This window comes from Papaver somniferum, chromosome 5 (assembly GCF_003573695.1).
Source record: "Papaver somniferum cultivar HN1 chromosome 5, ASM357369v1, whole genome shotgun sequence".
NCBI classification, from domain to species: domain Eukaryota; kingdom Viridiplantae; phylum Streptophyta; class Magnoliopsida; order Ranunculales; family Papaveraceae; genus Papaver; species Papaver somniferum.
In genome coordinates this window covers 137,728,649-137,800,737 of record NC_039362.1, presented here as the reverse complement: position 1 = coordinate 137,800,737, position 72,089 = coordinate 137,728,649, and the positions used below count along the sequence as shown (strand labels likewise).

Genomic DNA, 72,089 nt, shown 5'->3' with positions numbered 1-72,089 from the left:
GATCAGATCTCTAATTTTGGTTTGTGTATCTGTAGCAGTGATCTTTTACTTTGTTTGGTTTTTATACATATGCATTTGTATATTATCCACATCTTTGATATACTTCTCCCTCTTAATTATTGAAATAAATAAAGAAAAAAAGATATTTAAGATAAAAAAAAACGAAAAAAATGAAGGGGTCAGAAATCCTAATTAAGTTAATTGCTTGGATTAAAAATCTTTTAGATTCCCTAAATTTTTATTTTTATAGGAAGTCGTCTCAGCTCAGTTGGGATTTCATTTTTCGTGTGGGTTAAATTCTTCCGGTGGTGATTGTGATCATCTATATCTTTGTGAATTCTGACATGTACAAAACTTCCTCTACTGAGTGCTTCACTAAGTGGCACTTGCCTTTGCTCTCATCCTCTTGCATGAGTTTTTTTTCTATTTTTTATATATCTTGCAATTGAAGAAAAAGTTAAAAAAATGTTATCAAATAGTTCTTCAGATGCTCACCTTGATTTCGTGATTAGTATGGTGTGTGTCCATCATATATATATCGTCGAGATTACACATGATGAGGATATGTTTGGTATGTATACTTCAGGCTTAATTCACTAGTCGTGAGTGTATTTGAGAGGCTTGGAAATAGGCCTGAGCACTAGGTAAGGCGTGTGCCTATCATGTGAATCTATCCAAGATTTTGATGAGAGATTTGAATACCTCTGAGGATTTGCAGACGACTCAAAATCTCTCTGTGATTTTTGCAGAGAGATTTGGATCTCTCCGAGATTTTTGCGGACGGCTCAAATATCTCTTCATGATTTTTGCAGAGAGATTTGAGTCTCTCCGATATTTTTGCAGAGAGATTTTTGTGGACGACTCAAAAATCTCTCCGTGATTTTTGCAAAGAGATTTTTGCGGACTGATCAAAATCTCTCCGCAGATTTTCTTAAAGGATCCTATCTCTCTGCTGTCAGCTGGGACTCGGCCTGGAGAGACAGAGAAAAGGCTTCGTAAGCCTGATTTAACGTCTCTGCGAGACTTTGGCTCACTTGTCTTTGACCAGCGTATCTTGCAGAGATGTGCTAAGAATCAAATGTGTGTCCATAGGATGAGCCAACATGACCAGTGTATCTCGAAAGGATGTCCTAGGAATCCGTCGAAAAGGCTCAGAGGTAGAATAACCAGCGTATCTCGCGGGGATGTCATAGGAGTTATCTGGAAACCTCAGTAATTTGAGTCAGAGCCTAGAGCATATATGACCAGTGTATCTCGCGATGATGTACTAGGAATCAGTCTTTGATATCAAATAGGGTGAGTCGTGCTTACGGGAGATATGCAAATCTCCACTCTGGGTCATAAGTCCACCGGGGACTTATTTACGCATCTTCGGAACCTACATGACCAGCATCATCTCTTTGAGGACGTATACTAGGAATCATGGCATCACAATCAGATGCATCTCGCGAAGACTTGTTGGAATTGTGGTTGTTCTGGTTCATAAGTCTGTCGGGGACGTTTTACGCTCTACATAACCTACGTGGCCAGTAGTATCTCGTTGAGGATGTGCTCTAGGAATCACAGCATCACGACCAACAGTGTCTCGCTGGGACGTATACTAGAAATCGTGGCTAAGGATGGCTTGAGGACCAAGGGATTAATCTCTCCCGTGAGAGTTGAATTTTGTCTATAGGGTTGAAATGACACTTTTTCTCTTTATCCAAATTTCACCATATATACAAGGTAATTGAATAGAGGATAGTCCTGATTGAGTATTGAACCTAATCACAAGATAAAGATTATTCGTAATCTTAATTAATCCAATATATTTTCATTTCTCAATAGTAAAAAAAGGATGGATCAGATCTCTAATTTTGGTTTGTGTATCTTTAGCAGTGATCTTTTACTTTGTTTGGTTTTTATACATCTGCATTTGTATATTATCCACATCTTTGATATACTTCTCCCTCTTAATTATTGAAATAAATAAAGAAAAAAAGATATTTAAGATAAAAAAAAACGAAAAAAATGAAGGGGTCAGAAATCCTAATTAAGTTAATTGCTTGGATTAAAAATCTTTTAGATTCCCTAAATTTTTATTTTTATAGGAAGTCGTCTCAGCTCAGTTGGGATTTCATTTTTCGTGTGGGTTAAATTCTTCCGGTGGTGATTGTGATCATCTATATCTTTGTGAATTCTGACATGTACAAAACTTCCTCTACTGAGTGCTTCACTAAGTGGCACTTGCCTTTGCTCTCATCCTCTTGCATGAGTTTTTTTTCTATTTTTTATATATCTTGCAATTGAAGAAAAAGTTAAAAAAATGTTATCAAATAGTTCTTCAGATGCTCACCTTGATTTCGTGATTAGTATGGTGTGTGTCCATCATATATATATCGTCGAGATTACACATGATGAGGATATGTTTGGTATGTATACTTCAGGCTTAATTCACTAGCCGTGAGTGTATTTGAGAGGCTGGGAAATAGGCCTGAGCACTAGGTAAGGCGTGTGCCTATCATGTGAATCTATCCGAGATTTTGATGAGAGATTTGAATATCTCTGAGGTTTTGCAGACGACTCAAAATCTCTCTGTGATTTTTGCAGAGAGATTTGGATCTCTCCGAGATTTTTGCGGACGGCTCAAATATCTCTTCATGATTTTTGCAGAGAGATTTGAGTCTCTCCGATATTTTTGCAGAGAGATTTTTGTGGACGACTCAAAAATCTCTCCGTGATTTTTGCAAAGAGATTTTTGCGGACTGATCAAAATCTCTCCGCAGATTTTCTTAAAGGATCCCATCTCTCTGCTGTCAGCTGGGACTCGGCCTGGAGAGAGAGAGAGAAAAGGCTTTGTACGCCTGATTTAACGTCTCTGCGAGACTTTGGCTCACTTGTCTTTGACCAGCGTATCTTGCAGAGATGTGCTAAGAATCAAATGTGTGTCCATAGGATGAGCCAACATGACCAGTGTATCTCGAAAGGATGTCCTAGGAATCCGTCGAAAAGGCTCAGAGGTAGAATAACCAGCATATCTCGCGGGGATGTCATAGGAGTTATCTGGAAACCTCGGTAAGTCGAGTCAGAGCCTAGAGCAGATATGACCAGTGTATCTCGCGATGATGTACTATGAATCAGTTTTTGATCTCAAATAGGGTGAGTCGTGCTTACGAGAGATATGCAAATCTCCACTCTGGGTCATATGTCCGCCGGGGACGTATTTACGCATCTTCGGAACCTACATGACCAGCATCATCTCTTTGAGGACGTATACTAGGAATCATGGCATCACAATCAGCTGCATCTCGCGAAGACTTGTTGGAATTGTGGTTGTTCTGGTTCATAAGTCTGTCGGGGACGTTTTACGCTCTACATAACCTACGTGGCCAGTAGTATCTCGTTGATGATGTGCTCTAGGAATCACAGCATCACGACCAGCAGTGTCTCGCTGGGACGTATACTAGAAATCGTGGCTAAGGATGGCTTGAGGACCAAGGGATTAATCTCTCCCGTGAGAGTTGAATTTTGTCTACAGGGTTGAAATGACACTTTTTCTCTTTATCCAAATTTCACCATATATACAAGGTAATTTAATAGAGGATAGTCCTGATTGAGTATTGAACCTAATCACAAGATAAAGATTATTTGTAATCTTGATTAATCCAATATATTTTCATTTCTCAATAGTAAAAAAAGGATGGATCAGATCTCTAATTTTGGTTTGTGTATCTGTAGCAGTGATCTTTTACTTTGTTTGGTTTTTAAACATCTGCATTTGTATATTATCCACATCTTTGATATACTTCTCCCTCTTAATTATTGAAATTAAAAAAGAAAAAAAGATATTTAAGATAAAAAAAACGAAAAAAATGAAGGGGTCAGAAATCCTAATTAAGTTAATTACTTGGATTAAAAATCTTTTAGATTCCCTAAATTTTTATTTTTATAGGAAGTCGGCTCAGCTCAGTTGGGATTTCATTTTTCGTGTGGGTTAAATTCTTCCGGTGGTGATTGTGATCATCTATATCTTTGTGAATTCTGACATGTACAAAACTTCCTCTACTGAGTGCTTCACTAAGTGGCACTTGCCTTTGCTCTCATCCTCTTGCATGAGTTTTTTTTCTATTTTTTATATATCTTGCAATTGAAGAAAAAGTTAAAAAAATGTTATCAAATAGTTCTTCAGATGCTCACCTTGATTTCGTGATTAGTATGGTGTGTGTCCATCATATATATATCGTCGAGATTACACATGATGAGGATATGTTTGGTATGTATACTTCAGGCTTAATTCACTAGCCGTGAGTGTATTTGAGAGGCTGGGAAATAGGCCTGAGCACTAGGTAAGGCGTGTGCCTATCATGTGAATCTATCCGAGATTTTGATGAGAGATTTGAATATCTCTGAGGTTTTGCAGACGACTCAAAATCTCTCTGTGATTTTTGCAGAGAGATTTGAATCTTTCCGAGATTTTTGCGGACGGCTCAAATATCTCTTCATGATTTTTGCAGAGAGATTTGAGTCTCTCCGATATTTTTGCAGAGAGATTTTTGTGGACGACTCAAAAATCTCTCCGTGATTTTTGCAAAGAGATTTTTGCGGACTGATCAAAATCTCTCCGCAGATTTTCTTAAAGGATCCCATCTCTCTGCTGTCAGCTGGGACTCGGCCTGGAGAGAGAGAGAAAAGGCTTTGTACGCCAGATTTAACGTCTCTGCGAGACTTTGGCTCACTTGTCTTTGACCAGCGTATCTTGCAGAGATGTGCTAAGAATCAAATGTGTGTCCATAGGATGAGCCAACATGACCAGTGTATCTCGAAAGGATGTCCTAGGAATCCGTCGAAAAGGCTCAGAGGTAGAATGACCAGCGTATCTCGCGGGGATGTCATAGGAGTTATCTGGAAACCTCAGTAAGTCGAGTCAGAGCCTAGAGCAGATATGACCAGTGTATCTCGCGATGATGTACTAGGAATCAGTCTTTGATCTCAAATAGGGTGAGTCGTGCTTACGAGAGATATGCAAATCTCCACTCTGGGTCATATGTCCGCCGGGGACGTATTTACGCATCTTCGGAACCTACATGACCAGCATCATCTCTTTGAGGACGTATACTAGGAATCATGGCATCACAATCAGCTGCATCTCGCGAAGACTTGTTGGAATTGTGGTTGTTCTGGTTCATAAGTCTGTCGGGGACGTTTTACGCTCTACATAACCTACGTGGCCAGTAGTATCTCGTTGAGGATGTGCTCTAGGAATCACAGCATCACGACCAGCAGTGTCTCGCTGGGACGTATACTAGAAATCGTGGCTAAGGATGGCTTGAGGACCAAGGGATTAATCTCTCCCGTGAGAGTTGAATTTTGTCAATAGGGTTGAAATGACACTTTTTCTCTTTATCCAAATTTCACCATATATACAAGGTAATTGAATAGAGGATAGTCCTGATTGAGTATTGAACCTAATCACAAGATAAAGATTATTCGTAATCTTGATTAATCCAATATGTTTTCATTTCTCAATAGTAAAAAAAGGATGGATCAGATCTCTAATTTTGGTTTGTGTATCTGTAGAAGTGATCTTTTACTTTGTTTGGTTTTTATACATATGCATTTGTATATTATCCACATCTTTGATATACTTCTCCCTCTTAATTATTGAAATAAATAAAGAAAAAAAGATATTTAAGATAAAAGAAAACAAAAAAAATGAAGGGGTCAGAAATCCTAATTAAGTTAATTGCTTGGATTAAAAATCTTTCATATTCCCTAAATTTTTATTTTTTTAGGAAATCGGCTCAGCTCAGTTGGGATTTCATTTTTCGTGTGGGTTAAATTCTTCCGGTGGTGATTGTGATCATCTATATCTTTGTGAATTCTGACATGTACAAAACTTCCTCTACTGAGTGCTTCACTAAGTGGCACTTGCCTTTGCTCTCATCCTCTTGCATGAGTTTTTTTTCTATTTTCTATATATCTTGCTATTGAAGAAAAAGTTAAAAAAATGTTATCAAATAGTTCTTCAGATGCTAACCTTGATTTCGTGATTAGTATGGTGTTTGTCCATCATATATATATCGTCCAGATTGCACATGATGAGGATATGTTTGGTATGTATGCTTTAGAAGTTTAGTAAAAACCTCATTCAAAAGTTCTCGGTTTATGTTTTTCTTGAGCTATACCTAATAATTTTGACAAAAAATGCTAAATTTTATATTTTCAAAGTGGCCGAATTTCCACATAACATAGACCACTAAGGAATTATCTAGCGAAAGAGGGTACTATCAAGTGTCTACCTTTCGAGAACTGCGGTTGATCTATCATCCCTAGTATATATTTTATGCACTCAAATTTCCAAGAATTCGAGAACGCTTAATCTATGTACCACTTGGGTATCAAATACACAAAAAATTTCTCCATGATACATACATTTGAGCAACATCGATCTATAAAAAAAAATACCATTATCCCTAAACTTTTTGTTTTTGTACATGCACTAGAAATATTTCGTATAGTAGAGGCACTATGTCGATATTTTATTGCACCTCGCCTCCTCAGTTCTCCAATATGTTAGAAATCTGAGTTAAAATTCAATCAAGTAATGATTTGAGGGCGTGTAGAACATTTTTCTTAAAACGTCTTTTTCTCCTACTCACTAAGAGTAGGCCTGTCAGTGGAAATCCGTTATTCGTTAGCCGAATCCGATAACTCGGTTTCCGTTAGGTTTAGTTCTGTTATATCCGTTATCCGTTAGCCGTAACCGATAATGTAGCGGTTAGTTTTATCCTACCGTAATGGTAGTGGTTGGGCTATTTCCGTTATCCGCTAACGTGTGACTAGCACGTGTAAATTCCTATACCCTGAGAGAAAACTTACCTGTCTATTCTCTTCCTTGTTCATATCTTTACTCCCGAGAGAAAACTTATCTATCCCAGTACCACCATCATCTCTTCTTCATCTGAATCTTCTTCTTCTTCATCTATTTCGTCTCATAATCCCAGTACCACCATCATATCCTAATATATCATGTCTAGTTATTTTTCTTTCTGAAATTCAATTTTGTATTAATTAAGATTTTGAAGCTTAATTTAGGGTTTTGGAATTGATTTGTGAAACTAGGATTTTGTGGAGAGTTTGGTTTGATTTAGTTGAGAGTTGGGTTTGATTGTGAATTCGAGAACACATATTTTGAATTGATGATGTTGATTTCGAATTAGGGAGGAAGAAGAAGAATTTGCTGTTGTAGATGTTCATATGGGTTATAAAAATTGATGAATATATGAGGTTTCAGAAGAAATCAGAGATGGGTTTGTTTCCAATTCGATTTTACAACAAGAAATTGAGAAAACAAGAAAGAAATTGCTTGTATCAGAATCAAATCTAGATCGATTTACATGGAAGATGGTTTTGTTGTTATGCTTGATTGATGGAAAAGATGATTCAAATGGGTCTGTTGTGGTCTAATGATGTTAGATGAATGATTACAGGGATATGGGGGTGCTAATTACATCTGCAGTTCCATGAATTGTGGTGTTGATGAACTGAAATGGTTGTGAAGAATATTCACTGAAGATGGTGGTGTGGATGTAGAATTTGATAACGGAAATTATCAGAAAAATATTCGTTATCCGGTAAGTCCAACGTAACAGTAATGGAATTGAATTTCAGATTTCCGTCGGAACTTAACGGATATCGGTTAACCGATAATTTTAATGGCAACGGCAGCGGCAGAGCCAATATCCGTTACGTTTGGTGCCGTTGACAGCCCTAACTAAGAGTTTGTTTATGGGAATAAATCCAAACCATTTCCCAGGATTTAATCAAGCCTTTATGTGATTGAAAACCATAAATATCAAAGAATCACCGTTGAACTCTACAGTATTATTACACATTCAACAGAATCATATAAAAGATAAACAAGAATTGTGTGTGTAATACATCTGTTTTCTTTTATCATAAATTGAGAAACAAGTTTTTGACAACTTTATATACGCTGAAAGATAAAATTTCAATATTGAAGAGTCAAGTTTCTTCTCCCATATTTCGTAATCAACTCAATCTTATTGGTTTAAGTCAAGATTAGTTATACAAACAAACTCTCATATAACCAATAATATGTTTAATCTATATGTTAGATATTTGATAAGGATATTCATTAGTATCCCACTAGATTAAATATAAACGTCTTAATAGTTTAAACATGTAGCGTGATGTCTTTATGTATGCATAAAAGTGTCACTGAAATTAGATACTTTGGCTTGGTGTAAGTGTTTCAAAGTTATGTCGAATTTGATGGTGGTCTTGCCTTTAAACCAATTATTCTTATGTGACACATCCGAAAATATTACACACTTAAAAACATCAATACCTATATCGCTTAACACTACTCTTGTGATTTTTTTGTTTCATGAGCTATCCCGAAAGGAACCTCACTCATATAAGAAGCGGAACCACTTTTTGCTCACATGATTGAAATCTTTTTATTTTTATGTTATTTTGAAAACCTGTTCACAAAGAACTGAAATTCATTAAGAATATTGATCCACCTTTACACATAAAGGTACATATCAATACTAATAATATTCAAAATTCACATAGTATTCTAACAATATCATTCAAATTTTTAGGAAATAATAGTATTCAAAATTCACAAAATACGCAAAGTAAATACTAAAGAGAATAGTAAGAATCAGAATTACCGATCTAAATGAAGTTACTCCTCTTTTCAATTAAGATTCCACAAACCAAATTGATGTCCTTCTTTAATCATCTTGTACTTTGATATTTGTTCTGCTGATTTGGTTTCAACTTCAATGACCAAAACCATATTTGTTCGGAATGCTTCGTCAATTAACATATTAAGATTTTTAGATACCCGGGTTAGGAATCGAAACAGTATTGCCTTGAGAGCATGTAAATTTTTTTCCTTAAAACCTTATTTGCTCCCACTTATTAGGAGTTTATCGACGGGATTAATTCAAATCGATTCCCAGATTATAGTTAAGACTTTGTATGAAAGGCAATAAAAAGTATCGACAAATCACCCTCAAACTCTATAGTATTACTATTTGTTCTGCAAAACAATTAGAGATACACAAGAAGTATGTATGTGCAATATATTTGTTTTCTTTTATAGAGTATCGTGAGACGTGTCTCTTGTGAAGCTATGTGAGAAAACAAGTGTTTAAAACTTTATACTCCATGAAAAGTTGTAATTCCAATGTTGAGTCAAGTTTCTGGTCATATATGCTTTTAACAATTCTCTTTTACTGGTTTAAGCCAAGATTAGTTACACAAACCAATTCTCAACTACCTAAAGATATATTTAATAGATATTTTGAACATTTGATTAGAATTTTCAACACAATGTTGTCTTAGAAAAAATAGCTAAAGGTTAGTTTTATGATATATACTATATCTAAAATTGGAATTGACTATGCATTTTGTTACTTTTGAAATTGGTCTATCATGTATTTTCTTTCGGAAATATATCTTCCCCAAATTTAGAACTTTACATACATGTATATATTTGAAATTTGAATGTGAAGGACGTTGTTGACCTTATTCATTAAACTTCGTACTCCACCGTTTCAAAAAGATAAGCTATTTTTATGTGTATACTTCCTCGGTTTTAAAAAAAAATAGGATTGTTTGGTTTTCACAAAAATTAAGAAAACTAATCATTGGAGCCACTTTTCCCTGTTTTTTCCTATTCTATTCTTTGGTCCCCACTCATCTCTTATTAGAGAAAGAGGAGAGAGAAGTGGTCCCCTTTTTATATTATGAGAAAAATGGAGAGAGAGAAGTGGTCCCTCTATGGGTATAGTAGTAAAATCATAACATTTGACTTTCCACATATGGAAACAAGTCTATTTTTTAACATATCCAAAAAAGGAAACATGCCTATTTTTTAGAAACGGAGAGAATATTAAACATGAAACAAGTCTGTATTTTGAATCATGTTCGGGAGACTTTTCTTTCATTTGTACGTAGAGAATATTCAGTAGGAGTCCCGTCGCCAAACTGTTATATGAAAATAGCCTTTGGAAGAGATCCACTTGCAATTTTGAAGCATCCTGCTTTTTGGGAACCTTCTACCTATATTGACTTCATGGGGAAGCTTGGATGCGTGATGTTTGAGAAAATTAAAGTCACTAATAATCTAATGTGGAACCTTTTTAAAGATACAATCATTGTGCAGCAAGTCACAGACCGGAAAAGATATCTTGATTTTGATATCATAGAAAAGATATTGAATTCATGGGAGTAAATGATACCATAGATTTTATTTAGGTTAGGCACATGTCGTGATCTCCTAACTCTCAAATTTAAAACCTAATATTTGGATCTCCGGAAGTGGTAGCAACAGTTGCTTTGTCTAATGGTATTTTTGGCTTTGGAAGCGTGCATCTACATATTGAAATAACGATAAATAACCTAAGAAAAACCAAAAAGAATGAGTGGAACCTTCGTTAACCAATCATCAAACCATGATGTGTTGAATGCCATTATGAAACAAAAGATCTTATGTCATTACCAAAGCGACAAACCTAACAGTGTATGTTGACTTCAACTTTGACTCCTCTTCATTTGAAACTATTACTCCATTTATTTCAAAGTAATTTATATGTAATTTACACATAAAACCAACCTGTTATTTTCAAACAGAAGGAGTAGATTATAAGGAGTGAGAGAGATACATAATTCTTGTGTGTTGTGTTTTGAAGAAAACTCAATATATTATCTTGGAGCAAAGATTTAAAGAGTTTGACGAAAATAGAATTAGATTTCTTTAATAAAAACTTTTTGAAGAAAATTTAACATGTTATCTTGGAGTAAGAATTTGAGAGTTTGAAGAAGATAGAATTAGATTTCTTGAAATTAATTTTTTTTGAAGAAAAAAATCAATATGTCATTTTGGAGCAAGAATTTGGGAGTTTGAAGAAAATAAAATTAGATTTCTTGGTTTTTTCTTTTCGAAATACTTTGAATTTGAAAAAAATGAAAGAAATTTTTTGGAATGAGAATTTAATTAGCAGAATGGTTAAAAGATGTAGAATCAAAATGGTTTTTGAATTGAGTTTAAAAAAATGATTACGATTTCTTATGAAAAACTTTAGGAATCCAGTTTAAAGAAAATAAAATGAGATTTCTTGGAGTGGAAATTTTAGGAATTAAGTTTAAGAAATGAAATTAGATTTCTAGGATACAGTTGCTTTTACTTCACGTTTACACTCTTAATTTATATATACCTAAGTGCACAATGGAAGAGAGATCTGACACTAGAAAAGGCTGCAGATTGCTTTTGTCAATCAACCCCTATCAAACTGGAAAAAACCTAATGGCTGCGTTTCTATAATTATAAGTTGATGCAAGCACCAACCCAAAAGCAATTGAAGAAACGGAAGGATAAGAAAAAAATAAGACAAAGCTAAGTTGCATGCCTGTAGGAAAAAGCTACGTTATGGAAAATATACTACAATTATCCACGTGTTGTCATCAAATGGATTGCTCTCTGTAATAAAGCTACCCTATATGAACTACAAGACAATCGTCCATAATACCTTCCACCATCAATACCACCTGAAGCTATTGATACTCAAGGTATTTGTGTTGATGCAAGAGCTGTTTTAGATGCAATAAAAAGTTTTCCAAAAGGGACCTCTTATGGCAGGGATGAATTGCATGCACAACATCTGCTAGATGCCATGAGTGTTGCAACATCTACAGCGGATAATGACTACTATACCCATTACATGTGTAGTCAACTTATGCTAGCAGGTTAATGCCCATTTGTTTTGTGTAAATATGTTGCTAGAGCACCCCTTACCTCACTTATGAAACCTGAAGGAGGACTTAAACCCATCAAATTGGGTACCATTAGGAGGATATTAGTATTGAAACTTGCTGCAACTTCAGGTGGGAAAGAAATGGCAACATATTTAGGTGATTAACAATTTGAAGTTAGCATACCTTGTGGCGATGAGAGTATGTATTACACTCTGTGAATAGTCTTCACTAATGCTTTTAACATGGTTGATAGATCTATCCTCATCAAAGAAGTCAGATATCAATGTCATGCAGTCTCTAAACGGGTAGAATTTTGTTATGCAAATCAGCTAGGTTGTATTATGATAACTTCATCTTGTCTTCTGCTCAAGGGTTTCAACAAGGAAACCCACTTGGTCCCTTTTTATTTGGTCTGACTATATACCATCTTTTAAAAAAAAAAATCATCTAAGTGCAAGATGGATTTACAGGCTTGGTATCTAGATAATGGTACCTTCATTGGAGATGCAGTTGAAGCGTCCACGGCCTTGAGCACTATCCAATCTGAAATTTCAAATAGAGGCTTACATCTTAATATGAACAAAACTAAGGTTTACTGGCCAATTGATGATGTAAGAAGTTTTGCAGATGGAATTTTTCCTCACAATATTGGCAGACCTGTAGATGAAGTGAAACTCCTTGGTGGGCCTGTGGGCTTGGGTTTACAAGTCTGCAGTGACATGGTGCTTAACATGGTCAACAAGACTATTCAATTGATGTCATATTAAGAAGCTCAAGGACCCACGTAGAAAATTGCTCTTACTACACAAGTTTGAGAGTGCATCCAAAGTGTAGTTCACAATGCGCACAACTAACCTTTATCCCCTTCAACAATCGATAGGTTTCATCGGTTGTCATTTATTACAGTTTTTATGACACTTAATCATTATAGATGGAACAGGATTTACCCCTTTGAAATATAGTATAACCATTGTGTTAGAGCACTGCTCGGTCGAACTCGCAAGTGTTGCTATCTCAAGCTTGTTTGTCAAGTTTAGTTGCCAAAACTATAAGTCTTGATTTCTAGTCTACTTATAGATAAGTCTCGGATTAGGATAGCAAGTCTAGTTGAGCATTAGACTTTACGGCGTTCGTCGATTGAAGACGAAGAACTACTAAGGGGATCTTGTGGAACTTCATCAACAAAAGGTATGTGGAGACTTGAACTCATCTATCACTCAAAAGTCTATCTACTTTATCTCATATTTGAGACAAAATGCGTAATAGTTATATAAAATTCGATTATGCACATTTGCTATTTTGAGCTGAGTTTAACTCGCTTACATATTTCTCGAATTATGTGTTAGTAAGCTTTCGCTTTAACCAAGTTCATCTTATATTCTTGGAGAAAGTCAAAAGATGATCATGTGAAAATCGCCTTGTAACATATTACATGATTTGTGTGAGACAGTCATTTGATGTAGACTCGGAATGTTTCGTATTGATCATTCGATCACTTGAAAATTTCTTTGAAGCTAATAGTTTGTGTGAGACAGCTATTGTCGTCTTCTAAGAATGTTTCAACGATTGAAATGGGAGTTTAGAAAAAATAATCATGATTGGATATAACATAGTATGCGTACTTGCATATATGTAATTCAAGTCCGGGAACCATAGTATGCACACCCGTATGTGTACTGGTTGCTTTAGTGAAAGTCTGGGAGCTTAGTATGCATACCGGTGTGCGTACTGGCGTGAGGTTCAAGTCCCGGAAATTCGACTGAGTTTGGAAGTTGTGCGTACCCGTTCGCATACTGGCGAACCTAAACGTAGTCCGACCACTTAGGTATGAGACACGTTTGCATACTTGATTAGGTTATGTTCTAAAATTTTTTTGGTCATGAACTAATACATTTATATAATAAGGGAGTCATTTGAACTAGTTATGGTTAAGATGAATATGGTTGATATGAAAGTGTTCATATAGCTAACTTCGGTTAACTATTGTTGAGCCATCTAAGGTGCACACGTTTAAGTACGGTTACTCATATATAATTGAATTCACTTTTCATTTGTGTTTAACAAGCTAAGTTCGATCTAATGGTTGAAAGATATTAGCTTGAGTCTAATCAGGTTTTCATCTAACGACGAATATTGAATGCTTTGTTACCAAGGTAGCATTGATTGCAAACCCTGATTTGAAGATTATATAAGGGAGAACTCGATCATCTGGGAAACCTAATCCTCACACCTCTTATGTGATACTAGTTGCGACTAGAGTCGATTCTGCTTTAACCTTAGGTTTTCTCCAAAACCGTGTAGGTTAAAGACTTGAAGACTTCATTGGAATTGTGAAGCTAGACCCAACTATTTCTTTGTAGTTGCGTGTTCTGATCTTGCTGTTTTCTAATGTATTGAGTATCATCTCCTCTAAGATTTGCTCGAGATTTAATCTCCGATTGGAAATATAAAAAGTAGTCACAAACATCTTCGTCTCATCGTTTGTGATTCCACAATATCTTGTTTCGCTACCATACGATTAAGATTATTGTAAGGTGATTGATATTTCTAGGCAGTTTTTCGGGAATATAAGTCTGGTATATCAATTGGTTCCTGTTCACCCCTGATTTATCAAAAGACGGAATGAAACTCATAGGTATTTCTGTGGGAAACATATTTATCCATTCAATATACTTTTCTGTATGACACAGATTGGTTTATCAAGTATTCGACTTTGGGTCGTAATAACTCTTAGTTGTGGGTGAGATCAGCTAAGGGAATCAAGTGCGCAGAAATCCGGCGTGGTTCTATAGGCGTAAGGAATGCGACTGTACCTTAACCAGTCTGAGATTGGTTAGGGCTCAACTATATTCCAGTCCGAGGTTAACTTGCAGTAGGCTAGTATACATAGCGGCTTAATACAATGTGGTGTTCAAATATGGAGTAGGTCCCGGGGTTTTTCTGCATTTGTAGCTTCCTCGTTAACAAAATTTCTGGTGTCTGTGTTATTTATTTTCCGCATTATATTTGTTTATATAATTGAAATATCACAGGTTGTGCTTAAGCTCAATCAATTGTGAATCCAACCTTTGGTTGTTGATTAGATTGATTGACACTTGGATATTGGTTTTTGATACCGTTCAAGTTATTTCTTATATTCAATCGGGCTCGCAAATTCCTATTTGTTTGATTGCAGATTGAATTGAGAAATTGAGATACAATTCTTGGATATATTTCTGTTGATTGAGTCTGACTGTCTAGTTGATTCTCTTGGAATTATTTTGGAGTTTTTCCATACATATTGCTAAAAGAAATATTGGGTGTGGTTGTTTGAGCCCCGCTTTTTCACATTGTATCGATCAAATATGGTGGCGTTGGGATCTATACGATGTCAGTACTAGTTATTATTGTTTTCTTGCATCATAGATTCAAACACGGTCTGTAAAGAAGATTATTCTTAACAACTTATAGTCTGCAAACAATGTCACGGAATATCAACGGGTTCTGAAGACTTTTATTCAGGTATGTGGTTTACCCACTATTTATAATATTAATGATGCTCTGCACCCCAATTCATGCACACTCTGGCAGTTACTACTTTGACATCGTAAAGAAGCTCATATCAACAAAATTTTCGATGTCTGAAAGAGATTCTTTACAGTGGCAATGCAATAGACTCAAGCTTGAGAAATATTACCTTTTATTTATCCCCATTAATGGGATTAATCAGTGTCTCGGGCCTAGGAAGTTTATTGTAGTTAGCTATCATCTTGGCACCCCACTTTTTGTTGAAGGTAGTATATGCTCCATCTGTAACAGGGAGATGAACATCTTTGGATATCATGCTTTATATTATGCCACTGATGTTGGTCTCAAATATCGACATGACCTTGTTCGAGATGTATTTGATGAAATATGTTACAAAGCAAGAGTACATGCAAGAAAGAAGTAGCTTTGGAATTTTTGTAGGATAAGAGTAATGCTTTGAGGCCCGCGGACTTTCTTGCTTACATCTGGGAAAACAACATGGATATGTGTCTAGAAATCATGTGTGTTTTATCTTTCACTGGTCGTACTTCCACTACTGGACAAGTTATTTCTAACGCAATTTTGTGTAAACACAACAAGTACCCGGATAAGTGCATAACCCATGGATATGGTTTTTGGTATTTTGGCTTTCTTGAGAATTTAGGAGAGCTTGGTGGATATACCGTCGCATTTGTGAAGAGACTCGAGAATTGCCTAGACAATAACGATGCAAATAATGGTCATGATAACTTTCCTTTTCATAGATTATGTGTGGTTATTCAAAAGGGTGTTGGAACCTAAATTGTTACTGGAATACCAAACAATTGTTTGCAATTAAACTTTAATTCTCTTTTAATGAAAGAGGTTTATAATAATGATAAATTTAAAGTTAAAAGGGCCATTATAGGAGAGCACCAAATTTAGCAGTTTAACGGAAGAATCAACATAATGTTAAACGTCCCCGTACTTGGCCACCATCCATCCATCCTAGCGCACCCGATCTAAAATATTATATTTTATTCTATTTATTGTTAGTGTATTTTTTTTTCTTGAGTTTATCTTCTATATTTCTCTTTTTATTTGTGCACTTGTTATTTACTATAAATGCTTTTCTTCCAATCAGAAAAATAAAGTAAAAGTTTCTTCTGGCAAACACTTAGTCTCTACCTTGGGTAAATACAAAGTATTTATCATGAATTATTTACCTACTTCGTTCCCCATACTCGTGAAGGCAATAGGGAAATATCATATTTCCTTGGCATTTTTCCCAACATGTATTATTTTCCTGATACGCGGAGAAGGAGGGTGGAACCCCCTTGGCATAGTGCTTGCTCTTAGAAGCTGCTTTCAACGGTTTTGACAAGAACAAAGTAAAAAATGGTATTTACAATCCACGCCGGTAGGTTCAATCATTCAAAACTGTTTTAAAATGATTTGCACAAAAAAATCATGTAGCATAAGCATAACTCCGTGCTTAAAGTGAAGTGAATCTAAGTTGTTGCCAATAACTATTGTATGTTCATCGCAGGGTAAAAGGTCAGGCAAATCCCATGAATCAAAACATCCAAAAACCAAACAACAAACCGTTTCTTCCTAGGTGGGATAAATTAAGTCAAAAAAGTCAGCTCCCACGTTAAAAAACCATCCAAACAGCCCCGATTATAGCGGGAAAATCCTCAGTTGGGCCTCTTGGTATTACCGAACTCCATCGGATCCCAAAATGTTTTTCAAATCAATTTTGAAATTCTAAACATATTAACTAAACTAGTATAAATACATGATCCTCAACCACTCAAAACCTAAGTACTAAACAAAACTCTTCGAGAGAAAACTCACAAAAGCAGAGTAAACTTGCAGAGCGAAGTGCGAAAATGTCGAAAGGCAAAACCCTAGCTCATCACCGCGGCGATGGAGAAGAAGAAGATGATGAAGAGGAGTACGATGATGAAGTAGAAGAACTGGAGGAGGAGGATGAGGAAGAAGATGAGGAGTTTGATGTAGAGGCTTATGAATCAAGAGGTTATAGTAGAAGTGGTAAAGGGGGCGGCGTCGGCGGCGGCGGCGGCGGGAAGAGTAATGGCGGTGGGAGAAGCCGTGGTGGTGCTGGTTCGAGTAAAAAACGAAGGCGGTATGATGATGATGATGAGGAGGATGAAGATGACGATGATGAGGAGCGGGATGGGAATTCGAGACAGAAAAAGAGAGTTGTGGCGGCTTTCTTTGATGATCAAGCAGAGGTTGACGATGAGGATGAATATGAATCAACAGATGGAGAAGACTATGAAGGTAAGATTAAAAAAAAACACTTTTTGCGAGGTTTAGGTTCTGCATAATGTTCATTTCAATTCCTTAAATGGTCTTTTAAATTAGGGATTGTGGTGATGCCTCTCAATCAGTTTTAGCAGTTTTAGGGTTTCTGGTCACTTTGAGGAATAGATTTTAGTAGAATTTTGAACTGGAATTAGTGGAACTTTGTTTTGAGCGTAAATTCGTATGCAAGTTCAAGAAATTGTAGAGTTTCTCCTAAGAATTGCTATATCTTTAACTAGTACTCAGGGTATTGTTTATACGGATGATGGGTTGTGAACAATTTGGTTGCAGGTGAACCATTTATAGATCATAGTGATGAAATACCTCAAGAAAGAGGTGTTGGCAGAAGGATGGAACACCCTCATTGGTTAGACAGAGGGGATGAGGAAATTGATGTCGCGGAATATGAGAGAATAGTTCAAGAGCGATACCAACGCTACGAAGATAATTCCGGAGATTATGCTGAAGATACCAATGATGTTGAGCAACAAGCAATTCTGCCGTCAGTTAAGGATCCCAAGTTGTGGATAGTGAAATGTGCGGTAAGAACTGTTTTTTTTTCTTCTGTTTGTGTTGCTTCATCTTCTGCTTGGTAGTATTTGCTTAACAATGTTGTGCTTTCCCCAACTAGATTGGTCGTGAGCGAGAGGCAGCTTTTTGCCTCATGCAAAAGTGTATTGATCAAGGTCATGGGATGAATATAAGATCTGCTATTGCTCTCGATTATCTCAAGAATTATGTATACATTGAGGCTGATAAGGAGGCCCATGTTAAAGAGGTATACGGTAATGCATACTCTTGTAGGTTGTGTTCATCTGTAAAAGTTGGATTACTACTGATTGTGTTTCTGTGTCAGGCTTGCAAAGGTCTCAAAATGTTGAATACTACAAAAGTAATGCTTGTTCCGATTAAAGAAATGAGTGACGTGCTTACAGTAAAAGGCAAAACCATGGATATCGTAAAAGATATGTGGGTACGAGTGAAGATTGGGATATATAAAGGGGATCTTGCAAAGGTACTCTTAGGCCACTTTTCATGGTTTACTTTGCCTTGATCTTCCCGTCTAACCTCCTGACTTGCTTTTCATCAGGTTGTTAATGTGTTAGATATGCGTCAAAGGGTTATGGTCAAGCTAGTTCCAAGGGTTGATTTACAAGCCATTGCTGATAAATTGGTATGTTAAAAATTTATTCTTTTAATTGATTGCCAAAAAGAAGCCACTGGAAGGCTCTTGATAATATGTCTGTGCATCTCATAGGCAGTAACCTATGTTCGTGTTTGTGGATATGTTTGTCCTTGTGGGAAAACATATTGTCAATTTTTAGGCATGCAGACCTTTTAGGATCTTCTGTGCTACAAGCAATTTTTTCTTTACGACAACTAATATAACCAGACCACCAGTGGACTTATCATATGAGGGACTGAAATTAGATATAGTCATCAACCTACTTTTAACTTGTTGATTTATAGATTTCTCTGCTTTGAGCTAGGAGATTGTAGATCCTTCTCTGTGATGCCTCGCGAGCTTTTTTCAATCATTTCTTTACCTATTACTTCCTTACTTGGGGTCCTGTTTGTCAGTTAATTGTCCTTGCTACATATTTTTGTCTCCATTGCTATTCTATTTGACAACTTGGAGAATGTTTGTTTGGTTATCGTTATTCAATTTTTACTTACAATTCAGGAAGGTAGAAGAGTCACGAAGAAGGCAATTGTCCCCACTCCACGTCTCATAAACATAAATGAAGCGAGGTAATATCTATACTTCATCAGTTGAGAGGGTGTTTCAATTTCATGTGCTTTGAACTTGTTTATTATTTTATTACGTAGAGCTTACTTGTTTGTTCTCACTGTAGGAAGCTTAATATACCAGTAGACACTAGAAGGGGACGAAGCACTAGAATGCACTTTGATGTGTTTGATGGAAAGATGTTTAGCGAAGGTTTCCTATATAAAACACTATCCATGAAATCAATAAGTTATCAGAATATTCAACCATCTTTTGATGAGCTTCAGAAGTTTTCTGAGCCTGGACAAGGAGTTGGGGGGATTATGTCCATGTCCACTTCAGTTGCAAATGGGAGAAAATGCCCCTTCATGAAGGGTGATGCTGTTATTGTTGTCAAAGGAGATCTGATGAATCTGATGGGATGGGTTGAAAAAGTTGATGAAGATAATGTCCATATCAGACCAAAAAGGAAGGACTTGCATGTAAACACTTATCCCTGTTTATTCTATTTGTTTATCTGCATGAAAAAAGTTAGTGAGAAACGTCTAGCTTTTTTAAATGTATCCATGTTCTGCAGACAACAGTTATTGTGAATGGAAAATATGTTAGCAAATATTTCAAGCCTGGGGATCATGTGAAGGTTGTCTCTGGTGCTCATGAAGGTGCAACCGGTATGGTTATTACGGTTAACAGTAATGTACTCGTCATCATATCTGATGCTACTAAGGAAAATGTAAGTGATATCTCCCCTGAACTTTTTTCAACAGACAAATAATTGACGTTGAGGACTAGCAACAGTCTGAACACTTATAGATTGATAATAAACGCGTTGTTTGTGTTTAGATCCGTGTCTTTGCTGACCACGTCGTGGACAGCTCTGAAGTAACATCTGGAGTTACCAGAATTGGGGATTATGAGCTTCACGACCTTGTCATGCTTGAGTAAGCAAATGTTAACTCTTGATACTGCAGCTTTTATCAACATTGCCGTAGTACAGCTCTTACTGTTCTGCGTCATTATATTCTTATACGTATCATAATTTGGTGCAGTAACATGAGTTTTGGGGTAATTATACGGTTAGAGAGTGAAGCCCTCCACATACTGAAGGGAGATCCAGATAGACCTGAGGTCGTACTAGTGAAGTTGAGGGAGATCAAATACAAGATTGAGAGGAAGAATACTGCTCAAGATCGATGGAAAAATACTGTGTCTGTTAAAGATGTTGTGAAGATTCTCATGGGTCCTTGCAAAGTAAGTTCTTTAAGTATAATTCTTCCAAAAATTTCTTATGTGAGCTCGAAGGATTCCCTTGCTTCATTGCTGTACTAACTTTTTTAATTGTTATTATTAGGGGAAACAAGGTCCTGTTGAACATATACTGAAAGGAATATTGTTCATAAAAGACCGTCATCACATGGAGCATGCTGGTTATATTTGTGCAAAAGCACAGTCTTGTATAGTAATGGGCGGCTCTCATTCCAAGGTAAGATCTTCAAGTTAGATTCGTACAGGTATATGTCTTGATACATTTAGCATATGGTATATAAATACAAGGTTATTTAATTTTCCACTCCCTCTTGCTGTAATGAAATTTCTGCAAGTTTTCTGTTAATTGCGATCTTACTTGCATAACTGCTTTTACAGGTTGTTTCCCCTCCCCCTAGATATGGAGCTTCTAGAGACTTGGCTCATATTCCCCCTTCACCAAGAAGATGTCCTAGAGGAGGACCTCCATTTAACTGTATGTTTCTGACATTTTAGTGATTGTGTTATTATGTATTGAAATTTGATATTTGGCCTTTGATTCTCTTTCATACCTTCTGGGTTTATCTATTTGTCATGTTTGTTAGAAATCTGTTACTTGTTTTCTGATAAAAAGAAATTCCTCAACTGTCTTCGTAAACTATGATGCAGCTGGAGGAAGACATACAGGTGGACGACGAGGGTATGATTCATTTGTTGGCACTACCATTAAAATTCGTGTTGGTAACTACAAGGGATGCCGTGGTCGTGTTGTAAGTGTTAATGGCCAATTAGTTCGAGTTGAACTGGAATCTCAGATGAAAACTGTTACAGGAAAGTATTCCCCGACAGGAGATATTAAGTCATTTTTTACTGTGGTTATGTTCTCTTCAGTTTGTTTAAATATCATCTCCTGGTAAACATGCAGTTAAACGTAACGAGATCTCTGATAACATGGCTGTTTCTACGTCATTCTGGTAATGATTGATTATTATATCTTGTTTGCTTTCTTTGTTTCGTTTACATTTTCTGTTTGTTTATAATACTTTGTCAAAATCTATTCATTTGTGGTTCAGTGAAACACCTCAGCGTGGTATTGGAAGTGAAACACCCATGCATCGAGCACAAACTCCACTGCGCCCATGTATGACTCCATCAAGAGATCAAGGAGGAGGTATGCTCACTTTCCTACTTTGATTGTTTTGGAATTCAGAAATTATTTCCAATACATGAAGAATTTACTTTTTTTGGTGAATATCTCTATAGAAACACAGATACAGATCGGTATCCGGACCCCCATGCGTGATCAAGCTTGGGATCCTTATGCTGCTGCTACTCCAGCCAGGTACAATGATCATAAGATTTTTTTTCGAGTTTAATGTGGTTGAAGTCAATCATACCAGTGCATTATTTGTCTTTGGGGTTTCAAATTGAATCATTCGCAATTGTCAATAAGAAATATACTGAAGTGTTAAAGTCATTTTAAGAATTTGATTCCATTTTTCTTTAACATAACCCATAACTTGACTATTTATCCTTTAATCGTATCAGGGATAGCTGGGAAGACGGAAATCCTGGTTCACGGGAAACTCCTCTTGCACGTTCAAATGAAGCCTCTGTATCAGCATCACCTAAAACAGGTTCGGGTTGGGGCAGCTCTGGTGAAAAAAATCATGGCTCATGGGGAACTCCTCTTGCACGTTCAAATGAAGCCTCAGTATCAGCATCACCGAACACAGATTCAGGTTGGGGCACCTGGGGTGAAAAAAATCCTGCCTCATGGGGAACGCCTCTTGCACGTTCAAATGAAGCCTCAGTATCAGCATCACCGAACACAGATTTGGGTTGGGGCACCTGGGGTGAAAAAAATCCTGGCTCATGGGGAACCACTGCACAAGCCCAGGTCAGAAATCTCCGTTTATCCTAACCTTGTATGCATGCTTCGTAGTGATTTTTCCATTTGATATATAACCCAACTGTTTTGCGGATCATCTCTCAGCAGGGAACTCCTCTTGCACGTTCAAATAAAGCCCCTGCATCTCCGACCACAGGGTCAGGTTGGGAAAGTTGGGGCAATCAAAATCCTGGCTCGAGAGGAACCAGTCCACAATGTCAGGTAAGAAATCCCTCCCTCCCTCTCCGTGTCTGCTTCATAGTGAGTTTTCTTTCCTTTGATATCTAACCAAATTTTTTTTTCATATCATTATCTCTCAGCGGGGAAGTCCTCTTGCACGTTCAAATGAATCGCCACCACCAGCAATAACCACAGGTTCAGGTTGGGGCAGTTGGTAGATACAGCAGCAGTTCAGTAAATTACTCTTGGTTTTTATTTAATCTTACGGACAACAACTCATTCTAATGTGACAGAATGGGGTCATATTTAAAGATGCAGTAGGCTAAATCAGTTTTTGTATAGTCACTCGCTACGTTTATATTTAGCAAAGTCATAGGTCATTTGTTTTAGATATATGTTCTCGACACCACGCCCTTTGACAATGTAAGTTGAGTTTTTGTGGATTGAATGTCACATTTTTGTACAGAGTTCTACTCTTTGACAGTATCTGAAGTTCTGAACTTAAATTTAACGAGGCAGGTCTGAGCCATTTTATGTGCTGGTGAATTTTATTAGAAAAATGTGATATGCTAAGTTAGAAAAATGATATCAATTACAAGCATACAGCTAGAATCAATACATACAAATTTTATTAGGGGGGAAAATAATGTGGACAGACAAATAATAGATACACAATACAAATAGAATCAATGAAATGAAAAATGGAACGGGAAATCAAGAGTACATTTTTTTCGAATAAAGAAGGGTGTCCAATTAAGCATCCTTGTCTGCTTTGCACTCGATAGGCATTTTGGGGAACCTGACCTTATCAGTACAGTAGTTGTAGATTGTGAATTTCCTACGAACCCACATGAGCCTCCTATACTGAGCAGCATCAACGTCTCGATACTTCTGATGATCCCACCACATCTTCCCTTTTGTTGCACAGAATTTGGCATTCACTGATGTTGCGCAACCGTCAATGTGGAATCCCTTGTAGGAAGCTATAAAAGGTGCTTTTGACCAATCAGTCTTTTCGAGTCCACCCCTGGTTGCCCAGTCCTCGCCATTCCATAAACTTGAGTACAACTTCATGGGTTGGTTGAAAGGATATTTCACTCCTAGTTTTTGATTGTTCTTGAAAATTCTGATTGGGATATCATCCACGAAGAATCTGGATTGTGCACATAAATTTGCTTTCGAATGTTAGTAAAAATTAAACAGATCACATAACTTGACATGGATAGGGTGCATTAATTGGAGAATCATCCAACACCTACGTGATGTGATAATCGTTCCAGAGGACGGACTATGTGTGGTAGGCGGCGGTTGGGTCGAACCAGAGGTTGATCCGCTGCTCCCTGTTACCGCTACCACCTGTGAAGACATTCGTCTGCAAAATGTAGGGTTGCCCCGTCATGTTCCCTAAGAACTCAAAGTCTACCTCGTCATGTTCATTATTGTTTGAAGATAGCTGCATTCATTAATTAATTTCGTCGTCAGAATATACTAATATCTTAGCGGAAGAATCAGTATGACAGGCACAATTTTTTTTATGGAAACGAATTACTTACAAAAAATGCAGTTACAGTACCAGCCGAGTCCCCTGCTACCAACTTTATGTGCATGTGGAAGTATCCAAACAAATAAGATTCTTTTGAATGAAACCCAGCACCTGCATTTGATTTACAAGTATGTGTTAGAGAGCTAGTTCATCTGTAACAAGACGCCGAGTGGCAAAAAAAGAAGTAGTACAGCTAGTAGTATATATACATACCCGTCCAGTTATCAAGGTGAAGCTGAATCTCTTTCCCACCATTGAAATACTTGGTGTGATCAGGGGACCATGTAGGCATATAGTTCTTTGAGAATGGCACATTCACTGCCTTCGGTGGTGTAGCACCCATTGACATCCCAATTACAGATAAACAACAGACCAGAAGTAGACACATTTGTAGACGTCTACTACACTTCATATTATACGACAAGTCGGCCATTTCTAGCCTAACTCTTTCGAGAACCAGTTATCTGAACAGAGAATAAGAAATTTGGAATGGTAGTAGACCGAGAAAGAGACAAAGGTGTGATTGTGGATGAAAAGTGTAGTGGAACGCAAATGAATTTATAGGCATATTATGAATTTCTCAAAGTGGACTTCATTCAATAATTATCTTATAATTCTCTACAAATTATTTCTATTAATTTACTAATATCTTTATCAATCATTATCCAACAGATAATCTCCTTCCTGGAACCACCACATTAGAAGCATTGCTGCCTCATAAACGTCGATTAACCTATGAAAAATAATACAGTCATTTTGCAAAATGGTCTTATATTAATAATGCTTCAGAGTTTCTGTCAGAATGCTGTTAATCTTGAGTAGAGTACATGTCAACAAATGACAATAATGCCTAAATGAAAAAAATAATAGGTGTGTCAATTTGGTAGAAAGGAAGGCATATTGAGGCGTGTATTGTATGTGAAGAACATTCATTTTGGTTAGCTGGAGGCAATGTTGATTTTTAATCGAAAAACTAATCTCCCCGCATATCCATTATTTTATCTTTCTCGAATCAATACCATGGCATGGTTGGTAGGCTCACCAATAACGCGTGGTTTCTGGATTCATCTATTGAGCCCCATATGCATGCATGTCGCCACTCTATACCCAGGTAGGTGTCACAGGTTTAAACTACCCAAATGCAACCGTCAAATTTTGACAATGGCACAACTTCTTCACTTCTTGACTAAACCTCTATTTAGCTCCTGCTGGATAGAGGTTCTGCTCACAATCATTCAAGCTACCAAATCAGTACTCAGAGTCCGCTTGATGTATAAAATAGTAAGCCAAACAACGGGACAAATGCATCAACAGAACTTAGTTTTAATTTTGGTCGAAGCTTTATTATTATTGCACACTTAGGGTTACACAAACTCTTCTTGTTTCGGACACCCAACCCACCACAAGATCAGGCTTTTATAGCCTTACTAAAGCTATTCACAAATAACTGACTAGCAGTTACAATTCACTTTATACAAGGCAGTTGGCCAACCATGCCAACTGCCATAACTTCTTTCCTACAGTCTTAGAGGTAGTTCCTAGCCTAGTAGAAAGCATAAAGCAAATACTAACTCGTGTAACCAAATTCGTAATCGTCAAGGCCATGTACCTTGCACATGCCATGAAAGCTTAAACCATCCAAATTAGGGATACTATTGTTGTGCATCGTTCCCCCAATGATGCAAGTATGCTAATGCAAGTCTTGATTGCATCTCTGCATGCCTCATGCACATAAGCTATGTGTCAAACTATATATGTTGGCACCTAATAATGCTATTCTCGCATCTTTGGCCATGTCCAAACCCTGTTTGGGCCATGCCTTGGCCTAATCTGCGATACCGAATGCGCCATGAATTTTTAGCCTTGGCCAACTTGCAGATAATGCGTCATCTTGGCGATTTATTACTAGGACGCTTGAACGACCGGTCGAAGTAGGTATATATGAAATTGTGGCAAAAGCAATTTACATATTTACATGGTCGGTCTGAGACGTGAGAATTTCATGTTGGAGAAAATGAGTTTATTATGTTATGATTGTGGTCTTGGTGGGAATGAAACTTATTACCAAAGAGTCACTAAGTAGACAATCTCAATTTCACTTTTTCTGAATGAAACTTTTAGTCTCATATACGGAAAATCAAAGAAGTTGCTTTTATGTACTAGGATTTTTGGATCTAAGAGTGGTCATTAGGGATAAAAAACTCACCATTTTGTGAGGGAGAAGTGAAAATGAGGGGGGTACCAAAATACACCACCAACCTTTTCTTGGGAGACCTGTATGGACTAAACTCAAATACAATTCCGAGAGTTACAACATAATGAATCTCGATCAAGAATAAAATGAAGAGTTTATATCTCTTACTCTCACAGTCAACATGTATTTGGAATAAGTCCGTGAACCTGATTATACCGTGAGAGTTCTTGGACGATTCCAGAGATCAATATCCATGATCAATCAAGTTGTATCCGGCAATTACGGTAGACGTATCTACTTTGATTGTTTTACGTACAACATGTGATATTTCAGTTATAAAGATAAACAATATAATGCGGAAAAATAAATAACACTGACATCGGAAATTTTGTTAACGAGAAAACTGTTAGAGTATTGCTCGGTCAAACTCACAAGTGTTTCTATCTCAAGATTCTTGTCAAATTTAGTTGATCAAAACTATATCTATATTTCTAGTCTACATTTATTCAAGTCTCGGATAAGGATAGAAGTGTGTAGTTGGGTACCAGATATCACTGCGTTCTATCGTTTGAAGGCGATGATCATCCGAAGTTTTTGGAGAACTTCATCAACAAATGGTAAGTGAAGACTGAACCACCTATTACTCAAGTTTTCACCTTTCTATATATGAGGCAATGTCACATGACTAAGAAGACTTTACACGCATAACAAAAATTTCGAGTCAAGTTTATCTTGATTAATTATTCTTGAAATATGTTGACTAAGCTTAAGAAACATTTGTTCATACTTTATGAATTTGGTTAAAAACAATATATTGTTTATGATCTAAATTATGATTCAAGATTATCATTGGAACGGTGATATGTGTCAGTGATGTTATTCGGGAATTTTTCATATTGATTATTAGATAGATATAAAACTCTTGTAAATCTGGATACATGACATTATGCATACCAGTTCACATACTGGCAAAACCGTTATAGGTCCGGAGCCGCAGTACGCGTACCAAGTGCATGTACCGGCGTAGCTATAGCTTGGCACAACTTTTGGGTGCACATACCCGGTATGAAAACCCAAAAAGTTCTATGAGAATTCAGGATGGTCCAATACCCGATATGCAAACCGGAAAAGTTTTGTGACTCGTGAAATCAGGTTGGTACGCATACCCAGTATGCAAACCGTAAAAATTTATCTGAAATTCTGAACTCTTTTTTTGTCTTAAGGGTTTCCAAACACGGTACATGTACCATGACAAAATAATTCACGAACCGGATGTAAGTACAAGTACTTACCCTGTCGAATATTTTTATATGTATCCGAATTATTTCTATGAGATAACCGGCATTTGAAAAACTCTCTGTAACAACACATCTAGACATATTTGATCACATTAACCATGATTGTGACTCAAGATTAAAGTTTTAAAGTGTTATATGAACATGATTAAGCTTAATTATAGTTCGTCTGGCTAATCTCGGCTAACCTTTCATGAACAAGTCATTTTACATGGTTCGATTATGGTCCATCCTAACCAGAGTGTATATTTTGTTGTGTTAATCTCAAATCAAAGATTCATCTAATGGTGGATATTGATTGCTCGATTCCAAATCTACCTTAGCTTAAATCTAAAGCAACCTTTGTTTTAAAAGTCTATATAAGGAGAACCTCAAGCAACTGGGATCTTTGAATCGATAATACTATTTTAGTGTGTCTTAATTGTAAACTAGAATCGTCCTCTCGTTTAAATATTTTTAGGTTTAGAGACTAAAAAGACTTCACCTAGGGATTCGTGAAGCCATCTCCAACTATCTTTATCTTGATAGTTCGTGTACCCTGATCTTGCTAGTGATTGTTGAGCCATTAACTCCAACAGGCGAGATAGATAGAAATCGCAAAGTTCTTCGTCTCACACTTTGTGATTCCACAGGTAAATTCCTCGAGAACGATTCTTTGTTGAAATTGGAGTAGGAATTACTTATGAGGTGAATAATAACCTAGGATGCTCATCAGGAGTTGTAAGTACCGGATTTTGAGGTTTTCTAGACTTTGTCTATTGCAATTGATTTCCTATCTCCCCTTGATCTTTCATCAAAACGGAAATCACATATAAGATTATCTGTGGGAGTCAGATTGGTTTAAAGTCTTCAATTGAGTTAAAGCAACTCATAGGATGTAATTGTCGTCAGCTAAGTAAATCAATTGTGCGGAGTCTTGCGAGATTCAAGAGCCGTAAGGAGCGCGATTATAAATGAATTACTGTGACGGTAGATTTGGTCTTAACTACATTCCAGTCATAAGTTTCGATAGTAGGCTAGAGTTTGTATCGGCTTAAGACACACTACACCAAATTCCCGAATAGTAACAAAAATTTGTAACGGCTTACCGGCCGTTACGAAATTACCGTTACAAATGGATGTTACGAAAAAGTTGTAACCGGCTGCAGCCGTTACGAATTTTTCAAAACAAATTTTTTTTCTAGGCGTGACAGCCACACGCTTCGTCATACCTGGGTCGTAACACCTGGAGTTTGTGTGTGTGCCATTCCCACGCGTACTATTGTGATTCCACCCAAGATGAGTAACACTAGAGGATATTTCCTTTCATGCGTGATTTGGGCATACCCTAATGAAACCAAATTGAATTTTTCATTTTTCGATTTTACGTATTCATCATCTATATTAGTATTTATGATTTATTTTTTCGATTTTAGTTTGTTTGTCGGAGTTCGAACTTGGAAGAATTTCAGCTAATCGTGAGAAAGCATTTGTTCTACTTTGTTTAATTTAGATATCCATTTTAGGTTTTGATTTTGATTTATTTTCAGCTAGATTTAGGTATTTGTTTTTAGGTTTTCAAAATGATAATTGATTTAGGGTTTCTTGTTCAATCGATTATGATATTTGGGTTTCTGATTTAGGGTATTTTATTCAGATTTGTTTTCAGATACAGATGTGAATGAAGTTGATAAGGTGATTGAGAAGCTAAAAGGGGTTGGGATTGCTTCTGGTAGTGCTGATGGTGCTGTTCTAAGTACTTTTAAGGTAATTTTGATGTTTTTCGGTTTTTCGTTTGTTTTTGTGATTGATTGGAAAGTTAGGGTTTTTGAGGTTGAGGTTGTACTTTGATGCAATGAACTGGAGTTGAAGGAGATAATGAGGTTATTGTTATTGGTAGTTGAAGCAAGAATGTTTGAGATAATGGGTTGTCATGGTTGTTTGCAGTTGAGGTTAAGAAAAGTAGAGGGATTGGTCATTTTTATGTGTATGATGCAGTTGAATGACTACGCCTAAGTGAATCTAACGACTATAAAGCTACTAATTTTTTTTGCTTTGGCTTTCCAGGTTTTGACATGTTCTCAGCCATAGTAATATCTTTCAGTTTAACCTAGTTCGTTCCTTGAATGAATAAGGTCTACATCATAAGATTCGTAATATCGGAATAGTTGTACATACTGAAATTTGATTGGTGGTTTTAGGTTGAAACAACTGAAGAACTTGGGAGGAATAATAAGAAAGAACATAAGGTTTGTCATTGTTTCCCCAGTTCCATCTAAATTAGTGTTTACCAAATCTTGTTGCATTGAATGATTTTGATGTTTTTTGATAAGCCAAGGAAAGAGTTGAAGAGGTTGTAGAAATGTCTTTTCTCTTTCCTACAATGGAGCAAGATTGTGTTTAATATCGTCGAGATGGGTATTGGATCAACAACTGGACCAATCAGCTCCCATGCAGGCAAACAAATACTAGCCATAGTACCTGGAGAGGTCCTCTTAGATTCTTTCAGTGCTCTCAGTAAGTAAAACACTAACTTACACACATACTCAGAAAATACAATATTGTTAACGTTCAGGAAATCATTCAAGTATTTATCTTTAATATAGGCTAGGTTATGGATGCAGTTGAAGTTACCGAAAAACAAGCTCTTTCTGCTTCATCCAAAACTGCAACCAAAATGGATAGTGATAGCTGAGGATGCTCAAAAGAATCTAAACAGATAATTGATTGATTTTACTGGTGATGTTTGAGATCTTACTTGTTTGTGCATTTTATTTGCATGGTGCAAATTGGTTTGATGTACATCATGCCTGTCTTTGCTTACCCGTAGTTTATATGTTCTTTCGACACTTGCAGGCACTTGCAGAAGAAATGCTCTTTTCTGATCTTAAAGAAAGCAGCTCAGGTGAACAAAGATAACCTATCCGCTCTCAGGGTATGGTTACAAAATATGTTCACACTACATCATTTTTCAAGTTTAGTAACAGGCTGGTTCAGTTGCAAAGAGGGTTGCAACAGTTTGAATCTCTTACGAAAGTCAGTGTTGCAATTTTTCGCAACGGCTCATAAGCAGTTGCGAATTTTGGGTTGCAACAATTTTCAACTGTTGCAACGTGAATTCGTTGCAACAGTATGAAACAGTTGCGATACTGGTTTTCGCAACAGCTCACCGCAATTACCAAATTTTTGCAACATTAAAAAAATAGTGGTTGTGACTGGTCAAACCCTGGTTTTGACCTGGTCAAATCAAGTCAAAACCAGGTTTTGGACCAGTCAAAAACACTATTTATTTACTTTTTAATCAGGTTTTAATTCTTCAGTTTCCCTGTTCATTTGGAAATCATTCCCCTGCAACAATTTCAGGCAGAATTTACAGTGAAATTCTTCAACTCTTAGGCAACAACATTCAAAGTATATACCCATAAGTTTCTAAAAGACATAACTTTGGCAATACATAGTCATTTCATACATTGAATTATAAACACTAATCATCATTGAACTTAGGGAACTCATGAAATCATAAACTAAAGACTTATTTTGTATACCTCTGAAAAGAACTACTTAGGCAATACATATAAATTTCTTAAGTTCCAATCTGTAGCTACAAATATTTCTTAAGTTCTAAGGACATACAAATTCTGTGCGTAGTATCAAAAAAATGACAAGTATGTAAACATTTCCTAAGTTTTCATAACATAGAAATTCTGCAGTTGCAGTTGTAATGTGAAGTGTAATAGCAGTAGTAGATACAATCTTAAAGGCACAAGACTGGAGACAAGCTCAGCATTCATTACCTACATGCTCAAACAAGTATAGCTTCTTGTTGCTTCATAACCAGCCGTGTAAATAGTCGCACTTACTACTCATATGTGACCTGCAAAACCAATGTACACCATGAGAGTAGCCATTGTCAAAAAGAATTGTAACAATAGCGCCATCTATAGAATCAACATCGACATCAACATCCTCTTCTTCTTGGGTTCCATGCTCTTCATGTTCTTCTCCGTTATCTTCTACCTACTGAGACAAAAAGTGAAACAAATCAACATCCAATTCCCATCACGGAAGATAAGAATAATAAAAGGGAGCATTTTACATAGAAACAAAGAAAGTTCCTGGATGGATTAATACCGTATGAGAATTTTGCATGCGGTAAGTCTTGCAGATGCCCTTTTTCCAACTTCTATCTAGTTTACTAACCTGTTCATCAAATAGATTTCGACTTCTCAAATAAGAATAACAACAGTCCAATATCAAACGAGCGAGGAAACTTCATTTAAAGCAAAAAAATCACTACTACTTACCAGAGTCTCCGCAAACTCTTCAACTTTGCTGAAAGATTTTATTATCATGAAGTCAGCACCAAGCAAGGTGATAAAAACACTAACTAAAGTAAGAAAATGCCACTTCTACTTCAAAAAAGCCTGCAATAAAGCATGACAAGGAGATGCACTCATTTTCCTAGGACTAGGACTGCACCGGACAAGATATGCACTGGGAAACTAGGAGATGAAATATGTTTGCTGGAAAACAAAAACCACAAGGAAACCTGCTAAATCAGTATAAAGAGTAAACTACAATAGCGATAACATTAATGAGTTTGATATTATCACATACCTCACTAAACTTCGTCTGCAGTTCATCCCTTGCCTCAATAACACGGTCTCTGTCATTGCTTTCAACTACGAAAATAAGACCTTATGTGTTTTGGAAGTAGTGTCTCTACAATGGAGGGATCTGTAAAAGAAATGATATTACTAATTACCTTTGTAACAACATAAAATGCAAAAAAGAACAGAAACAAAAAATGTAGCAAAATTCATATATTTTTTGACCCCAACATGCCAGACAGTGAAGCTAATGTTCTTGTATTCAACAGTCTCAACATTAAATCCTGCAAGCAATATGAAAGCATTCACAGAGATAAGAAACAACTCATGCCAGATTTCTTGACCTTTGGGTAAGAGGAAGAAGCGATAAATCTTTTCTAAGATTTGAAAGAAAGGCTTATATGATGCTCCAGCCACAGCTGGGTCCTGGACCTAGCTTCAAACTGCAGACCATGTGCTTCTGCTAAGCCCAGTGAAGAAGGAAGAGCTGACTAGTGATGCACTCAGTCTTGAGTTGCTGGGAAGTCTGATAAAGAGGTTAAGGAAATGTATAGCATGCAAGGGATAGATTCTTTTGGTTCTTTAACTATGGGAAGGTGAATCTCTTCAATGACGAAGGAAAAATGCATCACATACCTCGTAATTTGCACCAAACATTATAAATAGAAGGATACATAAGCATGTTTACTACATGAACTAAACACCGCCACCTCATCTCCAGCATTAAACTCAATATATTAGACTCAAACTCCATCCCTATAAGGCTACAACAAATGATATATTAGTCACGCAAATGTATTAGTCAACAAATACAAGAGGAGACAAGGAAATCGTTAAAACTCAAGTTACAAAGTGCACCAGAAATATATATTTGTCATTATCAGTTAGGAATTTGGGTCCTTTGTGATCTGAAATACCTGTAATTGTGAAATAAAAACAGTGTACATTTTCACATACTTCATGTTATAGAAGTCTCTAAACTGAAGGGAAGCTACCTGTGAAGTAAAAGAGTTACTACGCTACCTAAATATCAGCATATCAAAGAAAGAACAACGAGGGACTCTAATATGACGAGGGGAGAGAAAGTTTAACAGTACCTCAGACAAACATTGGAGAGTAAGATTCCTATATGTTGCCACACCCTTCCATAGAAAGAAATTCAAAAGTGTCTTTAGCTATAATATATCCAAAAAAAAGGAAAATAAAAATGCATAAGTCAATTAACCTACAGAAGATTGGAAGAAAGAGACGCCAATATTGATTAAAAGATAGTGTTTTACTAGACATGAACTTTTTTTTATCGTTCTAAATTTTCATTATTTGAAACAAAAAATGGCAACAGTCTAGTAATTAGTGCGCAAACCAGTGGGGATTCAAATATGTATCCCATAGGAAACCATGAAAGGAAAGAGTGCAACGTATCCAGTGTTGCTCTTATAGCTCAGTTCTTTGAGATGCAGATAGCACATATAGGCATAGCTCGTGAATAAGTTGAAACTCACTGCAAGAAAAAACGTGTATGTAAGCAATGGTAACAGAAAAACAAACCATGCGACGTAGACCAGCTACAGAATTCATTCATAATAACTGTGTTTAACTAACACAGATGATAGGGTGGACTAATGATAACGAAGCCGATTAGGCGTCCAAGGCATTTTTCTAACATATGTACAATCACAACTTTTCTATTCGATAAATAACCCCATATACACATGATGATGTAACATAACAATGAGAATAGCAATGCCATCAAAACTATTCACTGATTATTTTAGCTCTTTGATCTTCTGCTGAATCATTTCACCAGGTGAAAAGTCCAACATCTCTTCACTGAGAAGATAAAAAAAAAGATAACATGTATAAAAAAAAACTTGTAGACATTGACAAGCTAAAACAGATATGATCTCAGAATTAATACAGCCATGAAATTATAACATATTGTTTCACTTGTCTTCGCTACTAAAACAAGATCCAGAATAAAATTTCACCACCTAGCTGGCCACTCATGTTTCAAGATCTGTGATTTGAAAAGCAAACGACATTGAGTTCAAGCAATAATACTATTGCAGATAAATTCGGAGTAAATATAAACCATCCAAACCTAGCATACCTTGACCTAAAATTTATGAACATTTCAAATCTCTTCATATTAGCGTCATTCCTTCAAATCACTATCATTCAGCCACATAGACATTTAAACCACCATCTTCACAGCAGCAACATTATTCATTCCAATATCTTTCAGTCACAACCATTATGACTGACTATAGCATCATCATCAAAAGCATCTCAGCACAACCAATACTCAACCATCACCATTCAAATCATTACAATCTAAACCAAACTAAGATAAACTCTTGTAGCTCATTCAATACCACATCAACCGAATTATTATTTCAATTCCATCACCATCACAATCTTCATAGTTCTGTAGCTCATTAAACCACCACCACCTGCAACAATTATCCTCCTATAAAAACTTTTTCCTGTAATAGACAATTTAAACAAAGAATCATCTACACACCACTAGAAACTCAACTCCATTTCCACCAAATTTTCAATTCATAATTGAACATAACAATACCCAAATTTGATAATACAAGTTCATGAAAGAAATTCAATTCAAATGAGTAAGAAAGATTACCTCAGACACAAACTCAATTTTCTTCTTATAATTTCTCACCATCAGTTTCATCTTTTTCATCTGTAATTCAAATCCATGAACCCTAAATCCCCAATCTGTTAGAAACCCTAATCCATAAAACTCGAATCCATTAATAAACCAATTCTAAACCTAATTAAAATAAACCCATTTATTGATTCCGTTTAATTCTTCGATTTGTAGCACAACCAAAACCCTAGTTTTCTCAATTAACTTCTTAATCTTAGACGTAAAACGAAACCTAATCCTCTAATTCCTTCGCTGTAATTTGAGAATCAATTTCAAATTCCTCTTCTTAACTCTCAATAATGAAAACCCATGATAATTTCTTGATTTCCTCTTCTTACAGACACCAAGGAGATCGGACCAGCTGCAACGACCATTAGGTTTTGCTTTTGGGGTTCTACAGACAGAAAGATACTTCGATGGTGGTGATATTAGAAAGGGGGAAGAATGAATTTCAATGTTAGTGGTCGGTATTCACGGGTGCAGCAGGGGAAGTAGCGATACAGGGAGAAAGAGAGAGAAAAGAGCGTGAGATAAGATTATGTCTGCTCGATAATATTAGAGTAAACCGAGTCATTTTTGAAGCTGAAATTTCGTAACAGCTACAAAGTTATTGCGAAATCTAGTTACTAACCAAAGAAAATGGTGTAGTGTCATGATGTTTGTAGTACACAGAATTTGTATTCCATTAGGACATAGGAATGAACTTATAATGATTTAAGTGAGAATGAACTGAACTTATGAAGTTTCTATGTATTCCCGTAACAAAAAAAACTCGCTACTTAGAAAAATTTCAGTTATTTCTTTCAGTTATTTTTTTTAAATGAATTTGATATAAATCTGATATGAATTGATTGAAAAATTATTGTTGAATGTGAATGATGAATGAAATGAAAGGTGTATGCAGGATATTTAGAATTCTGGCTTGTTTCCAACAGAAAATGAACTGCCAGTAATATTGACCTGGTCAAAATTGGTCGATATTGACTAATTTTGACCAGGTCAATGTTGACTGGCATTAATTTTTTTGCGGTTACAAAAAAAAAATCGCAACAGCTCTAAGCTGTTTCAACTTGCCACATAGTAACGGTTATGGCACGTTCTAAGGTGCCACGTGGTAACGGCTCGCACCTGTTACGACCCTATAGTTACGAAAAATTCATAACATCTCCCACCTATTACCACGTGTCAAATCGTAACGGCTTGTACCTGTTACTAACGCCTTTACAATCCGAAATTCGTAACGGCTCCGTTGCCGTTAGAAAATATTTGTAATATGCCTTTTTGAAACGGGTAATTTCCGTTACAGCTCGGATTCGTAACGGCTTATTTCTGTTTCTAATCCCAGAATTTGGTGTAGTGACAGTTTGGTATTCAAATATGGACAAGGTCCATGGGTTTTTCTGCATTTGCGGTTTCTGAAAATGCCGGGGTACCGAAATTTGCGATCCCGGGGTTTTTCTGCATTTGCAATTTCTATCTACCAACCTGTGTTCACGAGTCACAAAAAATTTCCGGTTTGCATATGGCTGGGTATGTGTACCATCCCGAGTTCACGAGTAATATAATTTTTTGGCTTTGCATACCGGGTATGTGTACCCGAAATTCGTTGCCGAACTATAGCTACGTCAGTACGTATACTGGGTACATGTACTACGGCTCCAGACCTATAATAGTTTTGCATGTATGTGAACTGGTATGCATATTGTCATGTATCCAGATGTACAGTAGTTTTATATCTCTCTAATAATCAATTTGAAACATTCCCGAATAACATCAATGACACATATCACTGTTCCAGGCAATTTTCAAATGATAATCTTGAATCATAATTTAGGTCATAAACAATAAATTGTTTTTAATCAAATTCATCAAGTATAAACAAATTTTGTTAAGCTTAGTCAACATACTTCGAGAATAATTAATCAAGATAAACTTTACTTGAATTTTTTTTTTGTGCGTGTAAAGTCTTTTTTAGTCATGCATCATTGTCTCATAGATAAAAATGTGAAAACTGAGTAATAGGTGGTTCACTCTTCACTTACCTTTTGTTGATACCCCTTCAAACGGTAGAACGCAGTGATGTTTGGTACTCAACTACACACTTCCACCCTAATCCGAATAAATGTAGACTAGAAATCAAGATATAGTTTTGATCAACTAAATTTGAAAACAAGCTTGAGATATCAACACTTGTGAGTTCGACCAAGCAATGCTCTAACAAGAATATGTAATTGCAATGGGATAGTTAGTTCAACCACACATTTCACACACGCGTAGTGCCGCCACTTTTTTAAAATATTTTCTAAATGAATTTAAGATCAAAATAAAAATTTTCTTAGCGTGGGAAACAGGCGGTATATATTTTGCTTAACCAAAAACATTCTCGTGTAATGATGGATGGTTTTCAATTGATTTAAATTTTGGCAGTTTTAACTTTATTTCCTCACATCATGCAATTGAGTTGATTTTTTGTCTTTTTTATTATTTATGTCCATCAACTTCCTTTACTACATCCTATTCGATTTTTTCCTATACAAGAAATTCAATTTCTTTATTCCAAAATGTGTCTAGAAACGGCTATTGTCCCATTTTTTTCCATCTATTCTCGTTTTATTTTGGTTTTGTAATTAATTACTTCTCTACCGTTGAGTTCGTATGACTAAAAAATATTATAGTGTTATCCAATATCTGTATCGACTTGTTTTATCATATATAAAACTTTACTGTGAAGTATGAGCACTGTTAGAGAATTTCTCGGTTGAACTCACAAGTGTTACTATATCAATCTTATTGTCAAATTTAGTCGATTAAAACTATATCTTGATTTCTAGTCTACTTAAGTCAAGTTTCGGATTTAGGATTAGAAGTGTGTAGTTGAGTATCAGAAACCACCGAACACCCTTGAATATTAAAGATTGGAGATCAAACGAAGATATCAACGAGGACTTCATCAACAAAGGTAAGTGGTTACTGACTTTATTTGGATTCAACAAAGGTAAGTGGTTACTGATTTCATTTGGATTCTTATTTAATTCCACTTTTCTTATCTATCGAAACAAATGCTCACTCTATGGAACAATTCTTATGACGGTAAATGTACATTTATGTTGATATACTCAAGGTTATTTGAGGCATGACTTTAGTGAAAATATCCTTTATCCCTGGAAAGTTACTCATGTTGTAGTGAATGATCTTACGAATTCAACGAGCCAAGAATCAGTAAATTTCGAGTTATAACAAAGAAGTTATGAGTGATTTATTAAAGCAACAGTTATAAGTGTTGATGTAACTATTTCAGTTCGTTAGTAGGAAACATGCCACAAACTGTTTGTAACGGTTCACAGGCTTAAGCGCAAATACGTAAGTCTATTTTAGTCAAGTTTTTGATGTTTCCTCATCTAGGCAAGATGGATATTCTTCCAAACACAATTAATTGCCATATTAAAGTATTTGTGATATTTTAGATTTCCTTCCTAAGTTAAATTATGATTTATTCTACAAAAATGCAATAGATGCTAAAGTAATTATTTATGCAAGAGTTGTAACTTAGGAAACTCCCAAATTTATGAGTGTTTTGAAAAAGGAAAATAGCTCAAACTTGCTTTGGATTCAAGATACCTTAGCTTAGATTTCAAGCTAACTGGTTCACTATAAATTAAGGGTTCGTGAATGCTAAAAAATTTAATCCTTGGAAAATTGGTGTAAGATTCATAGGTTTCCATGTCTTCTGTTCTTCGTGAACAAGAGTGAGATAAAAAAAAACTTTGCATTGGGGATCGCAAAGCCGAGTTGGTAATAATCTTCGTGATAGTTATGGAACTTGTAATCTAGGTTTTCAACCTCTTGTCTATTCTAGGTCTCTCCTCTTCTAATATAAGACCATTCAAGAGTTGTTGATCATAAACCCTAGGTTTTGAAAGATTTCGGTTCACGATCGTATACCGACACTAGTTGGTCGAAATCAGAACTAGAAAGAAAACTTCAATTAAGGTATCTCACAAATTCCTTAGAAGTTTTAACAAGATATCTCTAGATTTATTCTAGTTGTTCTTGTTATAGAAATTAGGTTTATCTTCCAAATTTTTGAGGAGTATAATAATCCATAATCTACAAGTTTATTTTGGTTCACACCTAAAGGGAAATCAAACCGGTGTTTTGTGGATTTAAAACCCAAAAAAAAATATTCACTTAGGCTGAAGCAACTCCTAATCTGTAAAGGACGTCTTCTAAGGGAATCAAGTGCGTAGTATGCGGCGTGGTTCAAAAGACATAAGGAGCGCGGCTATAACTGAATCGCCATGAGGGTGGGTTCGGTCTGAACTACATTCCAGTCCGAAGTTAATTGGTAATAGGCTAGTGTCTATAGCGGCTTAATAAAGAGCGATGTTCAAACTGGACTAGGTCCCGGGATTTTTCTGCAGGTGCAGTTTTCCTCGTTAACAAAATTTCTCTCTGTCTTTCTTTACTTTTATTTTCCGCATTATATTTTGTTTGATATGATTAAAGTAATTGCAAGTGATTCGATAAACAACCTAAACAATTTTTAACTAAAACTGTATTGAACCTACAAGACTTGGTTTTGGAATACGTATCATGAAATATAGATTACAAGATTTACTCTTGTTGGAATTCGGTTCATGTACTGTTACTGTACTAGGTTATCTTATAAATTGATTTTTGAGATCGTCCAAGAATTCCTATTTTACAATCAAGTTCACGTATCTGTTTGTAAAAGAATAATAAACCATATATACATATTGTCGAAGGGTCATTAAGTTGGTCTACTTCCAATTTTATTAGGTTTTTGTCTTATAGGCCCGAACGAAAAAGTTGGTGGCGTATTTTGGTACCCCCGTGTTTTTATGCAATATTGAAGTGTACCAGTGAACTATTGTGTTAAGGACAACTCAATGATCAAGTGACTCTCTCCTCAGCGTGCTTTGAAAATCAATGATTTATTTGAGTTTTTTCAGCAATTAATTCAGTTAATATTATTCTTTTCAGTATTATATTATTGCAGAACCAATATTTGACCCCTGGAAGGAAAGTTTTAAAATGTTTTCTTATACATTTTAGTTAAAAGAAAAATTCATTAATTACCTGTATGCGTGCTGGGGCTAATGGGTAACCACTCCACAAGCTTAATTCACATATACCACCAACACTGACCACAGGTTCAAGTTAGGGCAGTTGGTAGAGGTAATTAGAGTGAAGCTGTCAGAACCACTCTGGAAATAATGTAAGGATGGAATATATTAGTTGCAGAGCAGCAGTTAGTAAACTATTCTAGTGTTTATTTAATTTTAGACAACAATTCATTTTAATTTGACCGAACGAGGTCATATGTATAGAGGCAAGTTGAATCAATTTCTGCATACTCACTTTGTACAAAAGTTAAACACTCGAAAGCTAAATATATGTGTATTTGGCTCTCTCTTGTCATCTGTCGTGAAAGATAAACATTTTGAAAGTCAGGAAGTCATAAGAATGAATGCTCAACATAAGAACTAATTTACAGATTTGGAAACATATTCTAGAAGGTGTCGAAAACATGCAAAAGTATCGCAAATGGAAAGTGGGAAGTGGTCATAAAATGTGAGAAGATAGATGAATATCTGACAAGGATACTCAAACCATGTAATCCCCTTCTGATCTGAATTCGGTAATCAATTTTTCAAAAAATTTGGAGAGCTGGTCGGGCTCTGATATCCTGTCTCTATGGTTTTCTCCATAAGATCAAGCAACTACCTATGTTACTCCCTTTAATCTTCAAGAAGAAGAAACTATAGTACGGAGTTTGAATGACAAGGGGGAGTTCAATGTCAAATATCTGTATAACAAGAAATTTCAGGACAAATACAAAGATGGCACCCCTATTATTACTTGGAAAGATATATGAAAACTTTATAGTATTTCCCCCAAGTATTCATATGTAAATGCGCTCATGGTATCTTTCCAACAATGCCAAGACTGTAAGCATCCCCAACTACATTGATCTCATCTGCAATCTGTGCAAAAGTGTTGAAGAAGACACATGCCACACTCAGATGTTTTGTCCTTATGCTTCCTTAACTTGTTTGGTCTCATTTATTTGGTGGGGACCATCAATTCTTTGGAAGGTCGATCTAGTTCTTTTTTAAAATGGTTCAACATATGGTTCCTTCAAATAAACCTTCTTAAAATTGGGGTTCCTATCTATGCCACTACTTGCTGGTTCATCTTGAAAGCCAGATGTGACTTGATATTCAAGAAAAATCTACCCATCAGCTGAGAGTACTTCCGACAACATCAGGCAACACTTTTAATTGTAACCATAGTCACAATTTCAACAATCTCTACTATCAAAGGAATAATCAGGTTAGTACAGAAAGGATTACCAGGGATCATATGGAGAAATTTGGCATAACCATCATCACCATAAGCTCCATGGATTCTATTTCAGACATGGAACGGAATGATAATCTTATCCCTTGTGCTAACTTTACCTTTATATATCGCCATGTATTTCTCAGGAACCTGCATGGGGGCAAGGAGCTTCACCGATTATGTTTGTAGCAGAAATCGAGCAAGAAGAAAAGGGCTAACAATTTTCATGTTGAAGATGGCACAACTTTAAAGAAAATAAAGGAAGTCCAAGGAAAATTCAACCTGAGGATCCATCAAATGAATGATGAAAGTCTTAAAGAAATTACTTTTGTGCTAGGTAATATGGTCAAGGTTCAACGGAACCAGAACTTTGTGAAACCTTCATCGGAAGAGTCCAAATCCGGTGCACTTATTTTAAAATTTACATCAATAAGCATGCTAATATGATGCATGCAAATACTATGACCCTACATGAGACTAGTCTTGGCTTTCTAGGAACCCAAATTCTGTTATTGAGTAACCGTCTCGGCTCGGTTTCCATATAAAAAATAAAAGTATAGTCATTATATTTCTTTTGGGCCAAGCATTTTAGCAAGGCTTTTTGGTCATTTTTTTAGACGTAAGCTCTTGATACCACGCCCTTTGACGTTGTAAGCTAAGTTTTTGTTGATTGAATGATGTATTTTTATACACAAATCGTTTTTTTTTGTCGGTATATCAAACATCTTATAGATGAAAAATCAGAGTACATGGAATATGATCTTGACACCCGACAGAAAAAGAAAAATGGAAGCCAGAAAAGTTACCTATACAAACAAGAACTCCAAAACAAACGGAACTCAAGCTTTTCAACTGAACGCAAAAAAAAAAACATACAAACCAAGAAAAATATACAGAACTCCAAAACAAACGGAGCTCAAGCTGCTCAACTCAACACAAAAGAACATACAGACCAAGAAAAAACATCAACTATAACAACGAGCAAATACCACGATCTATGGTGGTTAAACATTTTTATACAGAGTTTTACTCTTTCACTTTCACAATATCTGAAGTTCACTTAAATATAACTAGGCAGGTGTGAGCAATATTGCGTTCTAATGAATATTTAATTCAAGCCGGTCTGCGATTCTCTTCAGGACTCCCTTATAAGCTCCATGGTTGCTAAGTTATCCATTTGCTTGGGGGTAATCTATTGGTGAGGGAAATCAAAATGTGATGTGCAATCAATTAATGTAGACAGAGATACAATACATACAAATTATTATTAGGGAGAGAAAGAATGTGGGCAGAAAAATAATAAATACACAAATACAAGTAGAATCAATGAAATGAAAAATGGAACGGGAAATCAAGACTACATTTTGTGCGAATAAAGAAGGGTGTTCAATTAAGCATCCTTGTCTGCTTTGCACTCGATAGGCATTTTGGGGAACCTGACTTTATCAGTACAGTAGTTGTAGATTGTGAATTTCCTACGAACCCACATGAGCCTCCTATACTGAGCAGCATCAAGGTCTCGATACTTCTGCTGATCCCACCACATCTTCCCTTTTGTTGCACAGAATTTGGCATTCACTGATGTTGCGCAACCGTCAATGTGGAATCCCTTGTAGGAAGCTATAAAAGGTGCTTTTGACCAATCAGTCTTTTCGAGTCCACCCCTGGTTGCCCAGTCTTCACCGTTCCATAAACTCGAGTACAACTTCATGGGTTGGTTGAAAGGATATTTCACTCCTAGTTTTTTATTGTTCTTGAAAATTCTGATTGGGATATCATCCACGAAGAATCTGCATTGATCATATAAATTTTGGATTAATCGACTGTTAGTTAAAATTAAACAGATCGCATAACTTGACATGGATAGGGTGTATTGATTGGAGAATTATCCAACACTTACGTGATGTGAAAATCGTTCCAGAGGACAGAATAGGTGTGGTAGGCCTTGGTTGGGTCGAACCAGAGGTTGATCCGCTGCTCCCTGTTACCGCTACCACCTGTGAAGACATTTGTCTGCAAAATGTAGGGTTGCCCTGTCCTGTTCCCTAAGAACTCAAAGTCTACCTCGTCATGTTCATTATTGTTTGAAGATAGCTGCATTCATTCATTAATTAAGTTCGTTGTCAGTATGTATTAAAATTTACCAGAAGAACTTATATGACAGACTAGTGTATATTCTTTCGAGATGGAAAGTGGAGGCACAAGAAATTTTACGGAAACGAATGACTTACAAAAAATGCAGTTACAGTACCAGCCGAGTCCCCTGCCACCAGCTTAATGTGCATGTGGAAGTATCCAAACAAATAAGACTCTTTTGAGTGAAATCCGGCACCTGCATTAGATTTACATGTATGCATTAGAGAGCTTGTTCATCTGTAACAAGACGCCGGATGGCAAAAAAGAAGTAGTAGTACTGGAATGGGTAACAGATATATAAGCTAGTAGTATATAAATACCCGTCCAGTTATCAAGGTGAAGCTGAATCTCTTTCCCACCATTGAAATACTTGATGTGATCGGGAGACCATGTAGGCATATAGTTCTTTGAGAATGGCACATTCATTGCCTTCGGTGGTGTAGCACCCATTGTCATCCCAATTACAGAGAAACAACAGACCAGAAGTAGACACATTTGTAGACGTCTACTACGCTTCATATTGTGTGAAAAGTCGACCATTTCCAGGCTCGGTCGGTTAATGAACTCTTTCGAGAACCAGTTATCTGAACAGAGAATAAGAAATTTGGAATGGTAGTGGAATGAGAAAGAGACAGATAGTTGTGATTGTGGATGAAAAGTGTAGGGGAATGAAAATGGTTTTATAGGCATACTATGAGTTTCTCAAAGTGAACTTCATTCAATTATTATCTTATAATTCTGTACAAATTATTGCTAGTAATTTAATAATATCCTTGATCAATCATCATTCAACACATAGTCTCCTTCCTGGAACCACATTAGAAGCATTTCTACCTCACTATGATTAGATGATTCGACAGACCAACACTGAGATTTGACTTTCTGTTCAATGTAAAATGTTCTTCATCTTGAGAAGATTACATGTCAACGAAACACAATAATTTCTGGATTAAAAACATAATGGGTGTGTCAGTTTGCCTGTGAATGAAACCATTTTAAGTTGATCATTAGATATAAATTCTCAAGTTTGAAAGGACGGCACACGGAGGTGTATTGTTTTATGGATAACTTTTGGTTCTGGCTGGCACGGTAAACTAATCCCACCGCGTATCCGCTACTTGATCTTTATGAATCAATACAAGGGCCCATTGGGCATGGTTGGTAGGATTCGCGAATAACGCGTAGCTGCTACTGAGCACACATATGCATGCATATCGCTAATCTGGACCCAGGTAGGTATGCATGTAATTGTGCGCAAAAATGATATTTATGTGTGGATATGTACGCAAGTGGAAGTATATTATATATACATCACTCAGCATTGATGCGCCTCAAATGGTGTCCTGTACATATTTATGTATCGAAAATAATTGCAGTGCAAGCATATTTAAAAATAAAAATAAAGTTCTGATGTGTTTGAGGAGAATTAGAGGTGAAACATGGAGAGATAAGAGGAAGAAGAAGAAGAAGAAGAATCTTATTAGGGGATTAGAATAGAACCATTACATAGTTTCCTATATATACAACCCTAGGAATCAAGATGGCCGCACATCCATGGGTCGTAGGCCCTGTAACACTCCCCTTGTGCGGTTCAATAACAAAAATTTATACATAGAGCTTCAAATGTCGTTCTTCTTGATGACTTGTGGCGAAGTCCATTGCCTCATTAAAATTTTGGCAAGGAAAAAAACCCCGTGGGACAAAACCTTGGTATAACTCTTCACATGTTGTCTCGTACTTTACATGTAGTTCGTCACTTGCAATACGATCTTCAAAGGTTGACGAGTCTAATTTAATTGCCTCGTTAAAACTTCGTTAGGAAAACCCAGAGGGACAAAACCTGAACTAAAGAAAAAGATTACAATATAAAGTAAACTTAGAACATAGTTGGATTTGTATATGTTGCCTCATTAAAACCTTGACAAGGAAAAACCAGTGGGATAAAACCTTGACGAAGGAAAAAGAGTACAACATGAAAGATGCAAGTAAAGGTGATCTGTTGCAGATGATCATTTTGCTCCGTTGAAGTTGACTAGTTGCTTCACAACTCCTAAGGCAGAAAATCCTTGTGGAAAAAAAAAATAGCCTTAGCTGGGAAATTACATTCCTGGTGTTTGTTGTTTATATTATTAAAAACCTTTCCGAGTGACAAAACCCTGTGGGAGAAAGAAACCTCGGTAAAGGAAAATAGTTCAACACACCATTAGATGCTTCCCCTCATGTCATACAATTTTCATTAATCTAATGCAGTCAAAAGGAGTTTATCACACTTTACTTTGGTGACTTGAGTCTTTATAAGACCATGTTGGTGATTCTGGAAGTTACATTGCTTAACAGAGTATCGCGTTTCATTTCATTGATTCAGATATTTTCAGTAATATCAGCGCAATCTTTATGTCTTCAACGTTCAACATACTTCATGTTTTGAATGTTGTCTCGCTAAAAACCTTGTCGAGTAACAAAACCCTTTGGGAAAAACTATTCTTGATCGAAGGGAAAACGAGTACAACACATCTTCAATATCGAAGTAAAATATGTCGACATCATATCCTTGGATCCTCCTCCTGATGTCGGCATCTCCCTCTGATTACTTTCAGAGTTGTTCCTGACAGTTCCTTTTGTCATGTACTTTTCGTAACTGAATATCGGTGATAACCTAGAAAATAATCTACCATATCTCCCTATGAGTACTTTCGTTGAAGAAGATATTATTGTTCCTTCATAATCAACAACTTTTGGATTGCACTTTCATTAGCATTCCTTTTAATGTCTTTGTAGGGATAAAACAAATTTATGCCAATGGTTAATTTTAAGTACATGATTACGTTCACCATACCATTCCAATGACGTTGCGTTGGCGCTGAGCTATATCTAGATAACAAGTTCCCCGAGGATGTAAAATTTAATTGAGTACATTATTATACTAAGTACAACAATGCGTCTATTGTACTTAGATATGGGAATTTCATCTCCCAACACATATTCGTCATCTTCCTTTAGACGAAATGGTCACTTACTTACATTTGAACCTCGACTAATCATGGGAGTGCTATCAGGATGCATGTCTTTGTTAAATTTCCTGACAACTTTAGACGTATGCAAACTGGTGGAATAATATCCCACAAGCTCAGTACTCGGTAGAGCTTTCCCTAGATCTTTCATCTCAAATTCGGATTTTAAATAGCTTTTAAAGTCTCTTGTTACATCAACAGTACCCATCATGTCTGTATCGTCGACATAAATAGCTACAATTCCAAATTAGGAACTTTCTTTTGAATACGCAAGAAAAAATAACTTAGACGGGTACACCACTTCCGCCTGATTACTTCAATCTATAAGTGAACATTCTATCTAATTGTAACCGCACTTTGTGGTTTATAGTTACTTGATTTGGGGAAAAAATGTCTATCAAGTACTTTTGTAAATATCTTCTATCTCTTGATTCTTTTAGAGATACGTAACAACCACATACATATGCTGCATTTCAAGTCCTTTTGAAATTACCAATCTAACTAAGTAGCGGAACTCTATAACGTTCATTACAAGAGAACAATTCCAGGGCTTTGTGAGAAACCTCGCGCCACAAGGCGAGTCTTTGTACTTTAAGACTACTTTCTTCTCATTTTGTTTTATGACAAAATTAATTATGTATGTCCAATAGGCTTCACACTTGGTTGGATAGCACTACCACACCAAATACCCGTCTATTTTCCAAAGAACTAAGTTCTACCTGGATTGTGTAGGCCAAATATGTTATTTATTTAAAATTAATCAAAATAAAGAATGGTTCGATCTCATTGTACTCTACTTCTGGAGCAACTATTTGTGGATTATATCATCACTGTGCATGCATGATTCTTCCATTGACTCATGTGCATTCTCGTAATCCGTCAGGATTTCATTGTTCTCTAGAATCATTTAAAACTTCGGAGCATCCTCCAGTATTGATTGATGGAAATAGTCAGAGACAATCAAATGAGATGATTTCAGTAATGATACAAATTACGTTGTGCTTTACTCATCTACTTCCTTTCTAGGTGAGCATTGATCGAACCTGGTGGTCTCTCCATCTTTCTTTATGGAGCCACGACCTCAACTACACTTCCACCAAGTATAGTTGCAACACCTTAGTCTATGGTGTACCCCATACTGAGGATTTCTAACCTTGCAGGAATATTTGCAGCTGGTATGTGTGATCTTATCACTCTAGCGACATCAGTGTACATTCTGAAAATTGATTATTCTTTGTCACTTCACATTTAAATTTGTGGAGTATAAGAATCAATATGAGACACAGTGGGAACACACTACGAAAATTCATGTCGTTCCCTTAGAAAATACTTTTTCTTATCTCCCCCTAACGACGGGAAGACTGTCTCATTAAAGTGATAACCTGCAAATCTAGCAGTAAGAGATCTCCTACCGAAGGTTTTAAAATGCGGATAATTGTTGAGAGAAAATATCCAACAAAATTACTTAATCATTTTCGTGACCCATCATAGTACGATGTGGACTCATAATGGCACATATATAGTGCAACCAAAAATGCGTAAGAACACAAATGTCAGGCTTAAATTCAGTTACCAACTGGTACGCAGAAAATGTTGACTAAAATTGGGTTCTAAAACGAATTAAGTAAAGATGCGCGTAATATTCCTTAGACACCATCTGTAACCTTTGATGGTAGCCTCTGCGAGACCACTGGGTATAAGATGCTTTATATTGATCCTATTAAACATGCAATATTCATCAAGTCCTTTTGATGTAAATTCACTAGCATTAACAAAGGTGGTGAGACTTTGCACTTTTCATTGTGTAATATGTGCTAGGAGTTGTCGTACGCAAATTTCTTGGGAACTATAACTAGTCCAAAATGTCAAAACATTCACCAGATCCATCATCCACGTTAATGGTCCGCATTCTGCATGAATATTTTTTCTAAATTTCACCTTGTTTTCTTGGTAATATGGAATTTTTACCAGTTGCATCTTAGGATGGTCTCGATGATGTTTTACTGAAGACTTTGTAAAAATGAGTGATATGCATTCTTGCCTAAAAGCATAATGGGAAGGGGGGTTGTGCATCTAGTACTTTAGAGAATACTTATTGAGAGATATACCGTTACTTCCCATTCTGTCAATGTTTTTCCCATTGTCTTGTCCACTCAAACACAGTGATGTACGCATGATTCCTTTCAAAATAAAACATCATGTCACAATTAAAGTGTCTTTATGGTTATGCCAAATCCTAAATGAGCCAATTCCCAACATTTCATCGTTGGAGTCAATATGGATTCAATAATTCAAATACTCTAGTGATTTACATTTCACTTGATTGACTCATTAGTTTCTCTAAGAAATATTTCCTTCCAAATATATTAGAAACTATAAAAGATGCAATCAATTACATTATCATCAATGTGAGGTTCCACATGATATCCATTTGTATGGGTTACTTTGGAATTTAACAAGGTGTGATTATCTCTCGGTACATGTAGAGAATTTATGACGTCTTTGTTCTATCTTGAAAACAAATTTTTGACCAATGCTGTGCTCGATGATCCAATCCTCGTAGTCACATCATAAGGAAATAGTTCAAAAACTAGTTTAAATTCCTTAAGCTAGTGGAAGAAAAACAACTATGAGTTAGACACTTGGGTCTTGAGAGTTTTAATAAGTGGTGTGGCCTTATTACGTAATAAAAGTGGGATTCAACTCAAGTACTTTAGAGTGAATATATATTACGTGTCACCAAATATATCTCAAGTGATTTAGAGAATTTATGTCTCGTGTTTTCATTTCATAAGTGCAGACATAAGATCTCGTTCAACTCAATAAGATAGTCGATTGGCCCGGCAAAGTTCTTGCTTCCATTAAAGTTGATGTGAAAATTGGTTGCTACTATGATACACACATTACATTGTATATACCAATACCTATGACCAGGTGCTTTTCCAACTTTTTTATTTATGATGGGAGCTACAATTACATTTTAGCTGATCCCATACTCGGTTGATACTTGTGTATTTGTGTTATTACTACCGAAGACAAAAGTACATCATTGTCTCATGATACATATGTCCTTTTTCACATGATTTATATGAATCGGTACGTCTAACCCTCATTACTTCGAGGTTCTTTCCATTTTTAATTTTGTTACATTTAGCTTAATTTGAGAAATTTCTTTATCTCAATAGGCCAAGAGAGTCTCACTACACATGTCAACCACTTACTTTAGGTTGAATATATAACTAAAGATAGTTCTCTTGTTTTCATACTTCAACATGTACTGGTTCGTTATTATCATGGATGAAGTAAATAAATGGAAATTTTTTGACTCATATAATCTTCTGTGAGTTCTTCCACAAAAATTGGAATATGTGTGGTTTTATTTGAACGTATCTTTTGAAACTATCGACTCTTTAATAGTCGAGCAAGCGGATTACATCCCAGAGCACATTCAAATTTGGGCAGAAAATATCAAATACACAAAATGGTGCTCAAGTACTTTTAAACCCCAAATAAATATATTTGAATCGAGTTGGTACAACCAATGAACAAAAGATAAACATCATTCAACCATAGCCAATATCATTTCAAGAGAACAAAACAACAATAAAATCAAAATTCTCAATGGTCGAGATAGCAATCATAATTTAAATTGGTTGTTTATATAGTGACTTATCTTAAGAAAAAAAAAACAGAACTAGGCATGTTCTAAAAACCAAATAAATAAGCCTAGTAAATATTCAATGTAAAAACTCGCGTTATAATTACATACTTTAAATTTTGGTTCCCGCAGTATAGTACGGAACGCCCTTGGTCGCGCACAGCCCCAAAAAAACGGAACAGAACAGGATATAACAGGCTGGGACAGGATCTTGCGACGGTTGGACTGAACCGGATCGGGATCGGTTCGGCTACTGGGCCGGATCGGCTGGGAACTGAATGAATTATACAGAACACGAACACCCTACCTCTTTTCCAGGGTTTCTTTTCTTCCTCTTTTCCCAGTGGTTCCATGCCGCGGACCGTTATCGCATGAATATCATCCGCTACCACAGAAGCATATGCATGATATTAATATTATAAAATTCAAATCGTTGCACATGGGGTGCCAAGACATAATCTGATATTATAAAATTCAAATTGATGCACAGACGTGGCTTAATTTTCATCACAGATATGGGTATGGGATACACAGATCCAGAACAGATATAGAACCGATATATCAAATTAATTTTTACTAGGGATTTAATATTGGGTATGTCGAAATCAAAAACAGGAAAGGAAAAAAAAATAGATCCAACTTATCTGATTTGATGCTTTCCATTGATTCCAACGTAGTGTATTTGATAGCAACCCGGAAAAAAAAATCAAAATTGATTACCGCAGGGTTAGAGCTCGTGCTTGATAACGTGTTTGAGGAGAATTATGGGTGAAACATGGAGAGATAAGAGGAAGAAGAAAAATCTTTTTAGGAAATTAAAATAGAACCATTACATAGTTTCCTTTATATACAACCCTAGGAATCTAGATGGACCGCACATTCATGGGTCGTAAGCCCTGTAACATAATGTTAATTTTCTAAAACTTTAGTCAAACCATATGAACTTTTTTTAACAATTACTACAATTCCAATATCACTTTACCGTCCCCAAGATTAGAAGGCGTGGGAATTTATGTCCAATGTGGAAAAACATGGGAGTATTGCACTCCTAAAGTAATATTCAAGTCCTTATTACGTGTAAGGACAATTAAAATGAAATATATTAAGAGGAAAAATAACTCAGCATCGGACTATATTCCCAAGAAGGCAAGGATTAAAAAGCTATAATACATGTCAGATAATTTGCACCAAAAAGCTCATAAATCTAGCATAGATTCTAATGTTTTTGACAAAAATGATTTTGTAAATATTTTGTACTATATTTGCTAGTTAATATATGATCTTTTTCCATCACAAAAAAAAATTCCTTACTTCACCCCCACCTTAACAACTATGGTTATGCAGGGATATCTGTGGCCCACTGCATTCGAACACAAAGAAGGATTTTTGGCAAGATTTTTCCACAATCTTTCTCAGTGCCAACACCCCTTGGATATCGATACGGGATTTTAGTGAGCTTATGAATCAATCGGGAATAAGGGGGGTCGACAGATAACTTATGCAAACTCAACCTTTCCTCAATATGATAGACAGATGAAATGAGATTTACGGATTTTTGATTTAGAGGCGACCCGTTTACCTGGACAAACAATCAGCAAGGACATGATATCGAGCTACTGCCACACAGCATTAGCGAACTGCTAATCCACATGCAGAGGTTACTCATTTATCATGAATCACATCTGATTATGCTCCGCTTCTGCTTCAATAAAGGCCATCGACTGGCAAGGGACCAATAATTACTAATTTGAGCATTTATGGCTTACCCATCCGCAACTGCAACAAGTGGTCGATTCAACATGAATCCAACATCATGATGTAAAACCCACACTGGACCTCCAACTAAAGCTTATGTCAATATCAAAATTATGACTTCGTGGAACAAAGAAACTTTCATCCATCTTCCCAAAATGATCAAGAAATCTATGACCCAAATAAAAATGGCATAACACCAATGTGCTATCCGAAGTGGAAGCGACTTGACGTAAAAGCTATTCGAAGAAAAACTGCTCATAAGTGATCACATGACCCTGCTTCATCGCCATTCAACTTATTAGAAACAAAAATCCAGAATCCAATGGTTGCAGTCGGGTGATCGTAACTTCCACTACACCATTTTTCTCGATTAGCAACTAAATTTTACAACAGCTCTTATGCAGTTGCGGATTCGCAACTGCTCAAATATTAGCAACTGCTTGCTGCAGTATCGAGTTTTTGAGCCGTGTTGCAATTCGCAACGGCTGTCCGTATCACTTGTGCTGCCTGCTTGTGTGCAAAGTAACACCAGGATTGCACGTGTCTGACGAGTTTGAGTGGATGGAAACACTATTTTTGATGGTTTGGATTTTCTCTGAAAAAAATGGATGGTTAGAGATCTAATGTATCCCCCAAACTTATCATTTATCCCCAAACAAGAGAGAACATATTATTCTCTCCGCCTCTATTACTTTTGTATCTTTCTGCTTCTCCCTCACCATTTTACTCTCTGCTTCACAAAGAAATTCCGTCTCACTTCTTCTATAACCAAAATACCGCCACCATGAGCTAATATTGAGAGAACAATATCAACACATACCATTTTCTCTTCCATCAAATTCTGAAAACCAGCTGCAATTTCAAAGTTAGGGTTTGCAAAAAGCTTGCGTTTTGACCTAATTCGAGATTTGGGTTATTAGATCGATGCAATATGACACAACTGACATCAGTATCTTCTTCCTTCTCTTATTTTTATGGTAGTTTTATTGGTGGTTTGGCGTTGGTTGGTTGTAGGAGAGAAGGAAGCGGTGGTGGTGGTGGAGGTGGATGTGGGAATTCAAGAGTCGAGGTTAGTAATATTCTTGATCGATCTGTTTATTGATTCCTCTGATGAAATCTTCCTTTGATTTATCAATTGTTTTGAATTTTAGGATTTTTATTGCTCTTGGACTATCTGGCAGGTGGTGGTGGAGGAGATCGGGGATGGGGTCTTGGTGGAGAAGGTTATTGAGGTGTTGTTAGCAGAAGGGATGGTGATTTTTTGAAGGATACTATGCTCGGAAGCTCTCAGGAACATATGGGGCTGTTTCAGCTTCAGCCTTTGCGGAGATTGGTTTACTGTATGGATATCTAACTCCTTCTCTATGTTTTTGTAATGAACATATGGTGTTTGATGAAATGACTTGTACTATATGTAGAACAGTAGAAGTATGTTGGCTGGTATCAAATGGAAGCTATGACGCCATCATCAGCTTCACTTGATGAGGGTGCTTAGCTCTTGAGTTTCATATGCCTCCATTTTTTTCGCCAACCTAGTCTGCCTGCTAAGGAAGCACCTCTCATTGCTAAAAAATAATTGTCTGATGATATTTTAAGATACATTGAATGACTCTGTTACTGTTAAGCTACATATTTCATACCTTAGAATCCGTAATCAACAAATCCAGTGTTTGTTTCTCAACTTCTTAATTCCTCTCCCAAGTAAGTTTGTTTTATCTCTTTCTTGGAAACCACCCCAATTTTGAATTTTTAGACTGATTTGAATGGGTTCTGTTCTAGTGAAGATTTTTGGAAAAAGGGAGAAAAGGTCAGTCACTTAGAACAAACGCTACTGAAACAAGAGCATAAAGAAGGTTGATATCTTACTTAGCCCGAGGGTCAGTTCTGTGATGCCTTCAAAAACTATGACTATAACTGATCAACCTGGTGTTCCTGTTATAAAATTAGCTACTGGAGAATCTGATTTTGATACCCCAGCTGTTATTACTGACGTTGTTTATTCATTATTTTCTTGGCATTTTTTAGTGCAATCTTTAGACAGATATACAATTTGACCTGGCTTTGAACATTTAGGCTGGGATAAAAGCTATTAGCGGAGAATGGCCTCACATATACTCCTGATCAGGTTTTTGTTAGTAATGGTGCCCAGTAGTGTATTTTGCAAGCTTTGGTTTTAGTTTGTTCGCCAGGCGATGAGGTGCTCCTTATAGACTGTTTTGTAGTCCTTCATTTAGTCTTAGATATATTTTTTGAATTTGTAGTCTGATTTTTTACTTCTTAGCTTTGCAGCCTTCATTTGTTAGAGTATTAGAGACCGTACTATTAGAATTGTGACTTTCCACTTGTTAAATTCCGTAGATTATGTTTTTATTGACTTACTGTCATTACGTTTGCAGGTACGTACTTTTCTTTATGCTTATGCTTTCATGTTTACATGGTTGAATACTAACCTTCAGTATACTTTTTTGCGAGGTAATGATCACTATTGCTAAGTGACAATAAAGTCGATAGACATACTTAAACTAATATGTTCTAATCAAGTTGTCATATGTTTACAAAGATATTAAATTTTCTCTATTGTTTACATTCTTAAGAGTTTCAGAAGACTAATTATGTTTGTCAACTTACTCATGACACAAGATATTAATCTGAGAATTCTGAGATTACAATGTACGGAACTTGTTTAAATAAACTTTGGTAGCCATACTTGGTTGGTATTCTTATAAATGATTTTGGTTTGTTTTTGTGTATTCTAGGTTGGGAATTATGAACTTAAATCCAGGGATTATGGAGAACAAGATGAAGACTGCTGCAAGGATAGCTTGGGAGATGATTTGTGCTTGGTGACTATTGTTTGGGGATGGTAGACTCAATCTAAATTCATCCTTCGCGAAAGCATTCCTGTGCGGTAAGATCCCTTATCCACTTCTCGTACTTCCTTGCAGTAACTTCATACCTTTTCCCCTCTTGTCTTGCAAGATTAAATGGTATGCTTAATGCTGGATAATTTAGTTTTTCATGCAATGCATCAGGTTTATTATGTTGTCGTGCAAAAAAGCGCATTGGGGTAAGTATTTATTTACTGATCCTTAGTCGATCAGAATTGGACTAATGACACATATTATGTATACTTTGACCCCTATATAGAAATTCAATGAAGTTTACATAACTCAAGTTCATTATTGTTTAGGTGGAGATAAGCTCCAATGATGCTGCTCTAGGTACTTGGAGAGCTCAAAACTCTGTCAAGATTTTATGAAATATTTGCTGGTAAGTTAGCAATATTACGAAAAAAAATGAGCTTTTCTCCATGACTAACTATGAGAAGTGAATAGATTGTTGTTTATTGATCAATTGCGATTTTTCAATCTTTTCTGATGTAGCTTTGAGGAATTAGGAATTGGAGGTGTAAATTGAGAGTTTTCAGTGTTTGCAAGTATTTGTTTAGTTTTGCTTCATGTATTTCTACGTTTTTTCATTCTTTATCGAAAGCTTATGAGTCTTACTTGATTTTCTTTCGTCAGCGGCATCGTTCGAGAAACAATAGGTGCTTCGTATGCAACACTCCAACTCTTGGCATGTTCAAGGCTGCAAGCGATAGATCTTTCTCCTCATCCTTCTCATCGAAGTAAGTAATCCAATATTGACTAATGCACAAATACATAAAATGAACTATTTTAAGTCGCAATTGTAGTGGTGTGTAACTTCTTATGGTTCTTAACTCTGTTCACCACGTGGGAGTATATCAGATTTGATTTATATTACTATACGATGGTGCTTAAAATTGATTTAGTGGTTTAAAAATTTGAGTCTCATCTATAGAAATAGATCTGTAAGGTTTAGCCATTCATTGAAAACCCATGAATATTACTCAATTTAATTGTTTCTTGATTTGTGAATTGATCTGTGTTTATTTGAATCTCATCTATATTCTGAAATATTAGTCAATTTAATTTTTTGTGTTTTTTATAACAAGGCCCTCTCCTTTTCAAGATGATGTTGATCCCATGGTGTCTGTTATGAAGGTGTAGAAGGCACCGCTGGAATCATATACATACATTGGTGGACTAGATGCTCAAATTCAAGAAATTAAAGAGGCAGTTGAACGTCCACTAACTCATCCTTGTGCTGGTAACCGTTGAGGCAATTAGAGCTTGCTTTAGTAAGTGATTTCCTTTCACATATACTTCCTAGGTCTACCAGGTAGAAGTTGATAATAATTTATTTTAGTACAACTACTCAGGGAAGAATGTTCAAATACCTGCGCTGTGTTGCTGAGTCAATAATTTTGGTGTTTTTTCGGACTAACCTCCACTGAATTTATTCCAAAGCCGTGTGATTTGAATTTCAGACATTTAGGTTGTTTTATATGAACGACTCTCTTACCTACTTATGTTTATATGTTTTGGCCTGGATTTGGCCTGAAAATGTTACATGGAACTCTTGACTAGGTCAACGATAATTTGACTTGACTTTTTTTCATGTTACAAAAATTTAGCAACGGCCAGAAACAGTTACTAAATTTAGAACCAGAATAATAAATTCCGGTCCGGCTAAGTTTCGCTGTTCTAAGTTTTTTTGGTTCTAAATTTCGCAACTGCTCTATTTTCAATTTCGCAATAGCCAAACAGTTGCAAAACCGAGAAAAACACTTGGGTGAACCGAAAAGCGTTGCGAAAAACATTCGCAACGGCTTAGGAGCAGTTGCGAAAAATATGCAACGCCAGATTTCGCAACGGCTTTTCGCTGTTGCAAGTCCCTTTTGCAAATGCATACAACTGTTGCTATTCCGGAAAAATTGTGTAGTGATCACTTTCTTCCACACCAATTCAACACTACATTGAAGCTGCAACAACATACAACAACTCCAAGATCAACAAAACAACTGGATTATTGATAAGGTTGCCATAGTTACGCTCATGATTGATCACCTCACCGATCAATATAAGGGACCAAATATAGTGATAGACGAAAGCTAATTTGCAGCAATCACTCTAAGCTAGGTTAACGTCTTGACAATGTACTATGCTCACCGGAAAAGTAACCCCCACAGAAATCAAACAAGCCCTCTTTTCACTAGTGGAAATTGAAATAAAACAGTCCGCCAGAAACACACTTAAAACCCTGGAAAAGGACTGTTTCCGGGAGCCCCAATTTTGTAGTCTTATTTCTCAAAAGGACTGCTTCTAAGATTCTTTAAATTTTTCAAATAAAGACTACTATTGGCAGCCTGTGATTCCATGCTGATAAAAACAGCTTTTTGCTGGATTATATTTTATAAAAAAAAATGAAATTAATTCAGCTGAATTCAAAACTGATTCAGCTGAAATATGAAACTAAATTCAAATATGGCGAACAAAAAATTGAATTAGCATTTTATTAAAAACAAAATCTGTTATGCAAATTAAAAAAACCAGAATCACTCATGATCCAAATCTGAATCTTCCTCAGACAAAACTACCAAAGCAACTTGATTTAAAAAGTATCACAACACATATGGTAATATGGTGTTCAATCTTCTATTTCCAGATTGTTGCTAAGGACGACGTTCTAAGTTTCAACAATTTTTTTCTAAAATACTCCATAGTTTAGTAGTAACATTTTACACGCAACACCTTGAACATGCCAAGAGCTATCAACTGCAAATGCCATGTAAGAGCCTCCACTTGTTTTTCAACATTATCCTTCTTCAATTGCACCGGTTTCTCTTGCAGCCTGCAAAACATTGAGCTGATAAAACTCAGTTATATAATTCACCTGCCCATGCCAACACTAATAAGAAAATGATGAGCATCCAGATGTCCCAAAACCCATGATCAGGTATACATAGATTATCAAAATTATGGAGCTTCTCAACTAACATAGAAAGATCAAGAGATAGGAGATGGTAGGAGACCTAGTTAAATTATGAAAAAGAAATCCTACAAAAACATAACGAAAAGTTGTAAGCAATTACCAGTCCTTGCTAATGTTTATCTTTGTAAAAAGCCCAAAATCTAAGCTCCATGACATTGCTAGGGTTGTCAACATTTTCAAAGTTAAGGATTTCCATGTCGACATATGCAAGCCAAAAAGTTCTTCATCTCATCTGCAATCAACAGGTAATTCAACAACATAAGTTGAAACAACATGACCATCTTAAGGTATACAAATGTTATATGTGTCATATCATGCCAAACATATAAGTGTGTTTTGATTCTGGAATATAAAAAAAAAGTATAAAAACAGTAGAAATGCAAAAGAAAAATGAAATCCCCATTCGATCTACAAATCAATTGCTTGTACCAGCCACTTGTATATTAATTGCAAATATGATATATGCCATATCATACCAAACAGATAGGTGTGACTAGATTCTGGAATATAAAAAAGAAAAGTACGAAAACAGTAGATATGCAAAAGAGAAAGAAATCCCCATTCGATCTACAAATCAATTGCTTGTACCAGCCACTTGTATATCAATCACTAAGGTTGCACACAACACTTCACAATGACAAAAGCTATTAGGACTACGAACATGTCACACCATAAAAAATCAACAGAATATGTTTCATAGTAACAGCTGGAGATGGTGGACCTACTGGTACTCATCTTTGTCGGCAATTGCTAGCATTCTAATCAAAATGTCACATTTATTTCATATAGAACTTCAATACAGAACTAACGGACTCAAGTTCTTGTTACAATCTTCCTAAAAAGTGTTTCAATTATTATGCCAGTCCAAAAATGAACACATACTCTTTAAATTCCTTGTATGCCTTCTGCTTCAAGCAAGCAGCAAACTCAACCAATCATTATCACCCACTTCAAACCTACAAGATAACCAAGGCGTCAGCCTTCAAGGAATAGGCAAAAGATGGGAAAATAAGATATTTTATTTCTTATTCAGATAAATAGATCTGATAAGTGTTGCCAGGAAAAAAAGGAAAAAAAATCAGGCTCAATCCACGGTAGCAGTTAACATCCAGAATCACATTTATCCACAATAGAATCTTAAAATGTATATTTTTAAGGCAATTTTAGGATGTGAGCCACAGTTACATACTTCCCTCGAACCCCATGATTGCCCAACTTATAAAGTGACTGCTAGATACGAGCACTAAGGTCAAGATAAACTAAGGTCCACAAAGCATGAGATAGATTTGAACTAGAAACCCAAGTTGTTCAAACACTCTACAATTCACAACAGATGGCAAAACAAAAAACACTATATAAAAAATGTGATGCTTAAGCATAAGCTATAACAAATGTATCCTAAGTCATAATCCACTTTGAAGAAAGTGTAATCTTTCAATCAAGATCCTTACTGATTTCGCCTATGCATGATATAAAGCAATCAAGTCTGACATCTAGTAATAATACATCATCAGGATGAAGGGATGCATTTTGTGCACCGACAAGACTGATAACCTGCAATAATTCACAACTCTAGCACCAAAAAATGAACCTAACATGATAATCTCAAGGGTATGTCTCACGCGAAACTAGTCATTGAGTGCCAGCTCCTCGGCATTCGGATAGCCAGCTTTTACCACCAACTGTACAGCCACTTCACAATCTTCATCCTTAATGTACTAAGCTCCAAGTGCACTTGCAAAGCAATCTATGGAGATGCATTTTGGATTCATGCTGTCCATATATGTACCATTTCAGTTGCATTCATCATTGTTTGGTACGTACTGTTTATACAGTTACTTCCAATAAAAGAAACAACAAAGTAATCAAGTTTACACACAATCAGATATGTCACTATAAAATCAATGAAGTGCTCAGAAAACTCAACATGAAGTGCTCAGAAAACTCATTTATAGAGTTCCGAAGAAAATAAAAAATCAGATGAAATATACCTGCACGTCCAAATCCACACCAAGAGAGTCAGTCCCCGCGTTGCTATATTAGGACATAGAAGAACACCACTTGAAATTTCTGTAACATATACCAAGGCATTCCCCCTTGAAACCTATAAAAGGGTAAACAATGATAATAGCTTCTACAGATTCAAGTCCTAAAAAGAACCCACGTTCCCTAATCATATCTTGTTACATTATTAATAGTGTATCACGATAAATAAAACACCCGCTCTGTATCCAATAATAGGTACCAGGGTAGCAATAGCTGAAACTGAAACAATGATATAGCTTCTATATGATATACTACAAAATTAAACTTGAAAGTATAAAAAAGGAATAACCTCATCATTATCGACTTCTTCCACTTTATTAGTATCCATGTGCATATTGGGCTTGTGAACACATTCCCAAGCTCTTCTGTTGTCTTAAGAAGACCAAATCCCCCAACAAAACCCACAATAATATCCCGCGATTAGATTTAAAGGTTATTCTCCAAACCAATACCATCAATTAAATATAAATGTGAAATCTTCACTAATCTTTCTCAAAAAAAATACCTTTCTTAGATTTCTCATGAACTCTAACATCTTTGGAGTCACTTCCTAGTGCACACAAAAAGATCAGTAAATAAGATTATTATAGAAATTCTAAATCCATATCCATATATGCATAATGCATACCATTCTTGGAGCTTTAAGTGACGAAAGATATTCTGCCACCACCATATCTAGTACCACCACCACATCACCACAAAAAGCTACAAACAGAACTGAATGAGAACTGAAAGTGATACATAAGCTTCATATTTGTGGAAATATATTGAAAACACAAATAATTAAGCTTATGTATCCTCACCTTGTTTAAATATCCAGTGTAGTAACCAGCACCCCGTTCTAAACCCCTGAAAAGTAAACCAAGATTCTTCAATTCAAATGAGAAAACAATATAAAAATCAAAACTCTAACTTGTTGATGCTCAAGTAAAAGTAACAACAAATCCATCAAGAGAAATCAAATTGGGAAAACACTATCAATTAATCGGGAAAAAAACAAATCTGACATAGATCTTCTCATTATACAATTTCTCGAGCAACTTTTTGTCCCTTCTCTCCAGAGCCATATCCCACATGTCCATACCGATGTGCTTCAGCGGCAAAATTAACAAAATCAATGTACAAACCAGTTACAAGAGAACTGAAATTGCAAAAATTAACATGCTTCAAAAAAAAATATTGAAAAATTAGGATTTCCATTATGTGTTTCTTACCCTGCAATTAGCAGTTTGTAGATGTAATACTGAGAATTACCCATACCACGAAAAAATCCAACAACAGTTAGGGTTTTCATTTTGTGCTCTTTTTTAACTTCTTCAAATGGTTAAAAAACAACACCAGTTATTGATCAATAGACGACCTTGAATAGATCTGGTGAATTGAACGATTATCAGGGTTAAAATTGGAAAAGTTTGGGTTTCTAGAGAGATCAGAGGTCATGAATAGGTTGAGTACGGAGTTTATTTAATGATGAACACGGTTCAGAAAATGGGGTTTTTCATTCCTCTGGTTTTCTGGAGGAGATAGAGTAGATGAAGAAAAGGTTCAATTTCTGGTTTCGTGAAGGAGATGAAGATGGAGAGAGGTTAGTGTTTGCCGTCTGTAAGGAAAAAAAAGAAATAGAAAAAAAGTGAGATGAGTTTAGGATAACGAGGAGAAGTGATAGAGGAGGTACGCGTATATTTCTGGAGGGTTATAGAAACTAGTTTCTACGGCAGACCTAACTGAAGTGGGACCACGCAAACAAGTTCCTCAGGCAGTCCTAACAGAAATCCACGTGGAAGCCTTTTACATTCCCTAAACTGCCCCTTTATATTAAGACTGTTATGGAAGCTTGATTTATTTTTGTTATGAAAAGACTATCTTTGGAACCCTTATATGTAAAGAAATCCCATGGAAGTCTTATCTATAAATTCCTAGCAGACTTAAAAAACTCATTTTCCACTAGTCTTTCCATCGGCTCTGAGCGTGCTCCACGTATGGAATGATACATTAGTAAGTTTTTCAACGATTTTTTTGGGAAACAACACATTTACAGCTGATAGAGATGGTTCATAGCTTTTTCAATTCTCTCGATATCCACCCAATCATGAACCACACAAACTTTACATTAATGCAGAAGGTAGATCATCCATCCAAACCATAACAATCCAGACCTATAAGGCTCTATAGTGCCACCCACTTATATATAAAATCATCTCTAAAATTCTAACCGCATACGACCCCTTCCCGATTTCTTGATAATCTAATATCAGAGTGCATTTGTACTTCAAAGGTCTATACACGATAAGAAAATAATCCCTGGAAATATTTTTCATCATATCAAATCATCAACTCTCACCAAAGTCCCCAAAATATCATTTAAATTGAATATTCAGAAAGCCTATGATAGCTTAGATTTGAGTTTCATTAGATAAGTTTTTACCAAATTAGATTTGAATACATTATGTTGCGCATTTCAACAGTCACATACTCGATCAACATCAACGATGCGCCGCATGGATACATCACTCCAACTAGAGGGAATACGGCAATGAGATACTTTTTCATCCTATGTGTTGATTATTTGTGTGGATATTCTCTCGACAAAGGAAACCTAAAGGACCATAAAATCGTATAAGGACTCCAAATCTCACAGAAAGCTCCGCCGGTTTTACACCTGATGTATGAAGACGATCTTTTGATAACATATATAGCCTCAACGGAAAGCACTAATCATCTCAAACGACTGTTCCAATTGTACAGTACCTCAGAAGGTCAGTGAATTAACATATCGAAATACATCACTATCCATCATCCAAGTATTGATCTGCAATAAGTGGTTGCACTTCATCAAGCTTTTGACATGCCAACAACATCAACCCCACCCCGCTCCCTATCTACCCGGGAGTCCAATTCAAGCAGAGCATGACCTCTTGTAACATCTTTGAGACCCCTTCTTGAATGGTCGGCGCAAGGCGAAAATGATGGATTACGAAATGCCAAACTCCAACAGGGAGGTTAAGAAAGCGCTTCTAATGAAATGAGTTTGGAGCATTCATGAGAAACCTGATTCTATATTTGACTCTATGCAATGAGAAGTATCTTAAACAACAACTCATTCTTAAAGACATCCCAAACAAAAGATGATTGTTCAACCAAATCATTTCACCAGATTGAGTTGGAACTAGGACACATCGACTCTTTATCCTTCTATGCATATAAATTATATTAAAAAAAAAGACAACCAAGTGAGCGAGTTAGTCCGAGCTGGAACAATGACCCATTTTCCCAATTTGAAAAAAATAGTCATTCAACTGATTCAGACCTCTAGGCTGAGTTGGAACGTGTCAGAAAATGATTGTTCACACGAATCAACACTGTCAAAAGAGAAATTTGTTCACTTATCTGTGAATCCGGTCTAATGTGGTGCCCTTTATTTTATTGGCCGCATAACCCAAGTCCTACACCGTGATAGTGAAAACTGACTAAAAAAAAAACTAACTTCCAACTCTTGTACAAATTGTGCACGAGAAAAGAAGATCACAATTTATAAACGGGGATACCAAATATCTGAGGAGGGATACCAATCCAGATATCCAGCGGTCAGGATTATTTTATTTTTTATGGATTTGTATGCACACGAAGAAATTTGGTATCCTATTTATAAATCATGGAGAAGATGATCGACGTCCATTTCACATTTCATATAGTCTAAATACAAGTATAACTCTTGATTTTTGATGCGGGACTAACATTTTTTTCTTTTTTTGAAGCATGGAAAATATTATTAGAATTAAGAGGCAGTTACACAAGGGTAGGTGATACCCAAGGAGTCATCCATTACAATTTTATTAATGCATGGTGGGATTGTATGATCTCGAAATAAAGTTGTAAGGTTCTCCAATTCATTGTTGTCCGCCGCCAGATTGGCCAGTCCATCCGCTACCCGATTGCCTTCCCTATAGTTGTGCTTGACGGTCCAGTGGGGAATCTGTCTCAAGATTTGGTTGGTTTCAGATATCATTCCTGAGATGTACCAAGACGGATCGTCGTCTGAGGTTAGGAATCGAAGCAAATTTTCCGAGTCGGTTTAAAATTGAAACTTTGGCCATCTTCGTTCTTTTGCCATTCTGATCGCTATATGAGCATTGCCCATGATTCAGCTATGAGGACGATGGTGATTTCTAGTGGTTGTGCTACGGCTACCATGGTATTAGCAGAAACATCCATACAAATGAAAATTACTCCATCTATTCCTGGATATCCACGCGCTTCTCCATCTGTGTTGATCTTGATCCAGTCTAGATTAGGCTTAACCCGACATATGAAGATTGTTGTAGACGTTCGTGTTTTATTTACTTGAGTTTGCAGGATCTGGTATTCCAGGTATCACAGAAGGGAGGTTCTCCTGTTCCCAAGAGTACTCTTGTTGCAGACTTATAGTCATCTAGGTAATGTTACCTGGATTTTGTTGCCTTTGTCAATAAATATAGTCATTCCTAGCTATCCATAACCAGAAAAGGAAACAAAATGTTATTTTGACAGTGTGATGAGTTTTCAATTGTATAATTTGTGTGATTGTCATTTGAGGGTTTGGAAAGTTTAAAAAATTTTGGGTTGTGTTTGAATGAATGGGGAGTCTTGTGAGCAGAATGTTCCATGCGGCCACTGCCACTTGACAATGGATGAGAATATGATCAGCAGATTCCGGACTGGAGTTGCATTGTGGACAGATATTGGTATTAGTTAAGTGGATATAATTTAGAACGGTGAATGTCGGGAGACCTTCGTTGATTGTTTTCCACAAGAAAAGTTGTAATTTTGGTGGACATGAGAGTGCCCAGAGAAAATTGGTTGGTGGCAAGGGGTTTAGGTGGGAATGATCCGGTAAGCTGGTTAAGCAGTGATATCCAAATGATGTGGTATACTCTCCAGATTTGGTGAAAGGCCAGATGATTCTATCAGAGGGGTTGTTTTGGGGTAGGTGGATATTTGCGATTCGCTGGATGATATGGGGTGGCAAGAGGTTTAGTTTATCGTGATTCCAGGTGTGAGTGAAAGGATCAATGAGGTTAGCGACTGTCTGGATTGGGTGGCATCTCGCCTGGTCCAGGGAATTAGCAAATTGTCGGATCCAGTTTTCTTGAATAGAGGTTGTTAATCCATCTCTGATTTTATGAAAAAGATGATGCTTGATTGTGGTAATGAGGGATGCTAATTGCCTCCATTGGGACTGATTGAAGATGGATTTGCTGGAGTTCTCGAAAACAGAGGTTGTTGATTAAAATATTTTTCGTTGAAAAGGCTAGCATAGATTGAATCCAATTTCTCATGGATGTTCTAGACTTTCATGAGTAGCGCTTTATTATGATGGATGCTTCTTCTAATTCCTAGCCCGCCTTCTGATTTGGTCTTAGTCAGCTTATCATAACCCAGTACATGAAGCATTTTGACTGAGGAGTCATGTCCCAAAAAAAAATCGGCTAATGCGATCTATTTTCTTATTCACATTGACAAGTAGAAGTTGTGCTTGCATGATGCGGTTTGACGTAGGGGTTAGGGATGCTTTTAGGAGAGCTACTCTTCCGAAGGTGTTAGGCATTTCGTCATCCAGTCCTTTGCCTTGTGCGCCAACCGATTTAGTAGAGGTTTAAAAATGTGGCGAGAGGATCTTCCATGTTTGAATTGGATTCCTAGGTAGATCAGGGGTGTCGAGGTTATGAGAATATAAAATCTTGATGAAGGTCAAGTAATTGTTATTGGTTGAGCTTTGGATGATGGATGATGATGGATTTTGAAGAATTAATGTGTTGACCTGCTGATGTGTTGTATTCTTGGAAAAGGTGCTTGAGTTGATTCGTGCCTTCCGTTGTAGCCTTGTACGTGATGAAGAGATCATCCGCATACATAAGATGGATAATTGGTGGAGCTTTTTGTGAAATGCGTAGTCCCTCTAAAACTTTTTTGGCCTAAAGGTTTCCCAAGTTTGTTGAGATAATTTCCGCACAAATAATAAACACATATGAGGAAATTGGATCTCGTTGTCTTATTCCTCTAGTTGGAGTGATATATCCATGCGGCGTGCCATTGATGTTGATTGAGTATGTGACTGTAGCTATACAAAGCATGATGTATTCTATGAAAGTTGTCGAGAAACCTAATTTGGTAATGGCTTTTCTAATGAAACCTCGATTTAGACTATCATAAGAATTTTGGATATCTAATTTAAGTGTTATTTGGGGATATTTAGTGTTGGTTGAGGTTATAATATGAATTGTTATGTTATCTTGCATAGATCTTTGGGGTGCAAAAGCGCTTTGAAAAGGGCGTATTAGGAAAGGGAGCAAGGGGCGTAAGCGGTTGACTAGGATTAATGAAATGATTTTCTAGGTGACATTACATAGTCCTATAGGCCTGAATTGCGATGGTTTGGACATGTGGTCTACTTTGGGGATTAAAGTTAGGTTCGTGTGGTTCATGAGTGAGAGCATATTAAAGGAGTTAAAGAAACTATGTAATATATATATTAATTGTATGTGGGTTGATTCCTAAAATATTTGAAAAACTTACTATAGTATATACGTCCGTACCTGGAGCACTTTCAAAGTTAATGGAAAATAATGCTTGTTTGATCTCCATAAGAGTTACTTCTTTCGTAAGCGAGGCACATTGGATGGGTGTTAAACTTGGGGTTATTGCTGCAAATAGGCTTTAATATATCATTGTACTAGTCGTATATTGATCAGTGAAGTGATCGATCATTAGTCCAACCACGACATCTTTGTCTGTAACCCAATTATTTTGTTGATCTTGAAGTTAATGGATGTTACTGCATCTTAGGTGGATTGTTGCTTTGGTGTGGAAGAATCTGGTGTTACGATCGCCAGATTGTAGCCATTGTGAAAAATCGGGGGTCTAACAACAACACCCAATATTTCGCTTAGCAATCTGTATGGACTAACTCCGAAATACTTTCTAGAGAATCAACTAGACAGTCAGACTCAATCTAGGTAAAAGTATCTCAAGGAGTTAATATCTCTCTCTTTTTTTGATTTACTCGAGCTAATAGAAATCAACGAGTCTTTAATCAAACACGAGGAATAACTTGGATGGTACCAAAGACCAATATCCAAGGATCAATTAATGACAAGAACTAAAGGTTGGATTACTCTAATTGATGATCTAACGCACAACCTGTATTATTTCAATTATAAAGATAAAAAAATATAATGCGGAAATAGAAATAACACAGACACCAGAAATTTTGTTAACGAGGAAACCGCAAATGCAGAAAACCCCGGGACCTAGTCCAGATTGAACGCACACTGTATTAAGCCGCTACAGATACTAGCCTACTCCAAGCTATCTTCGGACTGGACTGTAGGTTAACCCCAATCAGTCTCCCACTGATCCAAGGTAAAATTGTACTCCCTAAGCCTCTGATCCCAGCAAGATACTGCGCACTTGATTCCCTTAGCTGATCTCACCCACAACTAAGAGTTTCTACGACCCACAATCGCAGGCTTTGACAATAAACAAATATGTCTCCCACAGACAAGTCTATCAAAGTGTCAATCTGTCTCCCACAGATAAACCCTAAAGGTTTTGTTCCGTATTTTTATAATAATCAAGGTGAACATGAACCAATTGATAATCCGGTCTTATATTCCCGAAGAACAGCCCAGAGTTATCAATCACCTCACAACAATCTTAATTGTTTGGTAGCGAAACAAGATGTTGCGGAATCACAAAAAATGAGACGAAGATATAAGTGATTACTTTTTATATCTTTCCTATCGGAGATATCAATCTCAAGTCAATCAATCTGATTGTACTCGTACGATAAAAGATGCAAGATCAGATCACACAAATACGATAAAAGTAGTATCGGTCTGGCTTCACAATCCCAATGAAGTCTTTAAGTCGTTAACCTGGTTTTAGAAGAAGAAAACCAAAGTTTAAAGGAGAACCGACTCTAGTATGCAAACTAGTATCACAAGTGAGTTGTGGGGATTAGTTTTGCACAATACTAGATGTCTCCTTTATATAGTCTTTCAAATCAGGGTTTGCAATTAGGTTACCTTGGTAACAAAGAAATCAATATCCACCGTTAGATGAAAACCTGATTTAGATTCAAGATAATATTTCTCAACCATTAGATTGAAAACTTAGCTTGTTATACACACTTGACAATGCACGCTTCTAGGTTTGTTAACCGTACCCAAACGTATGCACTTGTTGGTTCAACAATAGTTAACCAAATGGTTAGCCATATGAGCATTTCATATCAACCATGTTCTTCTTCACCATAACTAGTTCGAATGACTTCAAATGAACTAGTTAGAGAGTTGTTCAATTGCAAGGAAATCTCATGTACTACACAAGACACAATTGAAGCAAAGATGATTTGATTCACTTGAATCGGTTCATGAACTTTTATAGCCACGGTTTGCAAACTTCATTCCTTAGTCTTTTTAAGTTTAAGTTCAGAAATCATCTTCAGATATATAACCTTCTCAAGTTCGCAGACTAGGTTCGCGGACTTAAGTTACCGAGCAGAGTTTACAAACTTTAGCAGAAATTCTCGGGTTTGAGAACTTCGCCGGTTCGCGGAATGGGTTCGTGGACTGAGTTCGCGTACTTATCTTCACGGAAGTAGTTTGTCAACTCCAGCAGAAATTCTCGGGTTTGATAACTTCGGCAGTTCGCGGACTTGGCTCATGCCATTCTTGCAGTTCTCTTGATCAACAAAGTTCGCAAACTTTGGTTCAAGGAATAAGACTTATACATAAATGTGTTTCCACAACAATGCTTATGTATACCATTGGTTATGTAATCTAAACTCTCATTCAATCATTGAAACATTCTTAGAGGACGTTATATAGTTGTTACACCATTTCTCGCCAAAGCAATTTTCAAGATGATTGAAACATATCATGACTTTCTTCACATGCTAAAGATAAACTTGATCGAAGTGAAAAGCTTACCAACACATATTTAGAGATATAGATAGGCGAGGTATACTCGGCTCGAAATACCAAATGTGTATAATCCAAGTCTATATATATAGCATACGACTTCTTGTCTCAAAGAGTAGGAGATAGAGTAGATAGACTTTTGAGTGACAGATAAGTTCAAGTCTTCACATACCTTTTTGTCGAGAAGTTCCACCGGTTCCTTGAGTAGTTCTTCTACTTTTATGATGAATCGCCATGAAGTCCTTGAGCTCAACTACACTTTCTATATTAGTCCGAGACTTAGCTATAATAGACTAGAAATCAAGACTTATAGTTTTGATCACTAACATTGACAAACATTCTTGAGATAGCAACGCATGCGAGTTCGACCGAACAATGCTCTAATAATCTCCTCATTTGTCAATTGTAGTGACAAAGCTATCAATACATATGGAATACAAAAAGATAAAGAAACTTTAGTAGATCTTATTCCACATGTCTAATCTTCAACATTTATCGAAATCTTCGTCACTTCCAAGTACTCCAATGATCCCAAAGGTTGTAAATTTAGCATCACCGCTGTTGAAGATCCGTAGCTACAAAAATGAGAAAGCATCGGTGTCGATCATTGTTATACAGTGTCATAGTATTATTACACAGTGTCAAAGTCCAATTGTATCACAACTTCAACAATAATACTATGGTGATATGTATCATTCCCCCTTAGTCAATACTCCATCTCACATGGAAACCACTCCCCCTTACACAATAATCCGGAAACCATATGTATTTGTAGTGTGAACTACATATTAATTCTCCCCCTTTTTGTCAATAAAATTGGAAAAGGTACAGGAACGGGATCATAATGAAATTTCCGAGAGTGACATTTCATGACTAAAAGAAAAAATACATACCACCTAATTTAGATGCAATCATAAAGCCGAATCTAAATGCATTCATCAAGGAGTTTAAAGATACAAGATAACCCCTCTAAAATTCCACAGCTGCACACCCCTCAAGATATGACCATTAAGCACAAGTTCAAAAGAACTCTCCCCCATTTGATGTCATTCCCGAAAGAACAACAAGAGAGGCCTTAATTTCAAAAGAAAAGAAGGATTTTTATTGGATACCAAAAACCATGAGAATGATTTTCTATATCCAAAAACTCAATCAAATTAATCACAAGTAAACCCATGATTAATTTAATCGGAATACGCAACCAAATTAAACACCAAAAGTGATCAATTCAATTGAAAATGCTCAACATAAGATAACTTACAGAGCTACGACTAAGTTAACCATAAGATAATGATTAGCTTAACCATTCATATACTCAACAAAAAAAAACCTTATGGAGTCACGAAAAAACTCAACTAAATTACAAGAGAACCCATAATTAAACTAATTGGAATACACAACCAAACTAATTACAAAAGTAATCAATTTAATTGTCATTTATTTTGCTCGATATAAGAATACTTACGGAGCAATAACTAAATAACCAAACAAGAAGATTAATTTAGTTCAATATGCTCGACATAACATATCTCACGGAACAACAACTAAGCTAAGAAAATCAACTTGGTTGTATAATGCTCAACATAAGATACATTACGGAGCCTCACAGTAATACATAAAATATGGATCAGGGATGATCAATACTGCGGAATACACAAGGATCCATTCTATCTTCCCATCACTATTTGCATAACGATATTAATAGACATAATCCTTGAAAACAAAAGATTTTAACCTATCTTCCATCAAATAATTGAAATATAGGCTTAACTTTTGTATTTGTCAAAAATCCATTCATTCTTTTACCAGTACATGAATACTGACCACGAACGACTTTACTTTTGACAAAGTATGGGACAAATATAGTTCACGGACGTAAACACCAATCCCATAACATATTGCAATATAACAAATCATAAAGATTAATACTGCAAAAACATCATCCTCCAAATATTTTTAGAATTTATTACCAATAAACCTAAAAAGAACAAGAAGATGAAAGTAATAGCTATGTGTAGTCACAATCATTGCTATTCAAAGCACTAGTTATTCTTCCAACTAAACCAAAAATAAGACATACTAGGCAACATATTTAAAACAAGCTAAAGACAAACAGACTCCAGTGCTATCCTGAACACGAACTAAGATCATATGGACGGTTCAGAATCCTCACGAGACAAAGGGTCTTTGAGCTTGTGATCAACATCGTTCATTGCAACATCGTAGAGGTTATTCTCTTTGCGAAGATCATTGATGTAAGACTTTATGAGACTAAGGTAAATAGTAACCTTTTCCAACTCAGTTTTCAATGCATAAAGATTTTTCAGAGTCACAATGAGCTCTTGTTTTGCTTCCCCAAAGTACTTAAGAAAGTCATAAACAACTTCAGCAGAAATCATATCATCCTTTTCAGCATCATCATGAACATAAGCAAAATATCATGCAGCATTAGGATGATCTTCATCTACAAGGGTTCTTTTCTTCTTGGACTCAACAACACAACCTTTGTCAAGGAATCGTCTTGCAAAACCACCATAGCAAGATGAAGAAGAAGACATTCTTGACAACCCAGAAGTCAACCTAGAGGATGCGTTCGTAACTCAATAGATTGATATTTAAGGGTCTCTTAGGGAAGGGATTCTAGGGTTTTATGAAACAGTTGACTCGTCCAAGAACACGAATATCCGTTCGAGTACAACATGACCCCCCCAAAAAAATTAAGCCCAAAAGGGACTTTTGCAACAAAAGACTCGAAAAATTCCATAACACCGGAAGACAATTTTTGAGCATAGTTGTAGCAAGAAACAAGATTCAGACGAAGACTTCGTAAATAAAATGACACTTTAGACACAAACAATACTTTAAGCACAATGAGTCTGCAATCAAAAAGCTTAGGTATGGACGATACGAAGATAGATCAACCTAACAGACGCAAATGCCAAAAGTATACCTGAATATTAACACATCTTACTCAACATAGTTTTTATGAGTAAGCTCTTCAACCCTTGTGATTAATTAGCACAAGTATGAGCCACAAGCTCATCAAGAGATTTGTGTTTATGTTCAAGTCTCTTTTTCCTCCTGAATCTAGAGAGGGACTCCTTTTTATGTGAGAAATTATCATAAAACTTACTGTCATCAAAATATGAGACATAGTTTGAGTTCTTACTAGAAGAATTTTGGTTAGAGGAGGAGGACAACCTGTTGACGAATTCTTTACACCCTTCAATTATCTTTTTCAGATTATTTCCCATTTCCCATTTCATCAATTTTTCTTCTTTCTTCTGAACTTCCTTTCTCAACAGGAGCAGCGTTATATCCAGACACCACGACACGATCTTCCTTTAGACGATGTTTATTAAGACGTCTGTTTTG

The 72,089-nt window shown here is 36.2% G+C and overlaps 3 protein-coding genes, 2 long non-coding RNA genes and 1 pseudogene across 19 annotated transcripts; 2 read left to right on the top strand and 4 right to left on the bottom strand.

Annotated features, from left to right (window-relative positions):
- The first annotated feature begins 16,983 nt into the window (after positions 1-16,983).
- On the top strand, positions 16,984-23,172 carry LOC113282869 (putative transcription elongation factor SPT5 homolog 1). 2 transcript variants are annotated; one of them, XM_026531973.1, is made up of 19 exons: positions 16,984-17,565; positions 17,881-18,131; positions 18,221-18,367; positions 18,446-18,604; positions 18,680-18,763; positions 19,274-19,341; positions 19,446-19,800; positions 19,896-20,051; positions 20,162-20,259; positions 20,368-20,569; positions 20,670-20,801; positions 20,963-21,059; positions 21,233-21,394; positions 21,489-21,537; positions 21,637-21,734; positions 21,827-21,905; positions 22,112-22,463; positions 22,563-22,676; positions 22,775-23,172. In XM_026531973.1, the coding sequence occupies exons 1-19, from the start codon at positions 17,151-17,153 to the stop codon at positions 22,850-22,852; spliced, it is 3,096 nt and encodes a 1,031-aa protein (XP_026387758.1). In that variant the 5' UTR covers positions 16,984-17,150; the 3' UTR covers positions 22,853-23,172. The 2 variants fall into 2 exon arrangements, with proteins under 2 accessions (XP_026387758.1, XP_026387757.1); XM_026531972.1 differs by having other exon boundaries at positions 22,560-22,676.
- Positions 23,173-23,387: 215 nt separating this feature from the next.
- LOC113277862 lies at positions 23,388-24,664 on the bottom strand (annotated as a pseudogene).
- Positions 24,665-31,215: 6,551 nt separating this feature from the next.
- Positions 31,216-35,444, bottom strand: LOC113277861. 4 transcript variants are annotated; one of them, XR_003325178.1, is made up of 10 exons: positions 34,900-35,444; positions 34,366-34,741; positions 33,353-33,756; positions 33,173-33,250; positions 32,930-33,019; positions 32,600-32,781; positions 32,263-32,382; positions 31,950-31,977; positions 31,777-31,845; positions 31,216-31,665 (listed from the first exon to the last, which is right to left on the bottom strand). XR_003325178.1 is itself a non-coding variant. In XM_026526831.1 (7 exons), the coding sequence occupies exons 4-7, from the start codon at positions 32,316-32,318 to the stop codon at positions 31,474-31,476; spliced, it is 342 nt and encodes a 113-aa protein (XP_026382616.1). In that variant the 5' UTR covers positions 32,319-32,382; positions 32,600-32,781; positions 32,930-33,019; positions 33,114-33,169; the 3' UTR covers positions 31,216-31,473. The 4 variants fall into 4 exon arrangements, 2 of the variants coding, with proteins under 2 accessions (XP_026382616.1, XP_026382617.1); XR_003325179.1 differs by having other exon boundaries at positions 32,707-33,019; XM_026526831.1 differs by lacking the exons at positions 33,173-33,250; positions 33,353-33,756; positions 34,366-34,741; positions 34,900-35,444 and adding an exon at positions 33,114-33,169 and having other exon boundaries at positions 31,216-31,662.
- Positions 35,445-42,500: 7,056 nt separating this feature from the next.
- LOC113277860 (probable xyloglucan endotransglucosylase/hydrolase protein 5) lies at positions 42,501-44,064 on the bottom strand. Its single transcript, XM_026526830.1, has 4 exons — positions 43,749-44,064; positions 43,524-43,624; positions 43,193-43,386; positions 42,501-43,082 (listed from the first exon to the last, which is right to left on the bottom strand). Exons 1-4 carry the CDS (start codon positions 43,966-43,968, stop codon positions 42,683-42,685), a joined length of 915 nt encoding a protein of 304 aa, XP_026382615.1. The 5' UTR covers positions 43,969-44,064; the 3' UTR covers positions 42,501-42,682.
- A 10,982-nt stretch (positions 44,065-55,046) lies between these two features.
- LOC113281767 lies at positions 55,047-55,980 on the top strand. Its single transcript, XR_003326355.1, has 3 exons — positions 55,047-55,122; positions 55,377-55,480; positions 55,878-55,980. It is a non-coding gene; the product is annotated as an uncharacterized LOC113281767 (long non-coding RNA).
- A 1,219-nt stretch (positions 55,981-57,199) lies between these two features.
- On the bottom strand, positions 57,200-61,408 carry LOC113282868. Of its 11 annotated transcripts, none has more exons than XR_003327209.1 (10): positions 60,969-61,408; positions 60,762-60,845; positions 60,558-60,603; positions 60,383-60,459; positions 60,260-60,304; positions 60,044-60,126; positions 59,160-59,812; positions 58,591-58,664; positions 57,809-57,940; positions 57,200-57,567 (listed from the first exon to the last, which is right to left on the bottom strand). It is a non-coding gene; the product is annotated as an uncharacterized LOC113282868 (long non-coding RNA). The 11 variants fall into 11 exon arrangements; XR_003327214.1 differs by having other exon boundaries at positions 59,263-59,812; XR_003327216.1 differs by having other exon boundaries at positions 59,305-59,812.
- Positions 61,409-72,089: the final 10,681 nt, after the last annotated feature.

Coding starts and splice junctions, on each gene's coding strand:
- LOC113282869 (XM_026531972.1), top strand. CDS start 17,151: ATGTCGAAAGGCAAAACCCTAGCTCATCACCGCGGCGATGGAGAAGAA. Junction 20,052..20,161: donor CTGATGCTACTAAGGAAAAT/GTAAGTGATATC, acceptor GTTTGTGTTTAG/ATCCGTGTCTTTGCTGACCA. Junction 20,802..20,962: donor TGGGCGGCTCTCATTCCAAG/GTAAGATCTTCA, acceptor CTGCTTTTACAG/GTTGTTTCCCCTCCCCCTAG.
- LOC113277861 (XM_026526831.1), bottom strand. CDS start 32,318: ATGACAGAGACCGTGTTATTGAGGCAAGGGATGAACTGCAGACGAAGT. Junction 31,978..32,262: donor TGCAGACGAAGTTTAGTGAG/GTATGTGATAAT, acceptor AAAATCTTTCAG/CAAAGTTGAAGAGTTTGCGG. Junction 31,663..31,776: donor GCATGCAAAATTCTCATACG/GTATTAATCCAT, acceptor TTGTCTCAGTAG/GTAGAAGATAACGGAGAAGA.
- LOC113277860 (XM_026526830.1), bottom strand. CDS start 43,968: ATGGTCGACTTTTCACACAATATGAAGCGTAGTAGACGTCTACAAATG. Junction 43,387..43,523: donor GTACTGTAACTGCATTTTTT/GTAAGTCATTCG, acceptor GAATGAATGCAG/CTATCTTCAAACAATAATGA. Junction 43,083..43,192: donor TGGAACGATTTTCACATCAC/GTAAGTGTTGGA, acceptor TGATCAATGCAG/ATTCTTCGTGGATGATATCC.